At 40.0% G+C, this 72089-nt stretch overlaps 1 long non-coding RNA gene across 2 annotated transcripts; it reads right to left on the bottom strand.

Annotated features, from left to right (window-relative positions):
* Positions 1-22867: 22867 nt before the first annotated feature.
* Positions 22868-51940, bottom strand: LOC140531742 (uncharacterized). 2 transcript variants are annotated; one of them, XR_011976419.1, is made up of 3 exons: positions 51366-51940; positions 49582-49638; positions 22868-23098 (listed from the first exon to the last, which is right to left on the bottom strand). It is a non-coding gene; the product is annotated as an uncharacterized lncRNA (long non-coding RNA). The 2 variants fall into 2 exon arrangements; XR_011976420.1 differs by lacking the exon at positions 49582-49638.
* Positions 51941-72089: the final 20149 nt, after the last annotated feature.

The raw sequence follows: 72089 nt of genomic DNA, 5'->3' as shown, positions 1-72089 counted from the left end.
GAAGGAAACACAGCATTAGTTCAGTGCTGTCATATTGTCTTCTGCATGGTCAAGACCACCCCTTTCCACGGTAGGTCCCCACCAGGGCTTCTCCTGCTAAGACTGGGACCTTCCCATCAAAGTACAATTTCTGATGTCCTATCCACTCTGTTCCCAAATCTTACTGGAAGACCAATGATGAGAAGTTACAGAGAGGTAGCTTTTGCTTTCATCTAAGAAAGAATTTTCTCATGATGAGAGTGTTCCAAGAATGGAACGCACTCTCCAGGAGGTAGTCAGGTCCTGAATGATTCTACCTGGTAGGGAAATTATGGAGTAGATTCACACTGTGGTTAGAGGCTATACCAGATGACTGCTGAGGTTCTTTCCAACTCTAGGATTCTATGAATCTGATTCTTGAATTCCCTCGAAGTTGCTAAGGACTGATAATGGCTTAATATGTTTGCCACTCCAGGGACTTTGAGGAGACTGAATACCTTAACTCGAAGAAATGGTTCTCTAATGGTGGAAATTTCACGCAAGAAGGCAGCAATATTTTGGACTGGGGGTGGATTGTGGTGGGCTTGCCCTTGCCCTTTAAATGACACCACAGGAATGGGGGCTTACTTTACCTCTCCCAAAGGCCAGCCCCATGTGAGGTCAGATGACACTCATGGGCTCTCCTTTGGTTAGGGAACCTGAAGGAATCCAGGAGGTGGAAATGAAACCTATTAGTTTATGGGACGATTATGTGTTCCCTCAATTGAATTAATAGAGTTCACTAGAAAATGAAGCATGAAATTTGTTTCCGGAAAAGAGATGAAAAAGTAAATATTGATTCCCAGGGGGTTACGCATCTACTCCCTTCCCCGTCCCTCTAAAATCCCAACCTACCTTCACAGCATTTGTTTCCAATTCTCCATTTCAACCTCTCCCCCTTCCCTCTCTCTCTTTCAGTTTTTTCTAAGAAGGACCTTGGGAGACTGGCCAAATGCCGTTTCTGTGATTCTTTCCCCATTAATAAATAATTTCCCCTTGTAGAGGAGGTTTCTTAACACAATTGCAGGAGACATTTCCAGTCAGCAAGTGAGGCCCATTTTTCTACCAATTAGAAGTAGCTCAATTCAAACTTCATTGAACATCTATTATGTATAAAGCTCTGTGCCAGGTACAGAGGATAGAGAAAGGAAGCAGTATTTTCCCTCAGGGTACTTCCATTCTATTAGGTTGAGGGAGCAGTAGGATACAACATGTACAAAAGTAAGTAAATATATAATATGTAAAAGTTGATTCTTGATTGGAATTATGTGATTTCAAAAGTCCTAATAATTGGGCTGAATCAGAACAGGTCTCATGTGTGAGGGGTCATCTGAGGTGTGTTTTGAAGTTGAAGAAGTTAGAACTTCTAGTGGCTGGAGTCTTCTGAGGAAAAAGTTATAGACATCCGTCAACATTCCCCTTCTTGTCTGGGGGATGCCAGAGTTGATGGAGGCACCCTCTCTGTCAGACGCCTGGATGAGCCCAGATGACAGCTTGAGCCAGCCCCTCCTCACTCTGCCTGTCACAGAAGGCCTAGACAGGGGCTCTTCTTGGGTGATGCCAGGAAGATGAGGCACAGGACAGGCAAGGACACGTCCTGATCCTGTCAAAACTGCCAACAAGGAATGCTGAGGAAGAAGCCAAGAAGGAAGAGAGATGAAAGTTTAAGGCAACAATGAAGGTTGTGTAGAGAGCAGGTTTCTTTCTTCCCGAGCTTGATCGACATAGCATGACTAAAGAGCCAAATATGAGGCTAATTAAAAACAAACTGTGCATTTCACCAAATGTATTATGGAGCAAAAATGTTATTTTCCCAGGAGCTTGTTCCATGAGCATTATGGACTGGATTGAGAATTATTGGCATGTCAATCACTTGCAGGCTATTTTTCTAACCTTGTGTGTGTGTATGTTTGTTACAATTATATATAGAGAAAGATAGGGAGGGAGATAACAGCACAGATGCTTTACAGAATTCATCCTCTCTGCGGACTGGAGTCTGTTTGCAATGGCTGAGCCTGGCCAAGGTTGGATGAGAGCTGCCCTTATGCAGGGGGCAGTGAGAGGGACAGAGAGAGAGACAGAGACAGAGAAAGGGAGAGACAAAAGCAGAGACACACAGAGGGATAGAGAGAGAAAGAAATGGAAGAAGGGAAGGACAGAGGCAGAGACAGATAGAGATACAGAGAGAATGACAAGAGAGATGGAGAGAGATGAACAGAGAGAGAGGGAGACACAGGTACAAAGGGAGACAGTAAGAGGGGAAATAGAGGAAGGAGAAGACAGAGACACACACAGAGAGAAAGAGAGGATATTATGGAAGGATGGAGACACAGAGGGAGAAGAGACAGAGACAGAGATGAAAGTACAGAGAGAGAGACAGATAGAGTTTCTGTAACTGGTGAGTACTCCCTAGAGACATGTTTTGAGGGTCACAGGGAAAACAAGAATCAGATCTACTTCTGATTTTCCATTATGTTCCCTTTCATTCATATTGTCACTGGATTGTTGATGCAGAGCTGTAAGGGACCTTAGACACCATTTGGCCTAATCTTCTCGTTTTGTGGATAAGCAGATTGAAGCTCCTAGAAGTTAATGACTTGCCCAAGGTCACACAACAGGTGTCAGAGACATTTTTAAACCTAGGTTCTCTTCCTCTAGGGCTAGTGATCTTTTCACTTGCTGTGCCGCACTTCATCCATCCATCCATCCATCCATCTATGGAAAAACCATTTATTAAGTATCTCCTATGTGCTAAATTATGGAGATGGAAAGGAGACTGAGAAGAGAGTAATAAGTACATCAATAAATAATAATAATTAATAATCAATTAATAATAATAATTTACATGACACTTTAAGGTTCACACAAAGCTTTACAAATATTATCTCTTTACGTATATTATCTCAGAACAATCCTGGGGGTAGACACTATTATTATTCCCATTTTAGAGATGAAGACACTAGGATAGACAGAGATTAAGGGACTTCTTCAGTATTACCCAGCCAGGAAATTTTGGAGATTAGATTCAAATCCAGGTGTTCCTGACTCCAAATAGTGCTCTATCCCCTGCGTCACCTAGCTGCCTTACACTTTTATGTAGTTCCAAATATTTATACAAAGGAAATACAAAGTAATATGGGAAGTGGGGAAGGTCGCTTCAATGGGAGATTAAATACAAACCCTCATATTCCCCTTTTCCTGTGTTCACTACTACCACTCTCGTCCAGCTCATCTAATTAGTGCGTAATCTGGCCTGTGTCCCATCTATTACGTTGGAGGTGCAGGGCCATTTTAGACAGAGTCACTCCAAAATAGTCACAACTGAACCTGCTCTTCTTTGAACCCAGAAGGTGATTTTCAGAGGTTTGAGGAGTGGAAGGTATGTTGGAGGTCAGCTAGTCCAGCCTCCTCATTTTACGTTGAGGCAGTTGTTGGCATAGTGCACAAAGCACTGGACCTGGAATCAGGAAGACCCAAGTTCAAATCAAGTCTCAAATACTCGCTAGTGCGGTGACCTGAAAAAGTCATTGAGCCTGACAACTCCGGTTTCCTTATCTGTAAAATTGGGAAGATAACACACCTACCTCTAAGGGTTGTTGTGAGGCTCAGGAGTGATAACATCAAACACTTTGTAAATCTTGAAGTGTGATATAAATGCCAACTATTATTGCTATTAGTGAAAGTATGGATTCAAAGGAGAAAATAAACTTCTGCTTAAAAGGATTGAAGGGAGGTGTTTTAGGGCAGAAGAAACCTAAACCTGGAGAAGCCAATGGAGAAAAACCAATGGGGGAGTTTTGTTTAGTTGGGTGAGTGGCAGTCCTTTGTGGGGTACCATCCCTACCTCCTGAAACCTGCAGCTGATCCTGGCTTTGGGGAGTCCACGAGAGGTACTCTGCTATGGTGAGGACCAGATTCTGGTCCTGGGCCCTACTGAGGCAATGGGAAACAGAGGAACTGGGCTTGAGACCTAGCTTAATCAAATCCAACTGAATAATCATTTATTGAGCATTGACTATGTTCAAGTCTTTGGGATAGGTGACATTGGAGTTTGACACTACGATTGGGTGAATAGAAGACAAACTACATGAAACCCCCAACCTAAATCAGTCCTGACGCTTTGTACACATGTAACATTCCTGTCATACCCAATTAGAAGAAACAAAATCATATTTGCCAAAGTCTCATGTAATTGCCATATATCCCCTCTTGCAATAGTCTCTCCCTAGTCCTGTTGATTACCACGGCTAAATAGTACAGCTTACTCTACCTCAGCCCACCTTTCTTGCCATTTGGCTTGGAACAACTTTAGTGGGTGTGATTCAATGTCAACGACTCCTTGCCCCCAGAGAAACCTCCGGCCTGGAACTGGAAAGAGCTGAATGAAATGAAGGAATCCCATTTGTGTTCAGTATTCAGCTAGTCAGTCCATTCAAGATACCAATAGTCTAGACCTCATTGAAGCAAAGAGTTGTGTAAGGGCAGTGTGGAAAGCCACAAAATCAGTGTTCTCACTAATGGGGCATGAAAGACATTGTGGAATAATTGGAGTCAGGAGGCCTGGGATCTAACTGTGTCTCAGACAGCCCACATCACCGTGGGTAAGTCACTTCATTTCTCACCACCTCAGTTTCCTCATCTATAAATTTGTAATAATAATACATATTCTGTCTCTCAGGGTCATTGAGAGAAAAATGTATCATGAGGCTTAATGTACTAAAGTTATTACTATCCCTTCTAAACTGACCACTATACTGCCAGCTCAAGCTTTGATGGACACTACCTCTCTCTGCTTCCTCTCCCTTCTACTTGGAGGACTGAGCTCCTGCCGTTGTTATCTTTAGAGAAGGCAGAAACTAGCCTCTCAGCTCACTGCACTGGTTTTGACGCCACAGAACAAGATGCTCCTGTGCCAGGTACCCCCTACCCTGCCTCTGTCCTGTCCTCCCCCACCCCCAGCCTTTTCTGCCTCCTTTGGTGTCTTTTCTTCCCCTTTAGAATGTAAGCTCCTTCAGCACAGGCCATCTTTCTTTAATACAAATACATGATACACGATATATGTACAAATACATACATATACATATAATATACAAACACATAATATATAACAAAACTCTATCCACAGCACTTAACTCAGTGCTTGGCATACACTAGACACTTAATAAATGTTTATTGGATTGAATTGTGTTGGATATGATACAGTTACTACACACAGGGAATCAGAAAATTGAGCTATGAGGAAGCAGCACTTCTAGCTAATTATCTGACTGAGGACCTACACCTCTCTCCCCCTCTGGTTTGTTGTTGTTTAGTCATTCCAGCCATGTCTCTGTGACCCCATTTGAGGTTTCTTGGCAGAGATACTAGAGCAGTTTGCCATTTCCTTCTCCAATTCATTTTACAGATGGAGAAACTGAGGCAAACATAGTTAAGTGACTTGCCCAGGGTCACACAGCTAGCAAGTGTCTGAGGCCAGATTTGAACTCAGGAAGATGAGTCTTCCTGACTTCAGACCCAGTGCTCTATCTACTACCCTACTTTCCCACTCTGGTAGGAGACATATAAAGGCAAGGAGAGCCTAGATCTCTGGGTGGCATGTTTAATACATTTTTTCTTTCTTTTCTTCCTTCCTCCTTCTTTCCTTTCTTCCTCTCTCTCTCTCTCTCTCTCTCTCTCTCTCTCTCTCTCTTTCTCTCTCTCTCTTTCTCCCTCTCCCTCTTTCTTTTTTTCTTGTTGTAATCTGCCAAATGTCTCGATCATAGAAGGCTTGGTGATGATGGCTCTGTTCCTCAAGACTGGCAACAGCTATCTCCTTAATAATAACTTCTGAACTTTTCCATATTCTCTTGAGTGCTTAAAGACATACAATGGCTCCCTACCATCAAGCATATAAAGATTGAATTCAAGGATCTGTAAACAATAACTTCTGGGATGAAGTATATAAAGTCCAAACTCCCCAGGCAGACTTTACCTAGTCAGTCATATATCTCTCTTGTAGAACTTTTGAGCTGGAAGGGACCTTTTAAGTCAGGGTAGGAATCACCCATGCTTGTTCAGTATACCTTCAGGTCTTTGTTTTTTCAATCTATACTTTATACCTTTAAAAATTATAATTTCGTCAATACGGAGTCTTCTGACATTGCTACAGTAATCCTTCCATGCTTAGGAAATGATCTACTTCCATAGCAGTTAGAAAGGTATGAGGGACAGGACTGATGAACTTAACATCTGAGGACCTGGGTGCAGATCTTGGATTTCCCAGTTACTCCTCAGGCAAGTCACAAACCTCTTGAGATCTCAGTGGCCTCATCTATAAAATGGGTGAGTTAGAATAGATTAAACTAGACAGATGATCTCTAAAAGACTCTCTGAGGGCTAACCTTATGATCCTCTTTAGTTAAACCAGTCTCCTTACTTTTCCTCCCGGGAGCAAACTTAAATCCTTTTTTTGACAATTAAAGCCCTCTACAGCTTGACTCCTTCCTACTTTTCTAGTTCTTTTACACTTTACTCTCTTCTCCAAACATGCTAAGATCCAGTTACACTGGCCCATGTGCTGGTCCTCACACATGCTACTCCATCCCCTTATTTCACACCTTTTCCACACCCCATTTTTGGAATGCCCTCCCTCCTTACCACCTACTTATAGCTTCCCTGAGTTCTTCCAAGATTCAGGGGAAACTCACCTTATGCAGAAGGTCTTTCCTGATCCTCCCTACTACTTCTCTTGTCCATCTGAGATTACATTCCATTTAGGCTCTATACTGTGCATGTATATAAGTTATTTGCATGTTGTTTTTCTCATCAGAATGGAGGCTCTTTGAGGCAGAAAAATCTTGCTTTTCGTCTTATTCCTAGTACTTAGCACAGTGCCTAGTGCATAGGTAGCATTTAATAAATGTTTGTTGGCTGGCCTTTATATTTTGACTCACATTATTCTTTCCATCTAAAAAGCTCTGCATATTCCTCTTGGCCAATGTAAGTGCCTCTTGCCTGTCAGTTTTCACCGTCTCCATGAAGCTGGGACTGACTTTATTGGTAAGTTGAGTCTATCTGATGGTCTACATAGGTGTTAGAAAGACAGACACAGGAATAGATCCTCCATCTGCCAATCCCTGAAATGCCACATCTGTGGCTTTAACTTGTCTTGACTTCAGTATTTATCTCTTGCTGAAATGGAATGAATCCCTGGGGGTTAGTGGAGGGAACAAGGGTTGGCCCTACTTTGGGTTATTAGTTATTTATACCTCAAAGTAAAAGAAGTTACTAGATATATTTCTGGAAGGTTTGATAGAAGGTAGTGTAGAAAGTTTGAGGAGAAGGGCATTTGTGAATGAGGAGGAGGTGTGGGTATCACTAATGAAGAAAAAGATTCATGATGGGCAGCCTGGGAGCACCAAAGACAAGCTTGACCAACTCAGAACTTTAAGTAGGACTGGGCGCTATGTGAAGATTTCTCCCTTCTGGAAACTCCCCTGACATTTAAAATCTGGACTACATATTGTAGAATTAGTCACAGAATTTAGAACCAGAAGGAGTATCAGTGAGATCTAAAAGTCCAGCCCATTCATTTTGTAAATGAGGGAACCAGAGAAGTTAAGCAAGCTGCCTTAAAGTTACACAGAGAGCAGGATAAAGAAAGACTCAAACTCAAATCCTCTAATACCAAATTCAGCGCTTCAGCACTGTACCAGGATGTCCATCACACTTTTTCAGAGGGAGCACAAAATTGTCCAGAAATCAAAATAGTTTACAACAATAAGAATGACAGCAACAATAAAGGATCATTTGTACGGTTCTTTGGACCAGCTAGGTGCTGCAGTGGATAAACTGCCAGGTCTGGAGTCAGGAAGACTCATCTTCCTGAGTTCAAATCTGGCCTCAGATACTGTTTGACCCTGGGCAAGTCACTTAACCCTATTTGCCTCAATTTCCTCATCTGTAAAATGTACTGGACAAGGAAATGGCAAACCACTCCAGAATCTTTGCCAAGAAAACCCCAAATGGGGTCATGAAGAGTTGGACATGACTGAACCACAATAAAAATAGCTTATAACAATCATAGATATCACTTATATGGTTCTTTAAGGTTTACAAAGCCCTTTATGTCTGTTACCTTTTTTAATCCTCACAACAATCCTATGATTATCACTCTTTTTTACAGACAAGAAAACTGAGGCAGAGAGAGGAAAAGTGATTTGCCCAGGATTACATAGCTAGTAAGTGTCTGAGGTGGAATTCTAACTCAGATCTTCCTGATTTCAAATCCAACACTAGGCACTAAATCATCTAGCCACCTTGTCTTCAAATAAGCTTGTTGTTCTGCCATGTTTTTCCCTTTGGGAACAAAATAGGATGGAATTAGAGAAAAATTCTTTTTCCAGCTACATATTAGCTTTAGCTCTTGAATTAGCTTACAGTGTATGAAATTAACAACAGGTAAATTTGTGACACCTTTGAAAGTTCTCTTGGTTGATGGTAAAGTTTTCCAATTGATAAAAGATTTATTTTCCCCATATTTTCTTTTATTTTACTACAAACCTTATTTGATTAAAAAAAATCAACATTTCTATATCCAAAGAGGAAAAAAGCAGTTAATATATGAAACTATGAAACTTTATTATGTTATTAATTCCTTTTTCAAAAGAATATATTAAATTTATCATGGTAGTACCCTCATTTTCCGTTATCCTCTTCTGAATTTCTTTTGAAACGTTCTCTTCTCTTTTCAAAATGTTTCATTGATGCTCCTTTAAAAACAATAAACGTTCTCTTTCCCTATCACTCACCAGCACTCCTACCTCAACTCTCCTTCCTCTCCTCTCCTCCCAAAAGTTCTTCCTTGTAACATAAATATAGCCAAGAAAAGCAAATTCATATACTGGTGCTTTTTTTTTTCTAAAAAATATCTGTTTCCATCTACACCTTTAGTCCATCACCTGTCTATTCAAAGGTGAGAAGCATGCTTCAGTCTTGGTCTTTTAGAGTTGAGGATGGTCATTGTATTGATCAGAGTTCTTAAGACTTTCAAAATTGTCTTCCATTTGTAGCTTAAAAAGCATCATCCCATTTCCCATTCTGACTGATGAACCAGACTTCAAGAGCTTGGCTACGTTTCCCACTTCAGTATTCTAAGGATACCCCTGAGAGGTTGAGGGTGTCTTGCTGTAATATTAATGGGGTATAAGATCTTTCCCATCCATTAATAGGCCTCACATGGAGCCCCATTAAGGGAAGCTTACTTAGGGGAAGCTTGCTTGTAGGAAGGCTTTCACATCTTTTGTTTATTTCTAATTAGGCACTGAGTCACAAGGGTTGTGATGCCTTCTGGCTCTGAGAAGTGTATATATACTCCAAGGTGAAGTTTTGCTTTGGGCATTCACTTATGAGGATTGTTTGATTCCCTGATCAAAACTCTGAGTGACTGTATGTTCAGAACCGCTGACTGCTCAGATGTAAAGGCTCTCTCAATTCAGGTATGCATGTAAAGTGTATAGTAATATTACTTTGATTCAGGAAGTAAAGCCCTATCTGTTGGTCTTTATTTCCCTGCTTATATTTTCTCTGAAATTCAGGGTGCTGACTTTCCCCCTAAACCAGTAAATGTAATTTAAAAAGGTTGTTGACCCCTTACACAGCTATCTTTCCTAGTAAAGCAGATCTAAGAACCTGAGCTAGCAGTCATTCTGGATATGCCAGTGTGGTTGCCTTTACACTCGTTGATGCTCTAAAGCTCACAAGCCCCCATTCTGGAATGGTGTCCTCAATGATAACCCATTAGTGCCCCAATTTCATTTAAACAGTTAACATTTATTTGCAAAGGTATAGCAGGGACCAAAGCCAGGTTATTTTCCTTGAATAGAATGAGATGTCACCATCTCCCGTCTCTCACCTCATCACATCACACTTAAAATATTTGATAGAAAGCATTTACCTCATCAAGTTCACTTTCAAATGTAGCATAAACTGACGAATAAGTCTTGATCTCTGGTGCCACTGGCCTGGGTCAATTGGGTCACTTTTCAGTGTCCCACTTATTGCTTTTCACATGCTCAGTCTCTTGAAAATCCAGCGTGGGCTTCTGATATTTGTTATTTTGACTCAGTTAAAGGATGTAATTTTTTTGGAAGCCTGCAACATCAGCAAATGCAAAAACTATTAACCTGTCCTCATACCGTGCAGAGCCTGGAACATCTGGCTCACTGATTGATGCCAGGGTGGAAACTGGCAAGCATCTCAATGACATATCACATTCATCTGCATGTAAAACTGTTCAGGGGACAGACTACACTCAGGAAGGAGGTCAAAAACCACATACGAATATGGTCTTTGAAATTACACAAAACTTATCGGCAGATTTATGCTTTGTTTCTTTTCATTATTGTTAATAATGATGATAGTATTTACCGTGTCTTAAGGTTTGCAAAGCACTTTGCAAATGTTATCTTAATCTAGCCTTCCAACAACCATGGGAGGTAGTTATTATTAATTCCCATTTTTCAGATGAGGAAACTAAGGTAGACAGGGGTTAAGTGGCTCATCTAGGGTCACACAACTAGGAAGTGTCTGAATCAGGATTTGCACTCATATCTTCCCGATTCAGATCCAGTATTCTATCCACTATGCCACCAAGCTGTTATACATCTAACCCTCTAGTGCTCTATCTTAGAAGCTCCAAATCCATCTCTTTTCTAATCAGTGAGCAAGCACTTAACAGGCATCCAACAGTATGTCAGGAACTCTGGGGGAATTCTCCGTCCTGAAGAAGCTGTCCATTCACAAAATCCACCTGTACTTAAATAATGCAAATACTTCAAAAATATGTGGAAGAAAGCATTTCACAATCATGCCATAAAATGTTTTTGCCAAATGTAGGGACTCTTCGTATCCAAAGTCAGCCATCCTGGAATGCTAAGTGTTATGGTACACAAACACCCTGCCATCAAAGCCTTCCAGGATGGAGAAAATGTATTCCATCTTTAAAATTCAACAACAGATGTTTAATACGTGCTGCTTAAAGTAATGTTCAAGATGGTGTGCATACAGAAATGGAAAGAAGCAAAATCCCTGTCCTCAATGAGTGTGTACTCTAGTAGAGTTTCATGACAAGTCTTATGGTGGGAGATGCTGCAGTATCACTCAGCTGACTCTTTGGGTGCCTTATGCTCCTAAGAGTCATGAAGCTCTTCCTAAAATCCAACAGGAATTTCTCCTGCTTTCATTTAAATATCTTTCCTCTCTTTCTGTCTTCCTTAGGCAAAGAGAATGAACCACTGCTTAGTATCATCTTCCAGCAGACCCTTTGTGTGTCTGGTGACAATAATCGAATCCCCAAGGCCTCTTCTCTCAGCTAAACATGCTAATTCCTTTCACCTTTCCTCTGAGAACTTATTTTCCATTCCTTTAATCATTTGCATTGTTCTTCTCTGAACCCTCTCCAGGTTCTTCCCAGGCATTTTTTAAAGTGTAGTGACCCAAACTGGACATGGCTCTCTAATCAGAACCCAATTACAGCAGAGGATAAGGGAGTGATTCCTTCCAAACCACTGGAGAGCATGCTCATAGACCCTTGGAATGTGAGAGCTGGAAAGAGATCTCAGAGATTCTCTACTCCAAGCCCATCTCCATCTTTAGTTATTGCACAAAGGAGAAAACTGAAGCCCAGAGGGAGAAGAGACTTATTCAAGGTTAGTGCAAACCTAAGACTAGCATCGTTGGCTCTTTTCTTAGCAGCATTACATTCCTGACTCATATTTAGCTGGTGGAAGGGTAGTGTGATGTAAATCTATAGAATGCTGTACTCAGACTCAAAACATCTTGGTTTAAGATTCATCTTTAACATTTGACATAATATAGGGACATCACCCTTGTGGAGACCTGGCAATGGCATTTGCAGATGCTTCAGCACCCCCCTCCCCACCTCCCTCATCTCCTTAGAAACCACAGCTACCAAAGACCCAGAAAAGAATGTTCTCACTACCAAATTCCTTGGCACTTGATTTAGCATCAGAAATAGATATGGTTTTTATCAGTAGAAATGACAGAGAAGATGCATGTGTCTACTTTGTGGCTGCACTCTAAAGGCCATGAGACCTTTCCATCTGTCCTGAAGCTGAAACCTCTTCAATGTATTGTCTCTGTTTATTAGAATATGAACTCCTTAAGACTAGGCAGTCTTTTTTGTCTATTTTTACTCCCCAGCACTTGGTACAGAGTATGGTACATATACTCTTAATTTTTTTTCAATTATTCATACGTTTCATTTACTAGCTGTGTGACCTTAGGTTAACAGGAATACCTTTATTCTTTTTCTGTTTGGACTTTTTATAGGATACCTCCATGACAAGGCAAGTGTACACGTTTTCCTATTTTAGACCTCACTTGATATTAAGAAAGTATTGTTGAACAAAATTGTATTTGTGGTTGCATTTATCAAGGAATCTTATATGATTCAGCATATATGTGAGAGATACCTTATTGAAGAAAACCCTCAAAGGTTATACTTTGCTCTACTGATTCAAATGCTTCAAATATGCACAGATACATATATATATGTATAAAATTATTCAAATGCTTTAAATATATATGTATATACATACACAAAAGCATTCATATATAAACATTTATGAAAAGTCATGGGTGTTCGTCCTTCATTGCTGAAGAAGACCATGCCATCAGAGAAATAATGACATGACTTGCACTTGACTTTGTTTTGAGTGAGGGAGGGCTGTGCAGGTCACTAGCCTCACTTCTCCTCCAGAGCCATCTGAATCCAGTGACCAGATAGTCATCAAGATGACTGGAGATGACCCAGGATGAGGCAATTGGGGTTCAGTGACTTGCCCAAGGTCACACAGCTAGTGAGTGTCAAGTGTCTGAGGTGAGATTTAAACTCAGGTCCTCCTGACTCCTGCACTGGTGCTCTATCCACTGCACCACCTAGCTGCCCCTATGAAAAGTATTCATACATTTTTCATGTACATATATACATATATGTACAAGCATGCAAAATAAACATCTGAGTATTCTCTGCACTGATTGTATGACTGTGAACATGGAGGTCTTCTATAGAAAAGAGTTTGTGAAAACCTGTGTTTTCTTCTCATATATTCATCAAGGTTACCCCTGATATATGTGTAGACCATTCCTATCTATATTTTATAGAGATGAGGAAGTAGGTATATGGATGAATAGTTATTGATATTCTCTTGATTGCCTTTTTTGGGCAGTAATGCCATTCATTCATTTATCTTGAAAATAAAGCCTTCAAAGTTTTCAAATTTATCACTTTCAGTGTGAATTTCATCTGCATGGACTTATTCTGGTCTAGCTGCTCTTTTTCTTAGCTTCATTTTCTTAAGTGCCATTTGGGGTTTCTATCATAGATCATTTATGTGGCAATAAAAACACTAGCAGATTTTTTCTATTTTTTTGTCTGTTGTCTTCTTGGCTACATCTATGAATGCTCTTGGTCTTGTTTTAGTTGGATTTCACACCAACTCTTTTGTAGATTAGCTTTCCCTTCAACTGATCTATGTTTTATGAGGAAATATTGCTTATTATCTTCCACTACCACCAATAACATTTTGCAAATTAATTTATGTTCTGAACCATTGTTGCTGTTAGTTGTTGTGTCTTTCCACAAAGAAAGGAGATCAAGTCTTTGCTGCTTCAGGCAGTTTGTGGGTTTTTCTGGCCTCCTTGCTGTGGTTATTGCTTTACATTAGTTAAACTTTTGGGAGGAAATGATGCTATGCAGTTTCAATGCCTTTCCTTTAACCACTTCCTGAAGGTAGGAGGGAAAAATAGTTTGTTTGATCATTCAAGAAATGAATGAGTAGGAATGGAAATGAAGCTGTCTTATACCAAGAGTGAAAAATAAGAAATATGCAGCCCAAATATTGCACTGGTTCTTATGGAATGTTAACAGATTCAGGGGAAGTTTCCCAGTGGCTGTTGAGTAAATTCTCTAATGAGAATTTTTGAGATTACGTGGATAAAAATTGTGCGTCTTGAGAAGGTACAGATAGGGAACAATCTGCCCCACGGCAGAGATCATGGCATCATTGAAAGATGAATTTGGAAGTGATATCGGACAAGTTGCCTCACCTTTCTCTGGGCTGCAGTCTTCCTACCTATAAAATGAAGAAGACAGCTATGTCACACTAAGGCTCAGAGACAGTAAGTGGTTTGCCCAAGATCACATACATCAGAGGAAGAATTTGAAACCAGGTCCTCTGAAACCAAAGACAAAGTACCAAATTGCAAGGATAAAATAGGATATTGTCAGTAAAGTACTTTGTAATCATAAAACTCAATATAAACATGAGCTGCAATTATAACTCTTAAGTTTCTTTCTTTGATACCTATCTTAAACTGTGTTTTTGTTGTTGGGCTTCTCCAAGTTTATTTATTTTTGTTCCTCTGAAACCTAATCTTGCTTTCTATGTCCATTTCTTTAAATATTTTAAAGTCATTTTGAATTTTCTTCTTCTTTTTCTTCTTCCTCTTCCTCTTCCTCCTCTCTGTCTCTCTGTCTGTCTCTCTGTCTCTCTCCGTTTCTGTCTCTCTCTCTGTGTCTCTCTCTCTGTCTCTGTCTCTCTCTCTCTGTCTCTCTCTCTCTGTCTCTCTCTCTGTCTCTCTGTCTCTCTCTCTCTCTCTCTGTCTCTCTCTCTGTCTCTCTCTCTCTCTCTCTCTCTCTCTCTCTCTTTCTTCTTTGCAGTTGTCAGTCTCCAGTTAGGGCACTATATCCAGTTTGGGTCACTATACTTGGAAAAAAAGGCTGTAGAGAACCTGAAAAGGATTCCTAGAAGAGCAACATGGATGATTAAAGGGATGGAAAATGGATCCTCTGAGGAAAGGTGAAAGGAATTAACATTGTTTAGCCCCAAAAGACCTCGGTGATTTAATTATTGTCGTGAACTGAGGGAGTAGCCCTTGGGGAAGTTGGTCCAGGCAATACTGCCCTGGAGACTGGGTCCTCACTCACTTATAGACAGACTTCTGGGGGCTGAGCAGTTGTTCATATTCTAGGGCTAATAATGAAGGATGGATAAACACATCTTCATCAGGTATTGGGACTTACGATTGTAGGACTTAGAATTAGAAAGGATCTTTGAAGTCATCTAGGCCAACCCTTTTATTTTACAGAGAAGGAAACTGAAGCCCAGAGGGTTAAGCATTTGCCTAAGATCAATCAAGTGGTGTGCATCTAGAACTTGAATCCAGGTCCCCCAATGACGAATCCAGCACATCTTTTTCTCTAACACACAGCTGCACTGCTCAGTACATCTCTGCCGCTTACTTTGTGAAAAAAAGGCTTTAGAGAATTTGAGGCTTATTATTCTTTGTTCATTTTTTTCCCATATCTCTGCACACTCCCCTGAATCTTGTCCCTCTGCTTCTACCCCTACAGGATAAAATCAGAGCATCCTCAGGCTGGAAATGATACCAATAATAGTTGTTATACAAGCTTTACATTTAACAAAATACTTTACATACATTGTATCTTTTTTGACTTTGCCACCATGCCTTAGTTGCTTTCTTCCATTGGTGAGGTCCTTCTGGAACTGCCATTTTGAAGAAGGACCTAAACCATTCAAACTTCATTCTCTGGATTTGACCATCATACCTTGGCATGAATACCTTCCTCCCCATCCCCTTTTCAGTTCTTTATGTGTTGTGTAAGTGCCTTCTTTTTGCTTGAATTGGTATCCCCATCACTTAGCACAGTGCCCAACAGATAAATGCTTAATAAACGCTTCTTGACTTGTCTTGATTCCCTCCTTTGGTTCCCACAACAACCCTCTAAGGTAGGGAATGAGTGTATTCTTATCCCTATTTTATAGATGAGGAAATTGAGGACGTAGATTGGTGTTTTCCCCTCAGATTTGGGGAATATCTGAGTCTAGGTTTCCTTTTCTGTGTAATGAAGAAGTGGGGACTATATGGTCTTTAAAGTCTATCCCAGCTTTAACATTCCTTGTGTCTATGACAAAAGGTTAAGGAGTGAGGGTGAAGGTTCTAAGCCTAACTCCTTAGAAACCAATGGAGAGGATGGAATCCATGACAGAACCCCAGCTTCCCACCATGTTTAACTTGGCTTCTCTCTCTACTTTTTTTCAGCCTCTCTTTGCTGCTTTCTTTTTTCTTTCTTTCTTTCTTCCTTTCTTTCTTCCTTTCTTTGTTTCCTTTCTTTCTTCCTTTCTTTATCTTCCTTTCCTTCCTTCCTTCCTTCCTTCCTTCCTTCCTTCCTTCCTTCCTTCCTTCCTTCCTTCCTTCTTTCCTTCCTTCCTTCCTTCCTTCCTTCCTTCCTTCCTTCCTTCCTTCTTTTTCCATTCTTTTCTAAAAGAGGAAGTCTTTGTTTCCCTCAGCTCCCTCTAGATCATAGTGTTGGACTGTGGTTGAGTCCTCTGCCTCCAGCTGTTTTAGCTAACACTTTTTTCTGATAGGAAGAAATTGGCTTGACAGTTACAATTTTTACTTTTAACTACTGTTTATGTTGTAGCTGGGCTTGGAGTATGAGCACAGTTGGCAGGAAATGGGTCCCCCAAGAGGAGCTACCTATCAATTCTGGCCATCTACTCTCTCCATCAGGGCTCAATTCAGTCAGGCTAAGATGCCTTTACAACTCCTCCTTTCTCCCTCACCTCCCCCACCTCCCCCACTTCCCCACCATTTTTATTGGGTTCCTAAAGGGCTTCCTACTTCAGATAGGGGTCGAACTTCATATAAATTCCTTTCTATTTCCAAGGTGCCATGATTCCTCTCTTTCTCTTCTCCCTGTTTCTCCCAGATCTCTTTGTTTTCTTTCTCCTCTTCCTGCTTTCCTTCCCCCCTCCCCACCACCTCCATTTCCAATTTGTTCTGTTTCAAACAACAGGGTTTCCTAACTGTGGCTTTATGTGACAAGCAATAGATGTGAAGGTGCTAAATTATGACTGAATGAAGAACTGTAAAATTGCAACCCACTAATTGTATTGGGCCTCTCTGCAATTTAGTTACCAGCAAACCAACAGAAAGCTTTCCCTGTGCAGAAAATCTCTTACTCCTGTTCCCACTTATTTGGGTTTCGAATGACAGACACTCCTAATTTGGTGAGGGAGTGACCCCAAGACCCTGTTTCTTCTCCCCCAGGGACCTCCAATCAGTCAAATTTCTTTGTGCCGCTTTTGCTACCCCCAGCTTCCCCAAATGTCTCTGCTAATTCCTATTTCCTTCAGAACTGCAGGCGAGTGGACGGATGGGTGGATGACTGGCTGACTCAGGCACTTTCCAGGGGAGCTGGAATCATCCGGGGCCTCCACTTTGCTCTTTGCCAGGTGTCAGTGCTTGGACTTCGGCTGACTCCTTTGATTAATGGTTGCAAGAGGAAAAATTGTTTTTTAATTGACTGTCATTTCCCTCCCCTCTTTTTCCCCCTTAAAAAGCTCAAGTACTTCTGAAACCCTCTAATGCACTCAGCACCTCTTGGAAGGAGGATTTGGGGATGGGGGCTAAGGGGGTGTCTGCTTGGCCTCCAAGTAGATTGCAGATGTGGTTGGCTCTAGCAAAGTGGGCCAGATAAATGAGGTGCAACTAGGAAAGAGGAGTGAGTGCCTCTGCCCAGGGAGGAACCTGTGGCCTTTGAATGGTACTCAATTGTCAAACTCTCTGTGCCATCGGATATGACAGTAATAAATCATTCTCGTGTCAAAACGTCACCAAAGAGCCACTTTGTGGTCAGCTCCCAATATGACTGCCAACTTTGGTTTGGTTACTGCCTGTGTATGTTTAATTCCTCAGATTATAATTGTTATTTTCTATATGGGTTGGAATTAAATCATTTCCAATTGTGGAATCCTGGAATTTTAGAGCTGGATGAAACCTCAGAGATAGCTCAATTCAAGAAGCATTGATTATATCGTGTATCAAGCTGTGGTTCTATGCAAGGTATTAGAGAGGAAAAGAAAAAAATTAAAAATAATCTCTCCCCTAAGGAAACTTACATTCTTGGGGGTTGGGAATGGGGGTGTCTAGACAGCCAATTAATTAAGAGTCACTTAACAATTGTCCACAATCATGAACTATTCCCCTGGGCTACATGATTGTGATATTCTCCTGACACTGCCAATTTGTAGAAAAGGCTTATTTGGAAACTGGTTCCCAGTTCGCTGTATCCAAGGATGTAGAAAACTGTGAATTTGTGTGCAAAGAATGGAGTGAACGCAGAGTATCAGTGTTGGGCTTGAAACCAACAGTGTTTAGGGGTCAGAAAAAAGGATGGTTAGTTGGGGACAGGGTTTTGTGGAAGCAGAGAGAGCATTGATGGCATGAGAGGGGTATGTTCAGATGTGTATCTTCTGGCAATTTTAAGGGGAGTTTCAGACCTTCAGATGTGAATCATCAGAGGGCTTACGCGGGGCCCTGCCCCCCATGCACCTCTCCTCCCCTCCACCCAGGTTCCACTTAGGGAAGAGGTTAGAGTAAATGTTAATTCAATATATGACAGCCCTCTCCTGCTCCATAGCTTGTATCTAGTCAATAAAACTGGGTACACACTAGTTCCCGGTCCTAACCCCCTACTGAATAATTGTAGCAACTGGAGACAGTAATTAAAAAGTCTTGGGATATTTGAATGGCCCAACTCTGAACTCCCAGTAGCCTCTGCATGGCCAAAAAGGGCACTCAAAGGGTATAAGAAGATGTGGAACCAGCGAGTCAAATTGTAAATAAGTCAAGCACAATTTTGTGTTTTCATTTCTCTGTTTCATTTTCTTCGTTGGGTCTCATTTTCCTGATATATAGAATGAGTAGGTTGGATGAGATGATCTTTAAGATTCTTAACTTCCCTCAATGCTATCATTCCTATTATCCATTGATTCCCTCATCCCTGGACCCCAGCCAGTATCAGCTTCCTCAGATTGCTCTTACTTTTTGAAAGCCAACATCCTCTGGTGCACCTCCTGCTAAATTCTCATTTCTTGTCTGTAGGTTGCCTTCAGCTTTCAGCTCATTTATAGCCATGTGGACTTGTTTGCTGGTACTGGGCACAGACCAGGCTTATGTAAGTAAACACACCAATTTCCGCTTTCCACTGCTATTGTCTCGATCCCATGTTAAACCTCTTTCCAGTTTTAAAAGCAATCTAAGGTATGGATATGTCAGAGAGAACTCAAATTTTAGAAATACTCTCTTTAATTGGTTTAACCCTGTTTTGGCCTGAGCTAAGGAAAATCTTCCCTCCGTTTTGAGTTAACTTCCCTTTCTCCATCTTGAACACTACTCTTAATGGCTTAGACTGAAATAATGATAAGTAGCCATGCATTTTAACAGCAATTTCAAACAGTGTAGTTTATATTACTTATGTTCATAAACAACCATTAAAATAAAGCATAGTAGACTACGATCGAAATGAAGAATGGAGTTGAATTTCTTTCTTCTCCATCCCTCCTTCTCATTTGCTGAGAGAATGGGAAGTTGAGTGAGTGGATAAAAAAAGAGCTTTCCCATCATGATTAGGGAATACAAATATGGAGGAGCAGAGAAAGACTGGGTTCAAGTTGTATTGCCAACCAAAATATGTTCTCCACTCTGGTCTGCTGCCATCTCCACCACCATGTATGTTCAATAATGCCAAGAGGTCTGAGTTATGGCTAGTTTTCCTGCTTTCTCTTGCTGAGGTAAGACTCAGTCAGAAATTTCCTCCAAATTTAAAAAGAAAAGCAGGGGAGGTTGCAATGTGGCTCATTGTTCTCCTCTTCCATACCTTCTTTGAGTCTAAGACATGTGTGCCTCAGGAAGGAAATACCTCTAAGGCCAAATGACCCCCAAACACTAACCCCTAACCCCCAATTGCAAACCCCCTTATCCACCAGTCTACCAAATCTCCTTGGCAAAACAAAAACTCTTTTCTGGAGATAAGAGTTAAGGTAGATATGACTGATATACCCTGAGTGCAACACATGATTATTAGGTCAAGTTTTCCTGATGCCAATTTATCATGTTCTTTTCAAGGGATGATCTCATTTCACAGGGAAATGGTTGTTCTGAGTTGTATTGCTAGCTTTATGACAGAAAAGCAATTTCTTTATATACGTAGTAAGTCATAACAGACAACTCTCATAAAAAGTAACAGTAGATTTGTTCCTTCATATATCATGTTGGAGTTTGGGTTTCTAGTCCCATGTTGTCACAATTTCACAATATGATCTTGGACAAACTTCTCAGAATCAGGTGTCCTTATCTATCTGAGGGGTGAAAGAATGTCCCTCTACCTATGGCACAAGGTTGTGGTAAGGATCAGATGATATAATGAGTGAAAATCTTTTGAAAAGTTGAGTGTTTTAGAAAGATTATGTATCTTTCTGTAATCCTTGTGTCAGAGATGCTCTGATGACATAAAAGTTTCAGGTACACTTTGGGAGGGGAATTTTCTGATTCTTGGCTCATAGCCCCTACCCAGGAAACTTGGGACAACGTAGACGTGGTACATCTAACTAGTCCCTACCACTACATTCCAAACTGAAACACATTTAACAGTTCTTATTCATCTGTTGAGCCATGTCCAACTCTTCATGACACCATGGACCGTAGCACTCCAGGTCTTCTATCCTCCACTATCTTTTGAAATACGTCCAAGTTCATGTTCATTGTTTCCATGATGCTATTCATCCATCTCATCCTCTGTTGTCCCCCTTTCTTTTTGACTTCAGTTTTTCCCACCTTCACAGTCTTTTCCAATGAGTACCATCTTCTCCTTATGTAGTCAAAGTATTTCAGCTTCAGCTTCAGTATTTGACCTTCTAGTGAAAAGCCTGAATTAAATTCTTTAGGTATTGACTGATCTGATATCCTTGCTGTGCAAGGGACTCTCAAAAGTTCTCCAACACTGTAGTTCAAGCGCTGATTCAGTGACACTCAGCTTACCTTTTAGTCTCACAACCATACATTGCTCCTGGAAAAAACCGTAGTTTTGACTATACAGATCTTTGTTGGGAAGGTGATATCTCTGTTTTTTAGTCAGCTGTGCAGATTTGCCATAGCTTTCCTTCCAGTGAGAAAGCATCTTTTAATGTCATGGCGACAGTTGCTGTCTGCAGTGATTTTTGAGCCCAAGAATATAACATCACAGAATAAAGTTTTACTTAAAGAAAAGAAACAAGGCTGAAATCCTGCACAGAGAAGCCATTAGTTTCATTAATTTGTAGTTTGGCCATAAGGGCTCCTTTGGCAGAGGCCCTGACCCCACAAGTCCTGTCTAGGGCCATTGTTATATGCCACTCAAAAGTAGAAGAGTGATAGTGGTATTGGAAGGAAACAAGCACTTACTAAGCACCTACTATGTGCTAGGAATTGCACTAAGAATTTTATAAATATTATCTCATTTGATCCTTACAAAAACCCTGAGAGGCAGGAACTAGTCATTCTTGTTTTATAATGGAGGAAACAGAGACAAGCAGGGTTAAGTGACTTGCTCAAGGTTACACAGCTAGTATATGAGGTCAGTTTTGAACTCAGGTCTTCCGGACTCAAGGTCCAGTTCTCTATCCACTAGCTGCCTCTAATAGAGACTATTCTCTCTTTTTCCAATTTTCTGCCTTTCTTTATAACTCTGTAATACACAAAATTCTTATTTCTCAGATAAGGATGATGATTGTCTATAAAATTCTCTAATCCTTCATTGCTGTATCCCTGGAGTAAGAGGAGAACCAAAAAATCACCTCGGTCTTCCTATTCTTGCCCCAATGCTTCTGCTTTTATAACTTGCAGTCTTCTTCTCTTTTCCAAGGTTCTGTCTCACCTGTATTACCAGCCCCACCCAAAGTGGAGGGGAAGAATTGGAGAAGATATGCATAGATTTCTTCTGGGCATACCTTTGGATGGTGAGGGTATAAGGAGGGAATGAAGTCTCTCGAATGGCTATATTTAGTGATATTCATCAAAATTTTTAAAAGAACCACTTTGGTAATATCAAAGTAATCCGTTTTAATGATAAGTATTAGCTTAGCATTCTCACTTCCATAAACAATAATGTTAATAATGTCACTTTGGGTGGAACTTTCTGTCTGCCTAGTATTTCAAAGTCATCTCATTCCCATTATATGCTCATTACATGGGGTTATATGTCTAAGAGAATGAAAAAAGGTCAGTTTCTTGGCTGAATTCCTCTGGATACAAGACTTTAGCATCAGGGAAAGGGTAGTTTTAGAAATTGTTAGGATCCCTTTTGACTCAACCCCACCCCTAGTTTTCCTTGAAATCATCTCAGAAGGGTGGGGAGACCTTTGAACACATACCTTGGAAGTCTTTCAGAACTTGGTATAATATTGCCTGACATCTCAAACCCTTCCCAGGGAAGGCAATTGGGGGTGGCAATAGAGACCCAGCCTCTAATGTGTTACAGGAGACATGCACTCACCCGTTTCAGCCTGCCCATCCCCCAGTGAAATAATTCCAGTGGACAGCTGGCCTGTCTTTTCCATTTGACTAGCCATTTCTTCACATACTAAGTAAAATGCTTCTATTGAGCTGGGATGGGCAAGAGAGTTGAAAGGGGTGGTTTTAATTTTTTGGCCTCTTCCCACAAACATATCATCTGTACATACATACACACATATACACACACGTTTTGTACATACATACACACATATACACACACATTTTAATCACTTAAATGGAACACAAATTCACATTAAGAAGTTATACAGAGCAATAAATATTTTATGAGTATCACACCAAATGCTCATAATAGTAATAATTTCCTAAAATTGGAGACAAGCAGTATGATTCCTATCATCAACTTTCTCATTCATTACTTTTTCCTATACTTGCGTGTGACTGAAATTCATGGATCAAGGCCAGGCACTGATCAATTTCTATGCTTTGATTTTATTATTATCAAGATGAAAAATATTGCTTTCCATAAGTTTGCTGTGATCCTTTGATAGTTCCATGATCTCACTGATGCTGGTTCTCTTTCCAAAGGTATAGATCATCACCCATCGACACCTTTTCATTCTACGTTAATCTTGTTCCATGTTCCTGCAAACCATCAGTAGAAGGTCAACCTGATATGTTGGGGACCACTAGATTCCTTGACCTGGCATGGATAACAGTGGAAAATTTTCACTTTTAGGTAGACCAAATGCATTTGAGTAATTAGAACTCTTATTTAGAAAATTCTAAAGCACTATATGGATTGATAAATGAATAAAGCATGTATTAAGCACTTACTGTGTACCAAAAACTATACTAAGCACTAGAGATACAAATAGAAATATAAAACAGCCCCTGCTGTCAAGGAGTTCACATTCTTATGAAAGGTTATAGCTATAAATCAGATGGAACAATCCTAAGGTCCTTAGTGTACACCAGCAAAGCAATTTGTTGTTGTTCAGTTGTTTTAATCTCTTTGTGACCCCATTTGGGTTTTTTTTGACAAAGATACTGGAGTGGTTTTCTAGTTCCTTCTCTAACTCATTTTACAGATGAGGAAACTGAGACAAACAAGGTTAAGAGACTTGCTCAGGGTCATACAGCTGGTAAGTGACTGAGACCAAATTTGAACGCAAGTCTTCCTGACTCCAAGTTCAGTGCTCTATCTACTGTGCCACCCAGCTGGCCCCAAAGAGGCAGATGGAACTGTTTCTTTAATGTCTTATCCATTGATATCAGTTTCAAATTTTAAAACATTTGGCAGTGCCAAAGATTTTCAAGAGCTTTCTTTCCTGGGTCTCCAATAGATGTGTCTGCAGCACTGGCAGGATCAGTGACAGGAAGCATCTCCCCAGAGGATGCTCCCCAGGACAATGACTCAGGACATTTGACTCAGTCAGCATGATGATGTCACCCACAAACAGAAGTGACTGAAGGACTTCACCATCTGTGGGGAATCCTTCTGCCATATGCTCTCTGCATTGGATATCCTCATGATGGTGGTGCCAGGACAAGAAAACTCCCTTTATTACAATTTAGAGTACTAATTAGTAAATATCTTTTTTTCTGTATAAATGTTGCAAGCCAAGGAAGGGAGAAGGCGCAGTCGGCACAAAAGAATGTGGATTTCTATAAGCAAAAAGGCTTCTGGATGATAGCTATTTCCCATAAATACTTGAAATAATTGTAATAATGATAAGAAGATTAATATCTAACATAATATAGTGCTTTAATGTTTGCAAAATACTTTATGAATTTTATCTCATTTGATTCTGTCATCAGCTCTGGGAAGTAGGTGCTGTTGCTCCCATTTTATAGATAAGGAAACTGAGGCAAACAGAGGTTATTTGTCCAGGGTTATACAACTTGTAAGTCTCTGAGGCTAGATTTGAACTTATTTTTTAATGTTTAGGTTTATTCAGTATTTATTTGAACTTATAGCATACACAAAACAGATAGTAATAATAATACTTTGTTGTGTTCATGACCCCATGGACCATAATATCCATGGGGTTTTCTTGGTGAAGATACTAGAGTGGTTTGCCACTTCCTTCTCCAGTGTATTAAGGCAAATAGAAGTTAAGTGACTTGCCCAGGGTCACACAGGTAGTAAATATCTGAGGACAGATGTGAACTCAGGACTTCCTGACTTCAGATCTAGCACTGTACCTAATGAACTACCTAGCTGCCCCAATAATAATAATAGCCTTTATTTAGTGTTTTAAGATTTACATAGTGCTTCACATGTTCTCACATTTGATCCTTGTAACAACCCTGGGGAAAGGTTCTATTTTTATACCCATTTTACAGATGTGGACACTGAGGAGGGTAAGTGATTTGCCCAGGGTTACACAAATTAGAAGTGTCTGAGGCTGGTCTTGAAGTCAGGTCTCCCTGATTCCAAGTCCAGTGCTCTGTGTACTGCTCCACCCAACTCTCTCTTGCTGGGTTCACAATCAGTAAGCCACTAATCTTGGAAGTAGCATGTTGTGTATGAGGGAAGAGAAGAGATTTTTCTAACCTGCCAGTCTGTCATCGTGGAATTTGTCAGTTATTTTGGCTATCTTTTCACTAGAATGGTGGTGAAGGAACGCAAAATATAAGGGTTAGATGTGGTTGCCCATTCAACGATGAAAATGAAGGGTTATTCTTGTGTTCATTTCAATGAAGGAAAAGTATTGTGCCCCTCATTCTCTTCTGCCTCCCTACCCCAATGCTAGAGATCATTCAATTTTACCCATCTGTAATAACTTTGAATATTCAAATGCAGCCTTTGAGATCTTGTGGGCAGGAGCTAGGAGAAGCTGCTGGATGGTATCATCAGCACTGGGATGACAAAGGGGTCAGGTTATATACATGGGGACTTGGTGGGCTAGGGACAACTAAAGGACAGTAAGAACTTAGCATAGTGCCTGCATAGAGTAAGTGCTTAATACATGTTTTTTGACTGACTGACATTGTGATTAGGTTGGAGGGACAAGGGACCCAGCACAGAATGCCTAGGTCAATCTAGGGAACAGAGTTTCAGTTAAATTTTTGGTTACTCCAAGATAGAGGGATAAAGAATCCAGATGGTATGGTAGTAGGCCAGTGGCCATTCTAAAGTTTTTTTTTTAATTTTTTTTACCTTAGTCCTGATAAGACATGATATGGCAGGACAGGAAGCAGAGGGGCCTCAAAGGTGGACATGCAGACAGTATGTGGAATGGAGGAGAAAAATGGTAGCAGGCATCCCAGGGAAGAGGTTTTTTGCAGTGTGCAATCTGCATCCATGTGTGGTGGTCTCATGGTGGGCAGCTATATTGGTGGGTAGAACAACCTAGGATGGATTCCTTCACAGCAGAAAAAAGGTGATTTTCTCACTAATGGTCTCTAGAGGGGCACCAAGTGGCAGTCAGTAAGTTAAATATGTACATCTATGTACCAGGTAAATAGTAAATAATTAAGAGAGGAAAGGCACTAAGCTTTTAAGAGAAGCAGGAAAGAATTCCTGCATAAGATGGAATTTTAGTTGGGATTTTAAAAAGGAAGCCATGAGGAGGAAGAAGATTCCAGGCATAGGAGAAAGTGCCCAAAGCTGAAAGATGGAATGTCTTGTTCATGGAATCACAAAGAGACTAGTGACCCTAAGACTAAAACCTAATCCTTAATGGATAAGTGGTAAAGTAGTATGAGCAAGTGGACCTCAAAAGAATTGCAAACTATTAATGATCATATGAAAGATTCCTCCCAATAATGAGACAAATTAAAATAAAAACAATTCTGAGGCTTCATCTCAAATATAATAAATTGATAGAGATGACAAAATATGGAATAGTCACTGTTGGAGGGGCTTCGGACAGGCATGCTAAGACATTGTTAATGAAGCTATGGATTGGTTTAAAGCCTTTGGGAAAGCAAGATGGAAAAATGGAAGCATTCTAAGAAAGTTCCTAGAAATCTGTACCTTTGATCCAAAGGTCTCACTGCCAGGGATATGCTTCAAAGAAGCCAATGATAAAAAGAAAAGTCCCGTACATATCACATACACATTAGAATCTAAATATAGAGTCTCCACTTTTGTTAATGGAGAAGAGATTTTGTTATATAAATATTTGCTATTATTTTTACATTATTTCCCTTTTTAGTGTTTTTCTTCTAGTTAAATCCTTAAATACCTTTGGGATGGACTTAGGGTTTAGTTGAGTCTTTCACCAAGTTTTCTGAAAACCTGTTCTTCTCACTACTGCTTCTCATTGTTTTATAAGCTGATACTGCTCTTAATTTTCTACAATATCCCTCTGTAATATTTTACAAAATGAGTTTATATTTTAAATTGGTGTTGCCTTTGTATGGTCTATACCTCTCTGCTTGGAAAGAAGAGAAAGATATCATATAATCCACATGACAAATGAAGAAACTGAGGACCAGGAGGCGAAGTGATTTATTCAAAGTTATATCAGTAGTGAGCGATGAGAGGGGAGAGATTAAACATTTCCCAACTGAAGTGATTTCTAGACTCTTTTGGTCTTGTTGTGGTAATAATTGGTTTTACATCAGCTAAACTTCCTTAGGAAACTGTAATAGTCTGTGCTGAAATTTATTGTTTGGTTCATTTCCCATTTTTTGATCAGCAACATGTTTAATTAGGTCAGGTTACAGATGTCTCAGCTGACCACAATGTCTTTTCATTTTAATTTGTTGTTCTAACTCAACATTGAGTTTGAGTTCTGCTTTAACAAGTTGGTGATCTGACTGCATGCAAATGACTGATTTAGAATTGACTGACACCAATAACCACTTGTTTTCTGTCAGTAAAAATATAATCAATTTCTTTTTTTTGCTGATGTTTGCTATGTCTATTGAATATCTGCCCACTTCTTGGGCAAGCAGTCATGCCACATGAACATGAGGCTTCCATATAGCTTATTTGGTTTTATTATAGATCTAGAGTCATTGAATGAAACATTGATTGTAAACCGAAGCCTGAAGATGATTAATGCAAGGTGAGGCGGCTGTTTTGATGAGTCACAGATCCATCCACTGCTGACTACAAGAAGTCTTGTTCTGGTGGATCACTGACTGAGTATTTCAGGGAGTGTTACCAAGAGTTTACAAATAATATTCGTCATGCTTCTCATATTAAACCTAATAAGTTTGAGAATTCAGGGAAAAACAGGAGTATTTCATAATTAACCTCTTATGTGTGCTTTCACCCGATCTTCAACTTTTTCTTAAATGTGTTGATTTTATTATATAAATTTATAAAGTGCCTTGGGGACTGTAATTTAATTCATTTATGAATGAAAAGGGACCTTATAACTAAGTCAGCTTTTCAGCCCACTTTAATCATCAAAATAGTCAGCCAAATGTGAATTGTTTTCATTTGAAAACATTTTCATTTTGTATGGAAATGGATGATAGATTTAGAGCTGAAAGAGATCTAAGAAATCACCTAGTCCAATACCTTTATTTTGAAGGTGAGGAATCTTAAGTAGAGAGACTTATCTAAGGTCCAAAACCACCCAGGTAGAAAATGACAGTCAGGATTTGAACACAGGTTCTCTGATTATAGAGCTTTGGGAATAAAAATCAGTTCAAAAATTTCCCTCTCAACATCCAATGTATTGGAGATTTTAATCGGTGTGCTTGGCCAGCTCTGTCTTTTCATACAGAATTATAAAAATTTATAATGTTCCAAATAAAATTTAAGGTTTGTATGAATCATTTAAAGGCAGTGAGGTAGCTCAGTGGATAGAATGCTGGTCTTAGAATCCAGAAACTTGTCTTCATGAGTTCAAATCTAACCTCAGGCACTTGCAAACTGTATGACACTGGGCAAGTCACTTAACCCTGTTTGCCTCAATTTCCTCATCTGTAAAATGACCTGGAGAAGAAAATGGAAAACTGCTCCAGTGTCTTTGCCAAGAAAACCACAATATGGGTCATGAAGAGTTGGACCCAACTGAAACAACCAAACAGCAACATCTTGGATCATATACAAACTTCATCTAAATATGGTAGTAATTATCTGTGTGTGTGTTTAAATGTTTATGGAAAGTAAAATATTGTGTAAATGTCATTCCAATTGAGGCAACTTCATTCTATTGTTTTTATCGTAGGATGCCTCTGCTACATAATGATTGGGTGATCCCAGGCTAGTTACTTAACTTCTCAGTACCTGAGGGAGCTCTCTAAGACTCTAGGTTTCAGATGAGTTGTTGACCTGCATTGGTTAGTTTCCACACCTGGTTTTCCTCACATCAATTAAATTACAGATCCATGCAAAACAAACTAAGATGACTGGGACATGTCTTTGTTGCCTCAGTGATACATCCTTTTTTTGCACTATTTCCAATCTAGAGATTTATTATCAATATAGGATTCATGGAAAGACACAAGTGAGAATCACACAGGAAAGAAAATATAGAGAGATAAAGGGAGTGTTCACAGTAAGGCAATCACATATTCATCTAAGTTTGTTCATCTTTTAGCTTAAGTATTTCAAAACTGTTTGAGAAGTCAGTTTCGTTTTCTTTAATACTATTTATATGCATTGTGCATTTACTTACTTGAATCTATGTTGTTCCCCATAATGGAATTATTCTGCCCTCCCTGAGGGGAGAAACTGTTTAGTTTTTATGTCTCTATCTACAATCTTTAGCACAGTGCCTAGAACATAGGAAATAAGTAGATACCTAGTAAATGCTTACTTAATTGAATGGAATTATAATAATAACGGCAATAAAATGAAATATAGTATAAAACAATGTCTAATTTTGATATACCCATCAACACATCCATTTAAGTGGCAATTCATTTTTGTTTTATAACTTTACGGATCAATTTATTTTCCATATTTGTTGATAATTCATCAATTTTCTTACTAATGATATCATTGGGAAAAGGTACATTTTTCATTTTGTCCCTAGTTACTGAATCCCATACTTCCAAAGCCCCACCTTTTCCCTGTGACTATAGTTCAGTTAGTCTACAGCCACAGAAAATTGTTGGGGGGTTGGGAATGTTTCTGACAGTAATGAAAAAATCGCTTAAGTAAGAAGCCTTTACATATGATTTTTTGATTGACAAATTCTTTAAAAAACATTATGACCATTTTATGGCAAAAGATTTCTATTTGGAAAACCAGTTGGTGTGCTTTCTAATTCTCCATGTTTTGTCTTCAAATATGGAGAAAGCTTTGCTGGCTTCATGCTTTAATTTGACAAAACACCTCCAAAAACAACACACTGAAGTCTTGGCAAACTCTCCTCTGATTAAAGCCAGACAAGTAACCCAATTTGTAAATCACAGAATTTGAGAATTGGAAGGGACCTCAGAGGCCATCCAGCCCAACCCATGCCCCAAAGTAATTCCCACCATAACATGCCTCCCAAATGGTCAGCCAGTCTCAGCCTGAAGACCTCCAATTAGGGGAAACCCGCTACTTCCTGAAGTCGCCCTTTTCACTTTTGGATAGCTCTCATTGTTACAACGTTTTTCCTTACAACAAATCTACTATGCCTCTTTGCAGTTTCCACTCATTCCTCCTTGTTCAGCCCTTGGGAGCCAAATAGAATATACTGAATCCCCATTCTATATGATAGTCCTTCAAATATTTGAAGATAGTTACTCTATCTCCCTCATCTTTTATTACGGATACATCTCCAAAGTACCTCCAGTTAATCCTCATTGATACGGACTCAAGGCTCCTGCCAACCTGGTCACCCTCCTCTGGATGCTCCCCAGTTTATTCTTGTCTTCCCTCAGTGATAGCACCCAGCACTGAAGATAGTACTCCAGGTGTGTTCTGACCAGCTATCCTCAAAGATCCTTAAGAAAGCCCAAGATTCCCCTAGCTGTTTTGGTTTCTATTTCACTTACTGAATTTGAAGTTCACTCCTTAGCTCTTTTCAGATGGACAAAAGTCTCCAATCCTGCTAAAGCTGACATTTGAAAGTCAAATATATGAATTTATACATATCTCCTGTTGAGTCATGTCTGATTCTTCATGACCCTGTTTGGGGTTTTCTTGGCAAAGATACTGGAGAGGTTTCTCATTTCCTTCTCTAGGTCATTTTACATATGAGGAAACTGAGGCAAACAGGGTTAAGTGATGTACCAAGAGTCACACAGCTAATAAGTATTTGAGGTCAGATTTGAGGTCAAGTTTTTCTGACTCCAGGCCCACTGCTTTATCCACTGTACCATTTTCAGTTGCTCTATACTTATCCCTACTGAATTTAATCTTAGTTTCAGGCAGTTAGGTGGCAAAATATAGAGAACACTGGGTCTAGAATCTGGAAGACTCAATTCAAATCCTACCTTAGCTACTTACAAGCTGTGTGACCCTTGGTAAATCACTTAACCCCATTTACTTTAGTTTCTTCATCTGTGAAATGCACAGATGAAGATCATAACAGCACTGCCTCCCAGGATTGTTATAAAGATTAAATGTGATATCTATAAAGTACTAACTGTGATATAATGCCTGGCACATAGCATCTGTCAATGTTGTAGACTGACAAGATCTCTTTTTGACCCACCTCTGTCATCCAATGGGTTGGCCATGCTTAGACACAAAACCTAAATGTGTAGGCAAGTTTTCATTTTCATTTTAATCACAAGCAAATTTGAGGTGCTCGATTCATTGTTGCTTTTATGAGGAAAGCCTGCCAAAATCCCTCATGTTTTTTCCAATCGTCAAAAAATCCTTTATTTCATTAATATTTACTTGGATCAAAAAGACACACTGAATGGATTTTTAAACATGAGTACAGTAGCTAAATGAGCTATATGATGCTATACAAAAGAAAAAAAATTCAAACTCAAACAAGAAAATCAACATCTTCTGCCTGCTTGTGGTTGAAAGATTGGAAACCACCTCTGAAGTCATGAATCACACCCACGCACTTCTCCCATCCAGAGACATAGCCACTACCCCATTGCTCCTGAGAAATTCATGGAATCCTAGGCTCTGCTCATATTGACTATATCAAGTCATCAAGTTAACATAATTCATCTTGTCCTCCAGAGTCTGTCATTATAGCTTATAGGTTTTTAGAAATAAGGATCTTTTGGATGAAGTGATTTATGTACCAGCAGTAATTTCCTTTGGACTGTCCATGGACTAAGTAAGAAATGTTGATCTAGTCCAACCCCATCATTTCAGAGATAGGGAAACTGAGGCCAGGAAGGTATAGTAGCTTGTCCTAATTTATACATGTCTTAAGTGAAATAACCAAAATTCACATTCTTCCAATTCTGCTCCTCAAGATTGGGGTGGGAGCTAGGAGATGGATTCAGGAGAATAAAGGAAGTGCTTCTCCCCAGAATAGCCAGGAATTGGGCTTAGTTTCATAATGAAGATTCACTGGGGGAAAGTTGTCACTTTATATGCCTCAACTTTTAATCTTGACAGTTTAGAAAGACTGGGATTTATTAGCTATGTTATGGAGTCCAAGCACATTTAAAATCTTTTAGGTGTAAGATGTGCCTTCCTCAAATGTACACTACCACAAAATGGCCCTTATGTGAATTACCTCAAATTTGGGGTTTCTTGATATTTGATTAAGGCAAAAATGAATGTTCTGAGAGATTTCTAACTTTCATGCCCATAAATGAACCCAGCAAGAACATCAAGATATTGGCTAAGCTTTAGAAGCTAGACACTTTCATTTTCTTTCCTAGGCCAGGCTGACCTCAAAAGGCTGGCATCCATAGATGTGCCCTCAAGCCTTGCATTCCAGGTTTCCTGCCAGCAGTTGGCACCACCCGGAAGACTTAGTGAGGAAGGAGAAAGGTTCACACTGGGACTTGCCCATAACAAACTTGTAGTCAGCCAAAACTTTAGAGCTCATCCTCTCCCCATTGGAGAATTTCCTCCCATCCCCCAAGGACTGGCACCATTTTATAAAGGAAAAATTAGTGGATTTGGCATCAGAAAACATCCAACCACCTTGAATTTGGGGTTCATTATCTGTAAAGCAAAGGGGTTGGACTAGATGATTTGAGTTCCTCATTCACTTTAAATTCTATAACCTTATTATTGTGGGATGGGGGTAGCTATCAATTCTTCCTTATCCTATCTGGGATTGAAACCACACAACCCTCCTGGCTATCGCTGCCAACTGCACTGGTGGATTTGAATGTGTTCCACCTCTCAGAATCCTTAGCTTCCTTCAAGGCTGAGCTCAGGCACCAGTTCTTCTGTGAAACCCTCTGGGATACACCCTACTGTTAGCACATTCTCCCTTCTTAAATTTTCCAAAATCACTTTGTCAGTTTTTCCTTGGTTCCTTTCTCTCCCAGGTCTATACTTGAAGGTGGTATGTGGTGGGACCCTCCAGGGGAATGTCTGTTCCTTGTGGGTAGAAGGAAGCCTTCCCCGTTTTGGCATCAGGAGATGCTAGAAGGGATAGTAGACATCACCTGGCCCAATCTGCTCATCTTACAAATGAAGAAACTGAGGCCCAGAGAAATCAAATGACTTGTCAAAATGGTGGCAGTGCCTACATTCAAACCCAGTTCCTATGACAACATCACCAGACCCTAACACAATGCTTTGAGCACAAGGAGCTCTTCAAAGTTTTGGAATGAATGTCTATGCTTTGAGATTCATTTCTATGGAACAAAGTATTCCACTATAGATCACATTTAAGCAGAGTTCTGATCTGCAGAGTGCTTTGCTCACATAATCTCATTTGATCCTCACGACAACCCTGGGAGTGTTATTGATGTTGGTATTTTATTTATTATTTTATTATATTCATTATGGGAATATAGTGAATTATGTATTCATTATTGTGTTTAATTATGACTATATTTGTAATGTTAATTATATATTATTACATATTGTTATATTATAGTTATAAATTATTCACTCTATTTTACGGATGAAGAAAACTAGTGTGGAGAGAGATTAAATGACTACTTGCCCAGGGGTTGTGTAAGTAGTAGGTCTCTTGGGCAGGAGTTGAATTCAGGTCTTCTTGATTCTAGGTCTAACTGGCCAGGCACTGCATCACATAATTGCTTCCTAGACAAAACTGTGTCTTCAGTGGACCTCCTCTCTGGGTCTTCTTTTCTTTGATTCAGGATCTTATAAGATTTGGAAAGACATCTGCCTTCTACCCTTTTCCTGGCTCCCATGCAGACAAAGCAAGCCATTGTGTTTTTGTCCTAGCAACAGTGACTGAGACAGGGGCAAAGTGGATGTGAAGAAAAGAGATGCCCATAGAAAGAGAAATCATAGGAAGGAAGGAGCCTCAGTTGGCACTGACCAGGTCATACTCAGTAGACAGGAAATGAAAGTTAGCTAAGAGCAAACCTGATGCAAATGTGCCAGTGAAGCTTGTGTACCAGTCTCTCACTGGACTGAAATAAGTTAGGATTGGTGATGGTTGTTCTTTAACATTCCCCCTCTGTATAGGATTAAAACTGTTGGTTCCATACCAGATACATGTACTTTGAGGACCCTATTTACTTTCTCCCTTTTCCCTCTCCCTCCTGGTTTCCTTAGTTCAAAGCCAAAATTTAAGTTGTTCCTCAGGAGTTGGAGGTGGGGTTGGCATTGTAGTACTGGGGAGCCTAGTTCACCTACTGAAGAGACGGGCAAGCCCCAGAGTGGTGATCTCAGGACAAGCTTCAGGGCTTGGTGAAGGTCACTGACCACTATGACCTCAGTCTAGTGGTGGGTAGAAAGGCCAGTGCTAGTCATGGTCTAAGTAGAGAGGCTAATGCTAACCATGTGAAATACCCCCTAGAACATGATGCACTTTAAGCATTCTCAGCAGAGTGTGATAGGGCCAGTGTGATACACTGGGCCAGGAGTCAAATGATCTTGGTTTGGATATAGGTTTTACTGTGAATTAGCTGTGGATAAACTTTCCTGAATCTTTTCCCACATCTATAAAAATATACATAATACAATATCTATTATACCTGTTTACTGGATTCTAGTTGGGACAATACTAGCAGTGGTGATAATGATAACAAGACCAATACTATTATGACTATTAATATATACACACTTTTAATTTGAAAATTGACAAAAGTACTTTTCTTACAACAATCATACAGGTAATAAAGGTATTTTTTGAGGCAATTGAGGTTGACATGCCCAGGGTCACACAGCTAGTAAGTATCTGTAATAAAGGTAGTCTTAGCCTCATTTTAGAGATGAGGAAACTGAGGCTCAAAGAGTTGAAAGCCCATGCCTTCCTTATTATGAGTACAACCCTATTTCTGCTCTACTACGACCTCCAAACCATAGGAGAGAACAGATGTAACTGTCAGTCAGTGACATGACTTACTTTCTCTCTTTAAAATATTTATTTATTTTTAGTTTTCAACATTCATTTCCACAAGATTTTGAGTTCTAAATTTTCTCCCCATCTCTCCCCTCCCCCACCTCATAACACCTTGCATTCTGAATACCCCTTCCCCCAATCTACCCTCCCTTCTATCCCACCCCTCCCTTTCCTTATTCCCTTCTTCTCTCTTTTCTTGTAGGGCAAGATAGATTTCTATACCCCATTACCTGTATTTCTTATTTCACAGTTCTATGCAAAAACAATTCTCAACATTCTTTCCTAAAACTTTGAGTTCAAACTTCTCTTCTTTCCTCCCTCCCCACCCATCTTCATTGAGAAGGCAAGCAATTTAGTATAGGCTATATATGTGTAGTCTTGCAAAATACTTTCATAATAGTCATGTTGTGTAAGACTAACTATATTTCCCTCCATCCTATCTTGCCCCCCATTTATTCTATTCTCTCTTTTGACCTTGTCCCTCCCCAAAAGTGTTTACTTCTAATTACTCCTTCCTCTCATTTGCCCTCCTTACTATCATCCCCCCTACCCCACTTATCCCTTTCTCCCCTATTTTCCTATAGTGTAAGACAGATTTTCCTACCAAATCGAGTGTGCATGTATTCCCTCCTTAAGCCAAATGTGATGAGAGTAAGCTTCAATTTTTCCCTCTCACCTCCCCACTTTCCCCCTCCATTGAAAAAGCTTTTTCTTGCCTCTTTTATGAGAGATAATTTGCCCCATTTCATTTCTCCCTTTCTTCTCCTAATATATTCCTCTCTCATCCCTTAATTTAATTTTATGTTTTTAGATCTCATCCCTTCCTATTCAACTCACCCTGTGCCCTCTGTCTATGTGTGTGTGTGTGTGTGTGTGTGTGTGTGTGTGTGTGTGTGTGTGTGTGTAATCCCTCCAACTACCCAAATACTCAGAAAAGTTTCAAGTTACAAATATTATCTTTCCATGTAGGAATGTAAACAGTTCAACTTTAGTAAGTTTCTTATGATTTCTCTTTCCTGTTTACCTTTTCACGCTTCTCTTGATTCTTGTGTTTGAAAGTCAAATTTTCTTTTCAGCTCTGGTCTTTTTATCAAGAATGCTTGAACGTTCTCTATTTCATTGAAAGACCATTTTTTTCCCCTGAAGTATTATACCCACCTTTACTGGATAGGTGATTCTTGGTTTTAATCCTAGTTCCTTTGACTTCTGGAATATCATATTCTAAGTCCTTTGATCCCTTAATGGAGAAACTGCTAGATCTTGTGTTATCCTGATTGTATTTCCACAATACTAGAATTGTTTCTTTCTGGCTGCTTGCAATATTTTCTTCTTGACCTGGGAACTCTGGAATTTGGCTACAATATTCCTAGGAGTTTCTCTTTTTGGATCTCTTTTAGGAGGTGCTCTTTGGATTCTTTCAATATTTATTTTGTCCTCTAGTTCTAGAATATCAGGGCAGTTTTCCTTGATAATTTCATGAAAGATGATATCTAGGCTTTTTTTTTGATCATGGCTTTCAGGTAGTCCCATAATTTTTAAATTGTCTCTCCTGGATCTATTTTCCAGGTCAGTTGTTTTTCCAATGAGATATTCACATTGTCTTCCACTTTTTCATTCTTGTGGTTTTGTTTTGTGATTTCTTGGTTTCTCATAAAGTCATTAGTGTCCATCTGCTCCATTCTAATTTTTAAAGAACTATTTTCTTCAGTGAGCTTTTGAACCTTCTTTTCCATTTGGCTAATTCTGCTTTTTAAAGCATTCTTCTCCTCATTGTCTTTTTGGACCTCTTTTGCCATTTGAGCTAGTCTATTTTTAAAGGTGTTATTTTCTTCAGCATTTTTGGGTCTTGTTTAGTAGGCTGTTGACTTGCTTTTTGTGATTCTCTTGCATTGCTTTCATTTCTCTTCTCAATTTTTCCTCCATTTCTCTTACTTGATTTTCAAAATCTTTATTGAGCTCTTCCATGGCCTAAGACCATTGCATATTTATTTTGGAGGTTTTGGAGACAGAAGCTTTGACTTTGATGTCTTCCTCTGATGATATTCCTTGTTCTTTCTCCTGTGAAAGGTTGGAAGAAAATGCCTGTTCATCAAGAAAGTAACCTTCTATAGTCTTATTTTTTCCCCTTTTCTGGGCATTTTCCCAACCAGTTACTTGACTTTTGAGTCCTAAAATAACACTATAGGAATCTGTAAGTTCTCAGTTACTCCAGGGTGGCATAATCAAGGGAGAGAAGTTTACTTATCTCCTGGCCTGTGCTCTGGTCTGGGAGCAACCACAAGATTCTCTGCCCAGGATCTGTGAGTAGAATTCCCTCTCCTCAACTGCTTCCAGCTCCTCCTCACCCCTAGAAAGCCACTCAGGGTTGAGATTCAGATCAGGTGCTTGATTCCCCCATGGTCTTTAGGCCAAAGGCTCCAAAAATAGATGCTGTTGCCACCTGGGTCTGGGGCTAGGGTGGGACCCTGCTCCCTTCTCACCCAGGTGAAAGAACTTTATCGCTGACCTTTGAAGCTGCCTTTGGTGTTTGTGGGTTGAGTAATCTAGGAACTGCAACTGCTGCCTGCGATCCCATGTCCTGAAGCCTGCTCCAGTCCTGTCCATGCTGAGGGACCAAGGCTGGGCTCTCCTCCATGGGCTGCACTATTCTCTGAGCCTGGTGCAATAGACCTTTCTTGTCAGCCTTCCAGGCTGTCTTGAGCTGGAGATCTCTTTCACTCTATCATTTTGTGGTGTTCTAGAATTTGTTTAGAGTCATTTTTACAGGTATTTTATGGGTTGTGGGGGGAGAGCTTCCACAGGTCTGTCTTTCTACTCTACCATCTTGGCTCTGCCCCCCAACATGACTTACTTTCTCAGATAAACCTCAGTATAAAGCAAGATCATCAGGGGATAGAACACAAAAGAGGTAAAACTGGAAGGGGAAGGAGAATGAAGATGGGGTGAGGAAATAGAAAACAAGTCTCTCTTCCATCATAATTTTGCTGAAGGCCCACTGTTCTTTGAAAGACAACAGGGTTGGTTGTATGCTCAAAGCAGAATTAAGGCAGATAATGTGATAGAATGGTTCTTCTACGAATGGGCGACATGCCATTGGTTGGGGCAAAATGCATCCACAACATGCTCTGAAGTTGGAATCAGGAGATCTAGGTCCCATTCCTGCTCCTTACCTTGTAATTGGGTGATCATGGGACAATCAATTATTTTTCAAAGTCTCAGTTTCCTCACTTGTAAACTGAGGGTAATAATTCTGGTGCTATCATCCTCACAGGCTAGCTGTGAAGATCAGATAGGAAAGTCCAATCCAAACAAAAAAAAAATCATTTTAATTTTTTTACTTTTAAAAAATTCATTCATTTATTTGTTTATTTTTAACATTCTTTTTTTGAAAAAAAAATTGAGTTCCCAAGTCAAACCTTCCCTCCAGCCCCTTCCTCTACCCACTGAGGAGGCAAGTAACATGATACCCATCATACATGTGAAGTCATGCGAAACATATTTCCATTTTAGCCATGTTCCCAAAAAAAGGGAGGAAAAATAAGAGAAAGTGAAAAAAACGTTTTAAGCAATCATTACAGAACAGGGATCTCCTTAATAAGAGGATTTGTTCTGTAAAGTTTGGAATGAGTCAAAAGGCCTGCACTTGCGGACTTAGAGGGCCACATGTGGCCTTGATGCCCTGAAGGGTTCCCCACTTCTGTCCTACACCCGAACCTTGATAATTAGAGTCTGGAGTTCTCAACTGAATCAATAAACAAAGGTGAACTAAGTGTGAATAAGGCCTAAGCAATCTATTGTGAATCAAAGACTTCAGACTAAATTTTTAAAAATCCTTCAATAATTTGGATGTCTTTTAAGATGATGAAGATATACTGGAAGGGTATTTCCCAGGAAGTATACTTGCATTGGTTGAAGAAACCTGGTCATGCTCTGTGGGTTATCTAAAGAAAAACAGCAAGTCCGTTTGGAATCCAGGGATGTGAGGCAGTAGAGAGGAAAGAAAGCAGAAACTGAGTAGGAAAGGAATTTTTTAGATTAGGGGAAGAGAGGCCTTAGGAAGAAAGGAGAAGAAATCTCACCTCAGCCTGGCCCTCAGACTTCTTCTTTTCTCCACTTGTTACCAGAGAAAGACCTTGAACTTCAGGGACCTGGAAGGATTTGGCCTTTTTATTTACTTATTTTATCCTAGCGTTGTCCCTGGGATAAGAGCATTTAGAAATGTTGCTTGCATCAAGAGTTTGGAATAAACTGGATGTCTTCTGAAAAGGCAACTTCATGGTCCTACAGAGCCTGACAGAAAAGTTGTACCACATCAACGGGGAGTTTCATTAATACTCCACAAGGGAGTTAAAAGGAATTTCTGCAGTCAGGAATGGTGAGTTACCCATTAGCCAAATGTTCTCTCTAAGCTTGAGTTCATTTTACCTAGACTTTATGTTCTGCTGGAAGAATCTGTCACAGATATTTGGGAGGATGTTTTTGTATCAACTGCTCTTACACCACCTTAGGAAACATCCTTCCTTGTGGTTATGTCCAACTCTTTGTGACCCCATTTGGGATTGGTTTGCCATTTCATTCTCCAGTTCATTTTACAGATGAGAAAACTGAGGCAATCAGGGTTAAGCAACTTGCTCAACTTACACAACAGTAAGTGTCTGAGGTCAAATTTGAACTCAGAACCTCCTGACTCCAGGTCTGTCACTCTCTCTACCACACCAGCTAATTAAGTCTGGTTGAAAACTTGATATAAATTGATAATCATGGTGGAAGTACTGATAGGGGCTCATAAGATATGTCTTTAGAAACTAACTCCCCAGTCCCTCAAGAGTACCCTTGAACCCTCCAGGGAGATGTGGTCTCTGTGCTCTGGGAGCCCTCATGTGTCAGTGTGAGTGTGAGAGGAGAATAGACCCAGAGTGTATGTAATATAAAGAAATATGATACAGCATAGTATGATATGACATGATATACTATACTACAATACCATGTAATGTAATACAGCATGATATAACATAACAAATAGCATAGTATGGCATAACAGAGTATTGTATAATATAGTATAATAAACTTTGTCACAATTTCTCCTTTGTCACAATTTCATCCTGTATCATGGGGGCTATGTGGTTCAGCAGATAGAGCACTGGGCCTGGAGTCAGGAAAATCTGAGTTCAAATCCAAGCTCAGACACTTACTAGCTGTGCGATCCTAGACAAGTCACTTAACCCCGTTTGTCTCAGTTTCCTCATCTGTAAAATGCGGATAATAATAAAGCCTACCTCATAGACTTATTTGTTGTGAGGATCATATGAGACAACAATTGTAATGGTGTCTGGCACATAGTAAGCACCATAAAAATATTAGCTATTTTTAGTATTATTAATTATCAGCATCATCCTATTTGTATTCTTGTCCTATCCTCACTGGCAGATTATGAGCTCGGGGGCAAAAAGCCTTTTTTCTGTTAATCTTAGGCTCCTATGAGAGTGCCTGTCATGTACAATAAATATGACATTAGAAAATTGTTTATTAAATTCAATAATACAGGAAAATAACAAATATGAAGTACCATATGCTTATAACTATAACAGCCGTAGTTCTTAATAGAATAGGTATTAAAATGCAAGTCTTCTGACTCTCAAATATAACTTGTGTCTTGCTCTAGGGAAGGACAGGAACAGGACATGAGCAAATGATATTTCTCAGCCACATCAATCTGTTTCCTTTTGGGGGTAGTGGTGGTGAGAGGCATGGCATTCTCCTGATCTGAGCCCTGGGCAGGACATGAGATAACTCCTACAATATTGTGTATTTGCTTTTTTGCCTAACCTTTGTCTGTTTCTATTCCCTTCCTTTCCCCCTAAACCCTAATTCTGTTAATCAACACATTTTTATATCATAAAAGATTGGGAAGTTGTTAATGCGAAAATTGGTAATGAAGGTAAAGTTATGGCAAGAAAACATGTTAGGTAATTAACGAAAGCAAGGAATGGTTTTCTTGGCCAAACCCATGTGGTTTCCAATTGCTGTGGTTTGCACTAAAGGAAAACTTTGTAATGGTAGGGCGAGTCCATGGGTAGTGTCAATAACTTCACTAGTGTCCCTTTCTCCCTCCTCAGCCTTCTCTATTCACAGAGCCAATGCAGTAATTCAACCAGGTTATTGGAATTTTCCTCGAGGTGCATAAAAGTGGCGCACAGAAACAGAACTGAAAAGGGTCCTTTCAGTTTCTTCAGCACCAGCAAGACTTTCCCAGGCAGAGTCCGATAAAATAACAACTGTGGTGTCATGTGGCTGTGAATCACGGAATAGTATACTTTCAAACAAATCACAATTGCAAATGATTAGAAATAGACAAATATGTGGCAGATAGAGCACAAGCTAACACAAGCCTTTGACAGATGGACCTCGCTGAAAGTCCAGGCAATCCTGGGCCAAATCAGGGAAGACAGGAAGAGAAAATGTCAAATCGCTACAGCTGAGGTGCTACAAATTTCTTGGAGCCTTACTTCCCATCCAATTGTTTGACATATTACATAATACATTATCATAAGTGTAGGACTGAGATCCTCTACCCCCCTAGGCTAATACCTCTGCTGTACAGTTTCCACCACATTTCTCTCTCCTTGTACTTATTGTTACCATACAGTATGTATTCAGGGACTGTAGCTTGAGGCCCGAGATGGCCAATGTGTTGATCCAAATGGGATCCATATCTCAGCCTGATGGAGAGATGGGATGAAATCATTTCCATCTTGTTGCTTTTCCCTTAGGTCCTATTTCTCTTCCCTAATTCCAGGAAAGATAGCATAAGTACCACCCCTTGTACCCCTTAGATTTGCAGAGCATTTTGGAGTTTGCAAAACTCTTTCGTATTCACTCATTTTCTTCCTCCTGTGAAGATGGTAGAGTGAGGATTATTAACTTCACTTTACAGATGAGAAAACCAGAGAAATTAAGGTCTAGAAAGTAAAAGGTTCAGAGAAAATAAGTGATTTACCCAATGTCACACAATGAGGGACCAGAAAATAAAAATTTTTGCTCTGCCTGGGGAAATCTTGGCAGTGCTGAACTAAAAGACTGAAAAGTGCCTTTTCAGTTCTGTTTCTTTGGGTCATTTAGGTTTTTTCATCACTAGTAAGTCTTAAGAGAAATCTTACTTTTGATTGCTCAAGGAAATAATTCAAGAGTGTTTAGGTCCAGAAGAGACCTTAGAGATCATTGTTCAAACCCTCTCAGTTTATGATAAAAAAAACCTGAGTACTAAAGTTCTGAAGGTCACACAGCTAGCAATAGACTGGTCTTAGAACTCAACTTTCCTGATTCCAAAGCCATTCTTTCTATTACCCTTGGACATAAGGCTAGGAGAATAGTGTATGTGGAGATATTGGAGAAGAAGGGAATCTATATATTTTAAGTTGATCATTCATCTCTTTTTCAAATCTAGACACATGCTGTGTTGTGGTTTCTATGACCAGATGAAAGTCTCAGCCCATGCCCAGTTAGTTCTAATTTGGGGTACGTTGGTTGTTACAAATGGTAGAGCCAGGCCTCTGCCTCATGAGGATATGAGGTTCTGTCCAATGCTCTGACTGCATCATCATTTTTTGGGTCTACTTTATGGCTTCCATGGAAATGAGACTTATAATGGTCCACAGATCATTGGAGCCAATAGGCAGCTAAGAAGGGAGATGGTCATATTCAGAGAACAAGACCTTAATTATTATCAAAAATGTATTCAAAGATGCCTGTACAAAAAGCCATCAAGAAGGACTAGTATTTTTGAAACTTAGGAGAGAGGAGGTAAATGTGGAAAAAATAAACTTTAAAAAGAGCCCTTCCTTGGGAGGAATCAGACCCCAGTTCCTGAAGCTCAGGTATCAGGCCTGAGGAGAAGAGAAATGAGTCTTTGCAGAAAGCCTTGGTAAGCAGGCAGCTGCAGGCACAAATTGCTTTTCAGTTCTCATCAGCCTTGCCTAAAGATTTGCGGTTCCTGAAAGCTTCTTGAATTAAATTTGCGTGCCAAATGTTCTTATGGCCTTTGCAAATGTGCACAAATGATTGTGCTCAGTAATTATGCCTTTGAACATAGATGAAATTACCTCCTGAAAAGATTCCACTTGCAGAACCGTAGTCATCCTGGTGACGAAAGCGCTGGGTGTCTCTGGGAGATTCCCCTTTACTGGCCTATTTTCTTTTCCCACTGCTTCTGACTTTGGTGTTTTGCACATGGCCTCAAATGTTGGCTGTAAACCAAAGAGGATACTTCTCCCATAGAAAAACCCAAAGGGCATAGGTTTGAATTTTTTCTCAACGAGTTAGATGCACACATTAAATATCTTATCTTGTGTGGCCAAGAAGTAATTTCATAATAGTTTTGAAGAGACACAGACTAATGATTGGGTGGATGACAGGGTTTGAAAGGAATTTTCTATCCTCAAATCAGAAAGAAGACAGCACTCAGGGAGACAGTCCAGCAAGAGGAAAAAATTGTTCAGAAGACAATTTTAGCTAGAGAGCTTTGGCTGACTTTTTTGGCTGCCTGGATAGGTGTGGCAGTGTACCCCAGGACTATTACTAAAAAGAACTTACACCTCCCTATGGGAAGTAGCTCCCTAGCAGATACTTACTAGCAGAAGGTAGCAGGGAACAAAAAAAGATTCAAAGAGGATGCATCATTGTTGATCTGCAGATGGTAATAGAAAGTAACTCGAGAGAGATGACCAATAGTAGAGTCATCCAGCAGCAGAACTGTTCAAGAATAGGATGGTAGAGACCAGAGGGCAATAGAAGACCCAGATAACCATAGAAAGCAGATCTCCTGATGTTAACATCAGAGGACATCAACAATTCTGAAACACTGGAGGCATGAGTTACTTCTGGACATGTTTGCCCTCATCACACATGTTCCCTTAATGTATGTGACTCTAAGTGTGCTCCCTGGTCATTCAAGTTCTCCATGTATTGTCCTTCCTCACTCCCCCCTCCATGTAAATATGTATGGGGGAAATCCTTTATAGTACAAATCTCACTATGCTATTTAATTAAATGTCTTCTGCTTTGAACTAACATATATTCTAGCTGGCTGGCAAAAGAGACATTGGTAGGGGCTCATAAGTTATGATATGTTTTAGTGGATGGTGATCCATGTGCACCACATGCCTCAAACCTAGAGTAACATTCAGGGGTACCCTCATGTGCTACACTGGCGCTTAAAGCCCTTCGTGCTGATTTCAGGCTACCTTTACTGATGTTTACCTAACTCTCTTTCACCCACTCTATGTATCTGCCAAACTAGTCTATACTGCTCCCTGAACCTGGCATTCGGTCTCCAGGTAACATAACATTGTATTGGTTGTTCTGCATGACTTGAATGTACTATTGCATCACTTCTTTCTCTTAGAATCTTTGACTTTTTCAAGGCTTAAATTATACATCACTTCATACAAAGAAGAATAATACACTCTTCCTGCCCTCAAGGGGTATATAGTCTAGATAGTGGGATAAGGATTGTATCAAGAAAAGTAAAAATTTGGGCAATATGTGGTGAATAATGTCAGTTAAGTGCCATATTTATACCCCCAAATAGTTCAGAGAAAGAGGATAAAGACTCATATGTAAAAAAACGTGTAGCTTCTCTTTTCATGGCAGCAAAGAATTGGAAACTGAGGGGGTACCATCAGTTGGGGAATAGCTGAACAAGTTAAAGCATATGAATTTAGTGGAATATTATGGTACTCTAAGAAATGATACAGGAAATTGTTTCACAGAAATCTGAAAAAGGATCAATTTAAATGAGCAAACAATTTATGTGATAATGATGTTGTAAAGACAAACAACTTTGAGGGACTTGGAAATTCTGATCAACAACAGAACCAGTTTTAATTCCAGAGGTCTCATGATGAAGGTGATGGAGTCAAAGTGCAGGAATTTATTTTGGGTGACTATATGTTTGTACCAGGTTTTGTTTTCCTTGCTTTCTCAATGAATCAGGAGAGGGAAGTGGGAGAGAAAAAATGTGGATCTGAAAATAAAACTGAATTTTAAAAATCATTAAGTACCACAGACTATACTTTCAGCAATGAAGTAGGCAATTATGATCAGTATGATGAAAAACAACTTATTGGAAGAGATAGAACTGGAGCTGGGATTTGAAGATTGGGCAAGATTTTGACAGACAGAAATGAGAGGGAAGGTATTTCAGCTGAATGATCTAAGATCTGGAGTGGGGCAGTGTAAGGAGACAGAGAATACACCAAATTGGGTGGAGTGGAAGGGATGGTTTACTTAGGGGTACAGTGGGAAATAAGATTGGAAAAGTTATATATAGAGCATGGTTACTTAGATCAGGAAGAGAGCTAAGAGATAGTCTAGGCAAACATGCTTAGTGTTTAGAGGGAAAATTAGACCTAGACAGGTTGGGCCTCAAATTACATGGGTTATAAATATTAGAATAACCCAGGGCTCTTTCTGACATACTACATATTTAAACTAGGTTATGGAGGGCTTTGGATGCCAGAGAAAAGAATTTGGCATTTAGGTAATAAGCAACAGGTAGCTACTGGAGTTGTCTGAGCAGGAATGACATGACCAGCATTTGGAATGATGAGGGCAAAGATGTGGAAGATGACTGCTGCGTACCTTTCCTAAACTCCCTGAGTCCTCATAGGATCTGTTGATCCTATAGCTCCAAATGTCTACTATACATTAAATTAGCATGTCCTTCTATTACTTCAGGCTCAATATATCTAGCAATGAATTCATCATCTTTCCCCACAAACCAGCTTCTTTCCAAGGCTTTCCTGGCCCCACCACATCATCATGTCACACACCAGTCAAAGAGACTGAAAATCTCAGTGATGTTAGACTACTTCTCCTTCATTCCCTTCACCCAGTCACCAAGTTCTGTTGATTTTTTCCTTTGTGATGTCTCTTACTCCATTACTAAAAGCTGACATTTATATAGCATTTATGGCTTACAGATATATGCATGTCTGTATATGTATGTGTTTGCATGTGTGTGTATTTCGTTGGATCCTCACAAGAGTTTTATGAGGGGTAACATGGAGTTCTGATCTCAGAGTCAAGAATACTTAGGTAGAAGAAGTCCTTCCTCTGACCTATACTATCTCTGCGTATCTGGGTAAATCACTTAAATCCTCCATGTTCCAGGAAGCTAAGACCATATATAAATTGAAGAGTACATGCAGATATGCATCGGCAGAAGGAGTTTCCTCATTGGGACTTCTTTATATCAAGGGAATTACAGGTGAAGTCTAACAGATTCATAAGCATATATATATACATATATATATAATATATATGTATGTATGCAATATGAAGTTGGTTAAAAAAAGGTGTTATTATCATTATTTCATTGGAACCAGACTGAGAAACTTAAGTAATTTATCCACAGATATTTGTTGTTCAGCCATTTTAGCTGTGTCTGACTCCTCATGGAAATCTCTTGGCAGAGATACTGCCAACTCACACCCATCAGTGGTATTCCACACCTCACTGTCATATGGCAATATTGGTACATTGTTAATATTGAAAAGATGGGCTTTGGCTCTCCTGGGAAACTTGGGGGCAGTGAAAGAGCTATGAGAATTCAGCATACTCTCTTCCTCTTGTTCAACTCATGGCCCAACTTGTTGTCAGTCTGCAAAATCTATCCTCTCTCTCTCTCTCTCTCGGACAAGTTCTATAGTGTGTCCATCCAAATTCATGTTGAAATGTAGACAATAAACATTTTTCATCTGCTTGATCTTTTTTGTGTCCATTAGTCAATGAGTATTTATTAGACACCTACTATGTACCAGGCATTGTGCTAAGTGCTGAGAATACAAATGAGAAAAAAAAAAGAAAAACAATTCCTACCCTTCAGGAATTTATAATCTAACAGGCAAAGACAACACACAACAAAATAAGCTATAAAGGAGGAGGGGAGAAGGTAGCTGGTATAGGGACACGATGGAGTCCAGTCCAAGGAGTGCAACTGGTGGGACATGAAGAGTTGGTTGTCCTCTTTAAATCTGGAGGATTTATTTGCTCTGCCTTCCAACCCTTCAATCAGAGGGGCAGAGGGTACAGAGAGTACCAATGGGGAAAGAGTCACAGGATTATGAGTTTCCTGGTGGTGGGGTTTCTTGGAAACATGAACATGATAGAGCCTCATCTAAGGAATGCAGTGGTGGAGGATCAGGTCAAACTCATTTGAGTGTTTCAGGTGACAAGCACCGAATAACACTATAAAGAATGAAATTACTTATATTTTAATGGAAAGGAAAAGACTTGTTCTTAATATGAGTTATCCCCCAATCATCTGGCTATGTACAATTAGACAACTGACTCATCAGAGCTAAGATCAGAACGAGGAAAAGAAGAGTAACAGAAAAAGATATGGTATGTAATTGAAATGACTTATCCCTGAACTATTTAAACATGCATTTAAAAATTTTAAATGAGAAATGGACAATAGAAATGCTATCCACTTTGACTATGATAATTTTATCCGAAAGCTTAAGCAATGTAAATTAGTTACCACAACAAGGAGACCAAAAGATCCCAGAAAGTGCCTTAGCCAACACACATCTGACTGACTTGCCAAACAGAGAGAGATGGCTGCCAAAGGCAACACAGGATCAGGATACAAATGTGTTTGTAAAATCTTACAGAGAGGGATGATGAACAATTATGAGCACTATCATCTCATAAAGCAGAGAGAAACAGTGGAGGATGAAACCAATTTAATGCAAACTTGGCAAGATATACAATTATGCAAAGTCATCCCAAGGAGGAATGTGGAAAAAGGATGACAGAAAGAAGGAAAATGGAAAAGTTTTGCAAAAACAAACTAATTTCTCCATTGAGAAAGATGGAACCACCATATTTGGACTCAGATCATAGTACTGAAAATATTTATAGAAAAGTAGGAATGGCACAAAAGAGAGCAAAAGTTTGGAAAGAAACTAGATTGGACCAAGAATATATAGAGGAGATTCGTTTGATGATATAATCATGAAGCCATCAAGGGACCAATATACAAGGTATCTGAAGGAGGAGAAATTACCAAAGGTGTGAAAAAAATCTTGGACCTTAATTCCACCAAAAGGTGACTGTGAAATAACATCAATGACTACCAGTGTGCCTATTCTCCCGTTTATACAAAACTTTTTATATGTATCAATATGTATACATATACATTGCGTGTGAATCCTCTTTCAATACTTCAAGAAGTGGTGATTTTGTTGATAGAGGCAGCATGATGGCACAGTGAATAGAGAACTGGAGTTAAGAAGACAAGAATTCAAATCCTGACTCAAGGTACTTATTTGTTAGCTATGTAACTAACCCTCAACAAGTCACTTAACCACTACCTGCCTCTATTTCCTCATGTGTGTTAATGGTGATAATGATATTATCTAACTCCCAAGATTATGGGTATCATATGAGATAATCATAAAGTGCTTCGCAAACTTTGAAGCACATTATAAATGCTAGCCCTGATGATGATCACGTTTGATAATGAGAATGTCCATTGAACTGCAACTATTGTCATTTCTTTCTCATTGCTTGGTGTGTGGGTTTTATAACTCTTCTTATAATGTGTGTAAGGATATGCTGAATTTTGTAATTGCAAGTGCCATATTTCCTCTGGGAAAGTAATTGAATCAATACTGCTCGCTAGAGTGCCACGTTTATACATAGCTACATTCATAATGACTGAGACCTTCCCCCATTCCTACTATGTTGGAATCTACATATCAGAAGTTTATTTTTATCAGAAAATACCAGAAGTTTATTTATTTGTTTCCTTCTCTCCTACAGAATCTGAGTTAGAAATCCAAGGGGAGAAACTCTGAGTGCCTCCATCTGAGGGTTGTTAATTCCCACTTGGCAATAGCCAAGAGTTTAGAGATCAAACTCCCTTGCAAGTTCATGCCCATGTTAATGCTACTGTATACCTATGTAGTTTTTATTACATCTTTCTCTTTTTTACTCTTGTTCCCAAAATCAATCAAGAAGGTCTCCCATCTTCTCACCACTCTATAACACATATCTAAGTTTCTACCTGTATCCAAATGGCCCTGTAAGATCTGGAATTTTAGACAAGATATTTTATTCTCTCATTCTTAACTGACTCTGAGTATATTTTAATCCTATACTTCTCATCTACTTCAACCAATTACACTGCTATTATTTTAATCATAGTAATTATGTTAATAATTATTATTGTTATTATAATTATTACATAATTATTTGTGGTTGTTCAGTTGCTTCATCCATGTCTGACTCTTTGTGACCCCATTTGGAGTTTTCTTGGTAAGGATACTGGAGTGGTTTGCCATTTCCTTCTTCAGTTCATTTTATAGATGAGGAAACTGAGGAAAACAAGGTTAAGTGACTTGCCCAGAGTCACAAAACTAGTAAGTTTTTGAGGCTAGATTTGAACTCGTCTTACTGACTCCAGACCAGCACTCTATCTACCGCACCACTTAGCTAGTGAATAAAGAACTCGTCTGGAAGCCAAGAAGATCTGAGTTCAACTCCTACCTCCGACATACATTGGCTGTGTGACCATGAGCAAATCACTTAGTCCCTCAGTGCTCTAGGAATTCATACTCTAAGTTGCAGAGGAGGTGCCAGACTATACTTGTAAAGGGAATTTCCTCATCTGGGAGATCCCATACCAATAGCAGCTAGGTGATGCTAAGCCTGGAGTTGGGAAGACAAGTTTAAATCTGGCCTCAGACACTTACTAGTTGTGTGACCCTGTGCAAGTCTCTTTGCTTCTATTTGTGTCAGTTTCCTCAACTTCAAAATGGTAAAAAAAAAAAAAAAAAAAAAAAGTACCTACCCTGCCTGAAGATCAACATTAAAAAACTAACATCATGGTAACTGGTTCTATCACTTCCTGGGAAAAATAAAGAAAATAGAAGTATGTCAGTTCAAGCAGCGACTGCAGCTATGAAATTAAGAAACTTGCTCCATGGAAAGAAAGCTATGGCAAATATGGACAGCACACTTAAAACAGAGATGTCACCTTCCCAACAAAGGTTCATGTAGTCAAAGCTATGGCTTTTCTAGTAATAGTCATTTATGGCTGTGAGACTTGGACTATAAGGACAGCTGAGTGCCACAGAATCAATGCATTCAAATTGTAGTGCTGGAGAAGACTTTTGAGAGTCCCATGGACAACAAGGAGGTCAAATCAGTCAATACTTTAAAAAATTAATTCAAGCTATTAACTAGAAGGTCAGAAACTGAAGCAAAAGCTTAAGTACTTTGGTCACATAATGAGAAGACAGGACTCATTGAAAATGGTCCTGGTATTGGAAAAGATTGAAGGGAAAAGGAGAAGGAGATGGCAGAGGATGAGATGGATGGATATTGTCATGGAAGCAACAAACATGAGCTTGGACAGACTTTGGGAGATAATGGAGCACAGAAGGGCCTGGTGTGCTATAGTCCAGGGGGTCATGGAGAGTCAGAAATGACTGAACAACACCTTCCAGGGTTGTTGTGAAGATCAAATGAGAAAATAATTATAAAGCACTTAGCATAGTGCCTAGCACATAGTAGGCTCTATTGTATATGTTTATTTCCTTCTCCTCTTTTTCCTTTCCTTACCATGAGATTGAAAGAGTCAAGTCCCTTTTCTATTACAACTATAGAAGGCTGGATAAGGAAAGAACATTATAATTTTATCTAATTAACCCTTCTTTTTATAGTGGGTGAGGTTCAAATAAGGAAAGAGACTTCACAGAGTAAAATGGTGACAGAGTAAAGACTAGAACCAAGTGTCTGGTACTCATTCTACTTCTCTCCAACTAGGCTGTAAAGTCTCTGAGTTGAGGGACCTGTAATTTACTCTTCATTTTATATCACATAACACCATAGCACGGTGTTTGACACATGGGAGCTACTCAATGGAGGAGAAGGAGAAGGAGAAGGAGGAGGAGAAGAAGGAGGAGGAGGAGGAGGAGGCAGTGGCAATGAGTAACTACTTATATAATCCTTCCCTTCAACCTCCTGTAACTCTGTATTCCATCTCCTTACTCTGCATATCTACGAGCCTGCTCTGCGTGCCTAGATGCATTCCCTCCTCTTGGAGTCCACCTTAGAGTCACCTCTTAGGGTCCCTAGCTTTCTTCAAAGCTGAGCTCATGTGCCACCTCCTACAAGAAGTCTTTCTTTCCTCATCCTCTTTCCCTCCTCAAATAACAATGCATATCCTTCCATGTTCATGTTGTCTCTCCCCTCCAGACCTCCCCCAGGGATTGAGGGATAGCAATGTTTTGCATGTTGTGGTTGTCTCCCCAGTGCTTATCACATATGCTTGTTGGATTGGAATGGATTGAGTAGGGATAAAGAAAGGATACAGTGAAAGGTGGCAAAAATAAAAGGGGAGAGGGAGAGGGAGAAAGAGGGAAGGAGGGAGAGAGAGAAAAAGAGAGGGAGGGAGGAACACAGGGGAAAGAAGTCAGAGAAGGAGAAAGAAGAAGAGATGAGAGAAGAGACAATGTACAGGAGAAAGAAAGAACAAAGATGGTGAAACAGTGACATGGTGGGAATAAGCTTTGGTTTCCCCATCCCTCCCTCTCAACAGAGCTCTGGTTCCCAGACTGCCAGCCCACTTACCTCTCCAGTGCAGCTCAGGTTTCACCAGCATTGTGTGCTTGAAGATATGGTAACAAATGCATGTGTAACATATTATGAATAAAGCTCTAAAAAGCTCTCATTTATAGCTGTTTATGTTATGTGATTGAGGCAGAGAATTTGCCAAGACCAAAGGTTACTGCTGGCTCCTCTGTGACTAATAATACCTCAAACCAAAGCAGAAAGCTCTGAGCCAATAAGAGTTGTCCTTGGAGGGGCTTTCAGAAGTTAGGTTCATAATTCGACTTGATGGATCATGAGGCTACTAAGAACATTAATCTGAGCCTTAATACTAGGCATATTCCTATGAATACCAGCCATGCTCACTAATGAGTTAGAATCTTTGCCAATGGCGCTGGGGGTGCTGAGAGGGCAGGTAGGAGATCTCCAGTTGGGACCCAAGGATTCGGCTGGATGATTCCTCCTAGCTGTTAGGGCCTGCCTACCTATAGTCCACTTATGCAGGAGGTAGAGGCTGGCATTAGTGCCACTCCAGGAACTGGGCTATACAATTCATGGTTGCCCTAAAGCTCACCATTTACCTTTTCTTTATTCAAAGTTACTGGTTTTGACCCCCTCCCTCCCTACCCTGATTTCTAGGGCCTATACTGATGCTCCCTTATTCATTATTATTAGCAGAATCATACAAAATCAGAGGTGAAATGGACCTTAGCACCTGGAATGTTAGAACTGGCAGAGATCTTAGAACAATGTTAGATGCGGAAGGGACCTGAGAACATAGAATGTTGGATTTGGAAGGGATTTTCAAGGTCACCTAGCTCAGTCCTCTCATTTCAGAAAAGAAGAAACAGTTCCAAGAGGGAAAGTAATTTATGAACAAGGGAGGAAAAAAAGATCTGGAATACAGTCTCTCCTCACCTTTGCCTCCTAAAATCCCTCATTTCCTTCAAAGCACAGCTCAAGTGTTATCTCCTACATGAAAGCTTCCCCAGTTCCCAGAGTTGTTTATCAGCACCCTCCTTTTTGATACTTTTCATTTATTTCCTTGTGCCCATCATAGTGGGGGCAGGGAAGGTTGCTGAGACCGGCCAATGAGAGCCTGGTCCTATGAGCATCCAAAATGTGTTCTAGCTCATTCCTGGGGTAGACTTGATCAGTCCTGCACCCACCCCAGTAAAATGTCGACCTCTCAATGGCAGAGAGTTTTATTTCTGACTTGGTACGTTCAGCACCAATCACTTCTGCCACTGCCATTCCAGTCTGCATTCAGGGACAACTCTTCCATACTTATTGGCTGTGGGATTCCAGATAAATTACTTCACATTAGGAGCATCAGTTTCGTCATCAGTACAATTGGGATGACAATACTCATGTTTCCTTGCAATGCAATGGAGAGACCACTGGACATGGACTCCAGAGTGCTGTGGCTTCCCATCCTGTCTATGACAGTTACCAGATGTGTGACCATAATCAAAGTACTTCCCTTACCCAAGAAGGTTTATTATAGGCCATTAATGATGAACAAGGGGATTTGGTAATGGGAGGGTGAGGGACGAGAGAGTGTATTAGGACATAAGAAAGGTCTGTAGAATAGGACTTTATATGTAGGAGGCTGTTTAATGAGAAAATGAATTAATAGATAGACAAAGCCTTGGCAGTAAAAAGTATAGAGTAAGAGGAAACCATATGAAAATAGATATACTAATGAATGGTATGGAGAGAGGGAACAAAGACTTTAGTTCTGGCCTGAGCAGTCAGCTAGAGAATCCCCAAGCATCCACACCACTTGTCAGGGGCACCTAACAAATACTTTGATCTCCTGGTCACTACCAGGGACTGGTTGGTAGGTCTCTAGGTTATCTGGCCACCACCAAAGGCTAGCTAATGGATCTCCAGTGTTCCTGATGTCTGCCACTGGCCAGCTGGAGGATCAACTACCAAAACCCAGTTGGTTTATCTCCTGCCTTTCCTGTCCTTTCTAGTGACCTACCAATAAGAGCCCAGAATTCTAAGTCCCTGCCAATGGCTGTGTGGGATATATTTCTGGCCTTACTGGTCACCAGCAATAAAGGACTAGTGAGCCACTTGCTAGGAGACAGAGAGACAGAGAAACACACATAGACAGACATAGACACAGAGAGAAACAGAGGCAGAGGAACAGAGACTGAGAAGAAAAAGAGAAAATGAGAGGCAGAGAAAAGAGGGGGAGAGAGACAGAGGAGAACGAACAAGGGAGAGAGAATTAGAGAAAGAGAAGGAACACAGAAAGAAACACACACAGAGACAGAGAAAGAGAAGGAGAGAGACAGAGAGAGATGAGGACAAAGAACTCTAAGAAGCTGGAGAAGAAGGTGGTCTTCACCAAGGAAACAGACTTGCCTTTAGACCTCTACCTCACAATAGCACTCTGGGTGCCAAGAGAAAGGAACCTGAACTGCCCTCTGGTTGTGGTGGATAGACCTTTGCCTCCAGAGAGTTTGGGCAAGAAAAGGCTCCCCCAGGAAGGGAGAGCGGGGGCTCTTCCCTGAGCTGACCCTCCACACTCGCTTCAAAAATACAAAGGCATTCAGCAGAGGCTAGCTGCCACTGAGCCAAAAGGCATACAAACTCTGTAACCTGAAGAAACCTGAAGGAAAGTGAAAACGCTAATATTATTTATCCCTGGACTCCAGGGTATGAGGAGGCTAATTTAAAATTTTTCATCCTGCTTCACACCCCACATAATGTGCCCTTTCTTCTCCAAACCCAAGGTGTCCCTTTGCCGAGCACTGCTTGGGCCTGTGGTGGGAACATATTTTCCAAAGGTCAGTTTTCCAATTATAATCCAAAATTTGAAGTTAATATTTTTTCTCAAGCCCATGTTGTAACCACATTCTGTTAATTTCATAAAGATACCATTTAGCTGACGTAGGTGGTATTCTGGGCATCAGAACACTTGTCTAATGTCAACAGAAAGCAGTAACGGTAACTACCAACTTCCCATCACTTGGGAAAAAAATATTTTCCCAAAAATTATAGCCTGTAGGAACCAGACAGCATCCATGTTTCTTAGTGGGAAATTGCAGAGATTTTTCTTATGTACTTAAAATTAAGTCGGGGTTTATAAAGTCTCACTCCATTTTAATGACTTGCTCATGGACTGCGCTTCTCTCGGCCTGTCTTGGGGTGAGGTGATTTTCAAGGCCCTTCATTTAACAGTTAGGCAGCCTGGCCCTGGAGATTACTTACACAGTGATGGAATGTGGTGTGGAAAGAGCGCAGGCCTGGGAATGAGAAGACCCCTAATTCAATCGCGGCTCTGCCTGCTAATCGCCATATGAATTTGGCTAAGTCACTTCTCTCAGAGGTTCAGATCTTTTCTTCTCTATGATCCTAAGCAAGTAACAAGACTGGATTTGGCAGAAGAGCTGACTTCACATTGTAGTGGTGACTAACTGTTTGACTGAAGGCTTAACTCCCTCCTCTTGGCCCCCAGAACTCTGTTTCCTCATCTGTAAAAGTGTGCGTAATACTTACACGATTTGTTTTTCAGAACTGATTAAAAAAAAGTGATTTGTCACTGCTTAAAGCTAACTGTGAGCTAGTATTATTCCTGGCTAAATTTGCTTCCTCCCAGTAACCCAAGCTCCTGCTCTGTCAGAAAAGAACTGCCCTATGACCAATGCTCTCTAGGTCTCACCAGGTGGAAGGCTTATCTTCATATTAACATAGTTGTGGATGATAAGGATTTAATATATTCCCCCTTCCAGATTAATTAAACATTTTTTACTTAAGGGCCCATTCAGGACACATCCATTTGCTAGGACTCACAGAACTCTGGAGTTTACAGTTCAGTTGTTTCAATTGTGTCTGACTCTTCATGACTCCATTTAGGGTTTTCTTGGCAAAGATACTGGAAGTGGTTTGCCATTTCCTTCTCCAGCTCGTTTTACAGATAACGGAGGCAAACAGGGTTGAGTGGCTTGTCCAGGGTCACACAGCTAGTAAGTGTCTGAGGCTAGATTTGAACTAATGAAGATGAATCTTCTTGACTCCAAAGCCCAGTGGCATTCTATGCATTGCACTACCTAGCTGCCCACAGTCTGCTTAAATAAGTGAAAACACAAAGACTAAGGAGCTAATTGTGCAGTCCTGACAGTTGCATAAGAATCCAAAATAGGGAGAAATCTTACTGGGAAATAAAATATATGGGCATTGTAGTAAATGTTTGGCAACAAGCTCTCAAAAAAAAAAAAAAGATGTACAGCATGCTTTTTTAAGTTTAATCTTTCAGACAGACTCCTCCATTGCTTTGGACCAAATGGTCCACCATGGTAGGATAGGTAGGAGAGATACAGGTGTTTGTGCATATATGCATATACCAATATATTCATACACATATCTACAGATTTATTGTATATATACATATTAAAATATATGTATGTGTATGTGTGTATATATCTAATATGTATACATGTGTGCATGTATGTGATATGTCTGAGGTAGGTCTTGACTTCAGATCTTCTTCACTCCAAATCTGGATCTCTCTCCATTCCACTCTGCCATCTCTTTACTAACCCCATTTTACTCTTAAATGAACTGAGAATCAGACTAGTTATATGATTTCCTCATGGCCCAGCAGCCCGTAAGCATGAAAGCCAGGATTTGATTTCCAATTTCTTGAGTCTCAGTTCAAGGTTCTTTCCACTGGGTCCCATTGCCTCCCTTATCTCCCATGGTTGGTGTGAGGATCAAATGCATGTGACAGTGCCTGGAGACCTGAAAAGTGCTCTGCCAAAGCGGGGAGGGGGTTTATTAATTCGTGGAGGTCACCTCTCTGAATAGTAAGACAGACAGACCGACAGACAGACAGACAGACAGACAGCTGTGAGGCAGCCAGCGGGGCTCTTTGGTATATACATGGCCTGCCTACGCACCACATGGTCTGCTCACCGATCCCCTTTGCTTCCTCTCTCTCTCCCTGTCTCTCTCTGTCTCTCTGTCTCTCTCTGTCTGTCTCTGTCTCTGTCTCTCTGTCTCTCTGTCTCTCTGTCTCTCTGTCTCTCTCTCTCTCTCTCTCTCTCTTTCTCTCTCTCTTTCCCTCTCCCTCTCTTCTTCTCCCTCTCCCTCCCTCCCTCCCTCCCTCTCTCTCTTTTGGAGTTTTCATTTATTCTATGCTCTTTGCTCATTGTTAACACATAAGTCCTGTGATTTGCTCAGTCCAAGTAACAGGGAAACAATTCAGTTTCAGCATGAGGAAAATACTTTGAAAGAGGCAGTTTCAGGGGCCCCTCCCCCCAACCCTTCCCTTTATAGAAGCACTAGAGAGCTTATCAGCCCTGAGAGGGAGAAATTCAGAACGTTTTCCTAGATTCACACTCTGGGGCTTCATAAGCCAATTGGAGGCCAGCCTGGAGGGCACACTGACTGCACGTTGGGCTTTTTTGTCTCTCGGATAGGCATTTGCTGGGAGCGGAAAAGCAGCTAAATGTAAAATAGTGGAATCTGCAGTGATTTCATGATTAGGACCTGCTACAGGCTGAGGGGAAAGCACTGTATGTGCCTCTGCCCCATGACTCTGGGATTTGGAATTGTTGATTCCAGCGATTCCAAACAATTCTAGCAGCTGCCCCTGCACAGTTCCTAGTCCTTGGTGTGAGCTGGACTCCGACTTCATCAGAACAAAGAAAACTGTGGAGACATGAAGTACACACACACACACATACACACACACACACACACACACGTGGAGAAGAGGGTGAGGGAGGAGGGGGAGGGAGAGGGAGAGAGAATGTTATCACTTGTAACCTTGATTAGCCATAGTCATGGAGCAGAGAAATTCTTCCTAAGAATCTACCAGTCACTAACATTATTGAACTGGGTCTTCTGGGATGTTTTGCAGAGATTTCTGAGAGAAACCTGCTAGAAGAGGAAAAGAAGTAGTCAAAAGTTGGAGGTCAGAGTTCATCTTCCATCTTGGGAACATATGAACTTCAAAGAGCTGAGCACCTGACCAGTTTCTCTGGGTTTGTGCTCTTCAACTTTTCCCTACAAAGACCACAAAGTTCAACTATTCCCAACTGAATTCCAAACTCCAGCTATTGGCACAACAAACGACTCCTTTTCTAGTGTCTTTCTCCCAGAAATCTCTTCAGAAAGACCCAGAAGCCTTAGCTCCCCATCAGAGGCTTGTGAATTCCATGAAAGCATCTCTCATCTCTGTGGTGATGACAAAGCATATTACATATCTAACTTTTGTTAGAAGTCACTGAGTCCTTTCCATTGAGGAAATGGAAGTTCCCTCACAAGCAAATGACTTGTCCAAGGTCACGCTACTAATAAGAACCAGAGCCAGGACAAAGACCTTTAACTCCTGCTTGCCAATCAGAACTATATTATGCTATTTCTCATGTTCTTTTGCTGTTGAACAGTTACCTCAATCCAGTCAGTCCCATGTAGAACCTTTCATAGGATTTTAGATTTAGAGCTGAAAGGAACATTTAGGGCCCCTGAATTCAATCCATTTATTTTACAAAGGAGGAAATTGAGGTGCAGAAAAGCAGAGGAATTTGCCCATGATCGCCTAGGCAGTAAGTAGCAGTCAGGATTTGAACCCACCTCCTCTGACTATAGTTCCAGTGTGTTCCAGAAGCATCATATCTTGGAAGCTGTGCCTCATAGGTCCTTTAGGTCCTAAGAAGTCACAGGAAAGTTTTCCCCTTTCTTTTCTTTTCCCCCCAGACTCCTACACTCTCCCCACTCCATACCAGGCAAGGACTTCACTAACTAGTGTTTGACTAGTAAGGAACACATAAAAGAGTTCTTATTCCATGAACGTCACCAGCAGCCACATCCAGATACTCTGTCCACCAGACTGGAGATGAATTGTCTCCATGATCCTTCTGAGAGACATCTTGCAAACCAAGAAGCGGAGTCACTGGTAGGTTATGCACTGAATTCTCAATGGGAGCTTCAGAATCCAGCTGGTCTCTTAGGGAAAATCTAAATGGGTCCCTCACTTTGCTGTCAGTGGTTTGAGGGTAGCGACTATATCTGCTACTTTCTCATATCTTCCTATAGTACATAGCATGGAACTCAATATACAATAGGTACATTTGTCCATTGACCGTTCTTTTGTTTGTTAAAAATGTTTCAGGTTGGCAATCCAATGCTGCTCTAGGCTCAACCCCTTTTGTTGGCATGTGTGGTTCAGAGTGGGGAAATAGTGTGGGGGAAAGCTGGACTGACTGTTGAGTCAGTATAGAAAGACTTCTGTGTTTCCAAAGGTCTAAAAGCTTTGGGAATAGAGTTGCTACAAAAAAAGACCCACAGTGTTGGGAGAGTCAATAATGAAGGCATATCCCAACATATCCTTAAAATACTTTATTTTCAAAATACAAATAAAAATCTTCTTCATTTTCTATTATAGGAACTGAATTACTCTTTCTATTCTTAAAGAATAATTATTTTTCTATACATCATAGAGAAAGGGCATCCACGAAAAATGAAGATTTATCTAAAAGTCTTGGACCAAGAGTCAAAAGGAGCTCGGTTCTAATCCTGATTCTCCTATAAACTCTGAGCAACTCACTTTTTTCCAGAGCCTCAGTGTCTTCCTCAATAGTTGGGGGTTAGACCAGATGATCTCAAAGGTCCCTTCCAGTTCTGATAGCATATTTTACTTTAGTTATTGACTGTTCTCATAGAACCTCAGGGAAACGTTTTTCATTGCAGTATTCTATAAAATGATGACCATTCCAGGCTTGTTTTATTCATTTTTTAAAAGGGTATAATGTAGAGACTTGCAAAAGGATTGCAGCATTATGTATTTTTGAATTATATCTATACTTGCTCAGGTTTCGGTTTCTGAAAAGTGGATTTCCCTCCATTCTCCATTTGTAGTGATAATTATCATTTCTGTACTAGTTCCTGGTGACAAAGTCCTGTCACAACATATTTTAGGATCATAGACTCTTGAGGTGGAGATCGTTTAGTTTATTCCTTTCATCTTGCATGGGGAAATTGAGGTCTGAGATGGGAAATACCTGGCTTTCTCAGTGTCACATTAGTAGTCATTGCTGATTTGGATTTGAACTCAAGCAAACTCCAAATTCCTGTGCTTACCTTTTGGTCCTCCCAATGACCCTGGGGGGTAGTTGTCAAAATCATGATGATACCCATTTGTCAGGTCAGTATATTGAGGTTCAATGAGGTAAATCACTTGCTCATGGTCCAGACCTAGTTAATTACTGTCTGGAGCAACAATCCAACTCAGTGAAGAGCTGTATTGAGCTCTCAATGGGAGCCTCTTTCTCAATACAAGCTGACAAGGGCCAGGTTGACTTTGTGAGTCTTTTGCTAGACTCAAAGAACTCATCATCCTAGTGTGCCATCCTAGCCTCTGGCCAGTCTCCAGGAGGGCAGCCTCTCCCTTGAGGCCCTTTTCCAAGATGCAGTGATCAGTGGGACTCTCATTGTCCTGCTGGATCTGATTTGCACACTGGGATATCTGAGAGGGTTTCTAATTGGCAGCCCTCTTGTGTTGTTTCAACAGGCTGTGATAAAACAATTGGACCAAATTGGTCCTGGCTGAGAATGCTTCTGCAGAGCTGTTTCCAATTTGATTGTTGAGACAAAGGGAAAAGCGTAGCTTACAGTAAGGACCCCGGAATCACTCTCCTTTGGGTTATTGGCTTTCTGCAGCTTCCCATACCTCTTCTCCAGGGCTCTGTAAGTGTCGCAGAAAGAAGTCAGGAGAGAATATAATAAGAATGAGCTTATCACATGGTCATTTTCCTGCCTCTCATTAGTAAGTGAGTGTATAAATATGGCTCCCATTTCATAGGTTTGAAAACTGAGGTTTAGGGTACTTTGGCTCATGGTTATACAACTAAGAAAAAGAACTGACAGAGGCTGGTTTCAAATCCAGTTCTTCTTGGGAGCATCATTATATGGTACCCCCCAAAAAAGTACAAACCTCAATATTTATTCTTAAAAGAAAATTTTTTTAAAAAGAACCATTTCCCAAGTGGATGCCATTAGATTTTAAAATAAAAGAGAGCTAGAAGAGACCTTAGAAGCTATTGAGCCTTGCTCTTTTATTTAAAGTTAAGTGACTTGCCTAAGGTCACTCATGTAGTAGTGAGTTACAAAGCTTAGATTCCAGCCCAGGTCTCCTGTTTTGACTGGTCTGTGATTCTGCTGTTTTTCTTCTATTCCTGATGCCACCTACCATAATAATCCTCTCCATAGAAAATCTCCTGTGGACACAGTGGCAGCCTGCAGGGTTGTAGTAAAGTTAGAAGAGAAACCCATTATTTGTGTCCTGACGTCCAATTCTTTGATACTGATGCACTAGGTGGTTTGGGGTTTTTTAATATTATTTCAATTAAAGTTTTTCATTTTTGGAAGTACTAGGAGAGAGAAGAGACCTGGCCATATCTTAATTTTCTGAGGCTGGGTCAGACCATTTGGATGAAAAGTGAAAGGTTGGGTCCAACATCTGGATATATGCGTCTACACGGCGCCAAGCATCCGCTTCTTTGGAAACATCTAGAGGAGCCACACCATTGGTACTTATTTATTTATTTTTGTCTTTCATCTGGAGGTCTGGCACCATGCGGACAGAGCCATAAACTCCAATGTGGCTAGAAGGGAGAGAGGTAATAGTGGGGGCTCACAAAAGGAGACCATTGACGAACGCTCTGAAAATAAAAATGAAAGAGGTTTTGCAAACATTTGGTGTTTTAGCTGCTGAAATTATTCCAGGTTTGTTCGCGAAGCCCAGATTGCCCCAATGCGCTTATTTTCTTTCTGGCTGTGGAAGAAACTGGACCTGAGATTCAGAAGCCTAGCACAGCTTCTCGGGTATATTTCCATACCCTTTGAACAGCCTCCAGGGGTATAGTCAGCTTGTGGCATTACCAAACCTCCAGATGCACAGCTCTTACAGATGAACTGGAGCCTCTTCACATTAACTCAGGGTTTATTGAGTATATCTCATTCTATTTCTCCTCTGGTCCCACTGTCCTTTTAACTCATGTCTCCTTTAAACCTAATCTTTCCCTTTTTTAATCTCCTAAAGCACTAATGTAGCTAAGTCCACAAAAATTTCCTTCTTTATTGTAGCAGATTTTTCCCTCAGTATACCCCCTTTGCTAGAAGCAGCTGCTATCTCTGCCTTTTGACCTTTATTTTGAAAATCTTTTGTAAAGGAGCACGGACTGTAATAATTTGAATAACCCAGCCTGTCTACCTCTGGGGAAGGTACATGAAAAGACAAGTGAGAAGGGGTAGGACACTCCTCAAAACCCCAGGTCTCAGAGAAGTGCAGATACAAGTAAGAAGTCTACTACTCTGGGCATGGTGGTAAAAGGAAAGAAAGTAAGTGTGGAGTTGGAAGCAAAGACTTGTTTGAAATGGCACAAGAAGGGAATATTTCCAATATCATCCTAAGAGCCCCTTGGAGTGGAATAACAAGGACTGTGAAATCCAGGAATACAAAAAACAAATTCCAAAAGAATGAAGGCGTTCTGGGGTCAAGGTGTATTTATGAAGTATAGATGCATTTGATAAGGCAGAAGTTCCAGGATCATATCTCCATACAGAACAGATGCTAGAGAGCAAGTGTCCTAGAAAAAGTGAGAAGTGTCATTTGGTGGAGAATGGTAGAATAACAGAAGTCAGTCATAGGGTTGGGTTGAGCAAAGTCCAACTCGTAAGGAGTGAGCACATTTTGCTGAGAGCTGAGGGACACTATAGAAGGTGGGGAGTAGAGAGTGATGGAGAACACTAATTGTTGATTTCTAGAGAGAGCTGTCAGGAAAAGAATACCATGCCACAGAGAAAGGGGTGGAGAGGACTTGAGAATGAGAATGACATAAAGTGCCTCATTGGCTGGATCATCTAGGGAAGAAATCCTGGAAGTCATGGAGACTATATAAGTTTTTAAAGGGAGAGAGGTTGACCAGAAAGACCTCTTGATTGCCTCTTTATGAGCTCAAATGTGATTCCTTTGAATATGGTTTAATGTATAAATAAAATTGTTCTGTTTCGAGCCTTGTGAACCTGAGAACTTGGAAGCAGAGCTAGTGGCTGTCCTTGTGGGAGGATTAGGTAGGATGTTTCCAGGCTCTACTTGGGTGGGAGGCAAGGGACCAGAGAAGTGAGGTCCTCTGAAGGTAGGTGCAAACCCATGACAGGGTTTTACTTAGTAAAGAAAATAATAGTATCTAGGCATCTTTACTTGTTAACTACTATGTAACAGTCTTACATTGTATGCTTTCTGTGACTTAATTCCTAGAGCCAAAGGCATTTTTAGGTTTTATTTTTTATAATAACCATACAACAATAACAACAATTTATCTTACTTTGGAACTTCAAAAATTTACACTGTTTTCTTCCCAAAACCTCTCTTTTACAGATGAGAAAAAAATAAAGAAAAAATAAAGCTCTAAGATATAGGTGTCTGTATCCATATGATACCCTTCCTTAGATTTGTTCCTCATCCCAAATACTTATTACATAGCAGTGACCTTTTGAGACCAATGACTCAGTTTCCAATGGAAACTTCTGGGGGCTCAAGGGACATGGTGACAGCTCTTGGGTCTTTTGTGGATGATAAATTTCCTGGCTATTTCAGGCCATGTGATTACCCTATGTTAAAAGGACCCTGAGTGACTACTCTGTTGGTACTGTCATGGGATACCGTGACAGTGGCTGGGACACAGCTTGCTATGTCATTTAGAAGGGTGGGCAGCTTTCATTTGACTCTTTCTTTGACCATTTAAAATGGCATTTATATAACTCTAAGACTTTTGGTGAAGGGTGGGATGGATGGCCTGACCTTTCTCCAGTCTAACAAGATCATGGAGACTATTTTCCTATAGCAACTACACTAGAGAAAATCTACTCAATGAGTTTGTATGTGGGCTTCTGGCTGCTTTTTATGCTTTCTGTTTTCTATCCTGAGTAGGTAATTCGTTTTCAGCCTGGAGAAGGATTTGCCTGCTCTTGAAGGCAATCTTGTAAATCTGAGAGGTCCAGAGGTCCAGGATTCAGTCTAGTTGGAAGTGACTAGTGGCAAGAGGAATTTCTTCATTAGAGAAAAGGACTATTAATAACAGGAAGAGACTTCAACAGGCTTGCCAGAAGACTGACATTGAGGGAGACAATGCAGAGCCAAGGTGAAATATAAAATATCTAACCTGCAGACCTGCAAAAGCCTTCATGTTCTGATGAGTTTTTATTTTTCAGCCTCTCAAAATTTCTGCATATTTTAAATGAATCTGTCAATGCATTCTATGATTCTTTTATATTTAACACTTGTGTGTAGGAATAAAATTTCTAACCCATACTTGGGGGGAAAAGAGGCTAAGTGACTTGTCCAAGGAACATAAATCAGTAACCACTGAAGCAGTGATTTGAATGCAGGTTCCCTGACTTCAAACCCTGCACTTTTTCTAAATAAATATTGCCTAAAGGCACTTCCAAAAATTAAAAATTTGACTGAAAACAAATGAACCAACAGTTTTTCAAAGTGAAAAAACAAAGAAACAAACAAAAAAATACCTGGTGCATAAATATGAAAGAACTGGACCCTAGGATTAAACTGGTATTTTTTGCTTTTTTTTAAAATTAAATCTTTCTTCTTTTATTACAAAACTACAAAGCACAACTGCTCCACGTCTAGGAGGTTGGTTGATGGAAAATAATGGTCAATATTCTTGAAGTCTGGCACTTGATTCTTTAGAGACATGTGTTGTATCTATTTGTTTCATGCGTATTTTCTTGCTTTGATGAAGGCCACATAAGTGGTGAGCATGAGATCTGAGATACAAACTGAATCCAAGTTGAGAGTTCTAAGCACCATCCTTAGAGGATTAGTGAGCAAGTTCTTGCCAAGTATAGCTAAGACAAACAATGATTCTTAATGGGGAAAGAGAGTCATGGAAATAATGGAGCCTATTTTTTTTCCTCTAGAGAAGTCTTGAACAAAGAGGTTGCATCCTGTGATTGGAAAAGATTGGGTGCTACGTGATTTGTTGTGTTGTGATGGGGATTCTTTTTTTGTTTTTGAGTGGGAGCAGATGGTCACTGAAGTCTCCTTCAAACCTGGAATTCTGTGATTCATATTATCCGGGGAGTGATTGACCTAGAAAGGTTCCTTCCTTAAGTAGTTGTGGGAGTGTAGATAGTTACTAGTTTAAGAGTAGTCTCCCTGTCTTCTGGGCAGGATCTCCACCTTGATGTCATTTCAAGAGCAGCCTAGTGGCATAAGGTGGAATTTGGCATGTATTTGCTAAATACATTAAAATGTTGAAAAATAGTGCCCGGGTAGAGTTGAATACAATGAATTACAGAATGTCAGAGTTGGAAGGTGTCTCATTCAGTATAATGGAAGTGCAAGATTTTGGCTACATTATGGGCTAAATAGGTGTTGTGGGCTGACCTGGGAACCTCACCATTTGGATGTCTATGAGAAAATGCACTTTGAATTCTTCACAGCTGTTTTATAGTAACTTTTTGGAAGAGTACCTTGTTTGTAAACTGGGAACTGATCATATGGAAGAGCAAGGTATGAGCCAGTGTCTACAGCAGGAGCTTTGCTATTCTGTCTACAAAAGGAAACTGAGAGCTGTTGTGTCCCTGGCCAGGAAAAGCTATGCTCTAGGACTCAGGCACAGAACTAAAGGAGTAAAACTTATGTCATGCTTTGATAAACACAAGCAGCATTGATGGAAACAATAAGCTGCAAAATCATTGGCATTTCTATTTTCTGACCATAAGATTTTTTTTTCATTTTTAGATAAGCACGTACATTCCATCCCCAAAAACATAGTAAAAAAAAAAAAAAAGAAACCCTATTACAATAACACAAGACCATCAAATACTTGAGAATGAGCCTGCTTAGCAAAATACAGGATCTGTAAAAGGAGAGCTATAAAATTAAAATAAGCAAAATAAAGGACCTAAATAATTTGAGGGATACTCAATGTTCATGAATAGGAAATGATTCACCAAATTAATGTATATGTTTAGTATAATACCAGTCAAAATACCACAGTGCTTCTTTACAGAATTAGACAAAATCATAATGAAATATATATAAATATATACATATATTTATATACATGGAAAAACAAATGGGCAATACTATGAAGGGCACGCTAAAAAGAAAAGCTGAGTTTAAAACCAATTACAAAGCAGTTTTCATCAAAAATATCTGGTCCTGGGCCAAAACTATAAAAGCAGATCACTGGAATAGAAAGGATACACCAACATCCAACCACAAGTATACATAAAATTAATGTTTAAGAAAGCTATAGAAAATAAGAAATGGGGAAAGGATTCATTATTTTATAAATGTACTTGGGGAAAATTGGTTGACCATTTGGCAGGAAAGGGATTTGGATCCACATCTTATACCATATACCATACTGTTGGATGAGAAACATTTTTTAAAATGAACTCTAGAAAATTTAGGAGAAAATAGAATCAAGTATTGATCCCAGTTGTGGAGAAGAGACAAATTTTTTATCCAACAAATGGAAGGAATAACTGGGGATGAGAAAGTTGTACTTGCATACATTAAAAGAAAAGCATTCTATAAAAGAAAAACACAATAGAAAAAGAAAAATAAAGGAATGGGAAAATATAGCAAGAATGACAGATAAATATATAACATAGAAATATATAAGGAACTGTCAAAAAGTCAGAGGTAGCTCCCAATCCACATAGTCACTTGAAAATGATCTTGTGAAAAAATGCTCAGCATCACTAATCATGAAAGAAAAACAAGCTAAAACCATTTTGAGTTGCCCCTTCATATCCATTAAATTGGCTAAAATAATAAAATCAATTAAACCAAATGCTGATGAGGTTGCAAAGCAATGCTGATACTCACTAACTGCTAAGAAAATTTGCATTTTCAGATCTCACCTCTATGTCTTTTTTTTTAATTAAAAAAAACTTCCTCTTTGCCTTTAGGTTCAGTCCCCCTAACATTTTCTCTTTGACTCTTGGAGGGCTTGTTTTTCTTCAAGTCCAGCTCAGGTCTCCCTAATGGAAACTTTTTCTGATTTTCCAAATTGTTAGTGCTTTCCCTGCCTCCTCAAATTGTCTTCTATTTCTTAATCTTTGCATACGATATATCCCCCAGTAGAATGCAAACTGTTTGAGGATGTTTAATTTTATCTTCTTCTCCCCTTCTTAAATTTGACAATTCAGTCAAAATGGCCTTTGTTCTGTTTCTCTCACACGGTACACTCTCTCCTGTCTCCATGACTTTGCATTGGCCTTCCCCAATGTTTCCTCACCTTTGTCCTATATAATCCTTCTCATCTTTCAATACTTAACCATCACTTTCCATATCAGGTCTTTTCTGTTCCTTCCGACTGCGATTGCCCACCTTTCCCAACTACCTTGCTTGTGGATGCTAATCTTTCCCATTAGAACATAAATCCTTTTCAAGGAGAGATTGTCACATTCATTCATTATAGATGGACTCAGATGTCTTGCAGCTTTAAACTTATGATCCTATATTGTTTCTTTGAGTTGAGTCTAGGCCTGGAAACCTGTGGGTTCATCTTCAAAGACAGGCATGATTCTAGTCAAAGAAACATGAATCTACCCAGTCACAATGAGTTTCTAATTCTTTTGCTGAGTTTTAGTCAAGAAATTCACTTTCATTTGTCACAGCCCTTCCTGCTTATTCCAATACTCTCTGCATTTATTACAATACCTCTGCAGCTACAGAAATTTCTCTAGGAAGTTTAGTTAATTTCTGTCAAACCTAAAAAGCTAAATTTCTATCGAATAGAAATTGTAAAGGTTTTATAGGTTAAATTAATATCCTCACCAATGACCTGTAGGCTTCTATGGAATAGCAGGGCACCCCAAGGAGATGGGAGGCAAGTCAAATCAACACCTTCTCCCCTAGGATGCTGCAATATTCCAGAACCCTGAACCCAAGAGTCTTGGGAATAGCACTGCTTCCAAACCAGTGTCCTCTGCCGTCATCCTGGGAAACAACTCCTGCAGATTTATAGCCTGACAACTATTCCCACAGGGATTACAAGTACAGACGTTGAAGAGTCCCAAAAGAAAGTTCTTGCCCCCAAAGTTCTTGGCAAATGTCAAATGGTTTAACATCAGAAACTGATATCACTTTGGCAATGGTGATTGCATTAAAGGAAAAGCATCGTTATCTTCTATGCTGCTACTCCCTAAGGACCATGGGAACTTCTCATCTGACTTGCAGCTGAAACTTGACATGTGTGTTGTCTTCCCCATTGGAATGGAAGATCTTTGAGAACACAGGTGTCCTTACTTTTCTGTTTGTGTCTCTAGTGCTTAGTAGTCTATAGTGAGTGATCAATAAAAAAATTAATTCTTAATTAAAGAAAGCTAAGAAAATGAACCTAGGAGTTGATGGATGAGATGATGTCATCATTAAATTACATGAATTTGGCCAATTTATGAGACTAGACTTATGGTGTACAACAGTAATATTAAATTGAAATAGAAACAGAGGCCATCAGACCATAAGTTATGATTCCTGTTGGCCACATATTGAATTAGAAAAGCAAAAAATAAACTAACATTATCTATGTTTTATTGCATTTTTATTTATTTTGTTAAATATTTCCCAATTATATTTTAATCTGATTTTGGCTGAACTGGGAGTATTGATACTGCACTGAAGACTGTGGACGATATATTTGAGACATCTGATGTCAAGAAAAGCACAGCGGCTTTGTAGAGTGACCATGAGGAATTCTTGGTGTTTCCCTGAGCTCTCCTGTCTCTGCACACTTTTCCTTGGATATCTCACAATCTCTCAAAGTTTTGACTCACCTGCTTATTCCAGATGACTCTCAAATCATTATCTTCAGTCTTTACCTCCAGTCTGACATCTCCACCTACCCATAGGCAGGAGGCCAATCAGTATCTCCCTCTCAACGTATCCCAAACTGAGCTGTTGATCTTTCCCTATAAGTCTGCTCCTCCTGATTTCTCTATTTCTGTAATTGTCACTACCCTTCAACTAATCTCTAATATTCACAATCTTGGGAACATCTTCCCTTCACCCTCTTACCTTTGCCAATCACTTCTAAGCAGTTAGAAAATCCTATTAGTTTTACCAGTACCTTATCTCTTGTATCTGCCCCTTCTCTAGTCCCATTGTCATCACCCTTTCGGACCATTGCAACAGCCTCCAAGAAAATCTTTTCATCTTTGTGTGAACTGATGCAGAGTAAAGTGAGCAAAATGAAAAGAACAATTTATTCTATAATAATATTTTTAAATGAAAGAGTTAAGACACTAGATCAGAACAATGATGAACCATGATTCCAGAGAACCAATGATGAAGAATTCTACCCACCTCCTGACACAGAGGAGATGGACTAATTAGCAAAGACACATTTTTAGATGTAGTCAAAATAGGAATTTATTTGTCTATGTTTATTTGTTATAAGGATTTTCTTTCTTTTTTTCCAGCACAGGTGGAATGAAAAAAATTCTTGATGGTCAACGAAAACAATACATTGTTGAATTTGTATACATCTTTCATATCATTGCTTATATCACCACATAATACCAGGTAATTATCCAGATTGATATAAAGACAAAGTCAAATGTAAGAAAAGAAAAGGTCTTTCCACCCCATTCCATCCTCCCTCTAAACCACCTATTGTATCATGCCCAATTTATCTTCCATTATATATATGTGGTCCTGGTCATGTCACTACTCAAACCCATCTCCATTGCCTATAGAGAATATATCAGATTTCTTTGTTTGGTATTTAAATGCCATGATCTGATACCATTCTATTTTCCTAACCTTATCTCATACTATCCTCCTCCACACACTCTACACTCACACCTGAGTGGACTATTTGCTAGGTGCTTTTTACAAATGTTATCTCATTCTATCCTCACAACAATCCTACAAGGTAGGTGCTATTTTATCACTACTTTACAGTTGAGGAAATAGGCAAACAGAGATCAAGTGACTTAGCCAGGATCATGCAGCTAGTAAGTGTCTGAGGATAGACTTAAACTCATGTCTTCCTGACAACAGTCTACTAAGGCACCTACTAGCCTCTAGTAACTGCATACACTAAGTGCCTAATAAATGTTTTTTCATTCATTCATTCCTCTCTTGTCTGGAATTTAGGGTGCTGTCATTGGACCTATCTGAACTTCACTGGTTCCTTGTTATCATCCCTGATGCCTCATTTTTGTTTTCGTTCTGGATTTTGTTCTCTGCCTTCCCATTGTCCCAGAATACTTAAGATCGGTATTGAGCTTTGCCCATCAAATAAATAGCTCACATTATCAGAGCACTTGTAGGTTTGCAAGAAAGTCAGTGTGATATAGTGTCTAGAGAACCAGCCTTGCGTTTAGGAAGAGCTGTGTTCAAGTCTAACTGATACACGCTGACTGTGTAATTCTGGGCATTTACCTGCCATCTCAGTGCCCTAAGCAAAGTTTCTAAGCCTATAAGTATCTAACCAGTTCCTGATCTCCATTGGTAGAAGGAATTCTCCATATCAGGTTTTGTACCCCAGGGATTCTTAACCCCAAATCCACATAGATTTTAAAATTACATCTCCATTAACCTCTAACTATAATTTAGCATTTTCTTCCATTATGAATGTAGGTGACAAAACAATGTCTGTTAATGATATCATAGGTATGGACAAAAAATAAATAAATGCAGATTTGCAAAGTGCCATCCTCATAACAATCCTGGAAGGAGGGAAGTGCAAGTGCTTATTACCCCAGTAATATGGATCAGGGGCAGCTAGGTGGCACAGTGAATAACGAGTCAACTTCCTGAGTTCAAATCTGGCTTCAGACACTTCCTACCTGTGTGACCCTGGACAAATTACTTCGCCCTGGTTACTCCAATTTCCTCATCTGCAAAATGAGCTAGAGGAGAAGGGCACACCACTCCAGTATCTTTGCCAAGAAAACCCCAAATGGGGTCACAGAGAGTCGGACATGAATAACAATAATTATGGATGAAGGGAAAGACTCAGAAAGATTAAATAATACCCAGAGCCCTATTGCTTGCAATTATCTAAACAGCGACACAAATGTGGTTGTACTGACTCCAAGTGCTCTTTCCTTTTTTTTCCACCAACACTTGTTTCTCTGATGACAGTCATTCATCCATCTTGCCCACACTTGCTGACCTAGCCTTGAACCATACCTACTAGACATATGTTATTTACGGGGCCCCCTCTGACTAGCTGGCTAGGCTGCCATCTCCAGACACCTTTGCTCTGTCTCACCTGGCAGCAGTCTAATGACCTGGGAGACAGGTGGGACCTGCTTTCTGTCTCTGGGAAAGGAGATTCTCACGCACTAGGCAGATCTGTAAGTCATTTGCCAAAGGACTCACATCAACCTCCCCCACTCCCCAACCCCCCCCCCCCCATCTCCCAAAGTCCAAGCTGCCTTTAATGGGAAAGGTATGCAGTAAGCTAGAGAGCGGAAGGCATCACACAATGAGGCGCTGAGAGATGCTTGCAACCATTGCTTTTCCCCTGTAGTGGGGTGCATTGGAGCGGAACTGAGGACAATGGGGTAGGTGCAGCTGAAACTTCACTCCATATTGGGCAGACAGGCTGGGAACTGTACCAGGCTGGGCTTTCCTTGCTACCAGGGGCCTCCTCCCTTCCTTGGTGTTAATTGGTTTTCTTTGACACTAACATCTATGTAAGAATGAATAACGGTGTGTCACCCTTCTGTCAACACATGCACATTCCTGAGCCAAAGCTGGCCTTCAAATGCCTAAATGGTTTTTGTAATTCCTATAGTGATGTAAACACCGTAATGATCCCTAAGAAAACTTGGGCATATAATAGTTTGGCAGCATCCCCTTTCCTCTTCCCTCCACCCCCACCAAGTACCTGTATGACCTTAAAACAGTCTCCTGGCATCCTGGAGCCTGTGCCAGTATCCAGGCATTGAATGTTGACCTGTGCCCCATGACTCCCTCTCTTCCCAAATTTCCTCCATTGTGATGACCGCTGACCGCTTTGTCTCTGAATCAACTCATTCTTTGACATTTGTCTCCTTCCATGAAGACACAGTGAAACATCATGGAAAGTGCGTTAGATTTGGAGTCATGAAACCTGGGATCAAATTCTGAGACTGACCCATGAATGGTAGGATCCAGGAAAGGTTCAGTCTTCTAAACCTCATTTTCTTTCTCTTTAAAACTGAGACACCAAAAATAAAATAAAATAAAATGGAGACAACAATAATTCTCTCGTTTTGAGAGCTGGAAAAATGAGAGCTACCAATACTTTCTGCCTTATCTACCACATAATATGTGCTTAATAGACAATCATTGTATTGAATGCCATTCATCTATAAATAGCTTTATATAAGTTATTTATATAACAAATCTATAAATAGCTTTATATAAATCTATATAATAGCTTTATATAAGTTATTTAGATAATAAATCTATAAATAGCTTTATATAAATCTATAAATAGCTTTATATAAGCTTCTTGAGGACAGGAATTGTTTTATTTTTATCTTTGTAAAATAAGTTGTGGGATTTGAGAAGGAATACCACAGCCTCAGAAGAATTAAAGTTGAAGGTTACCCTAGCATAGTGCTTGGCACATAGTAGGACTTTATCGATTGTAGGACTTGTTGATTGAGTTCAGGGGCATGGGGGTGGAAGGAAGCTTCCTTCCTTTATCAGATCCTAGACATTCCTTCATTGGAAACTATTCC

This window comes from Notamacropus eugenii, chromosome 3 (genome assembly GCF_028372415.1).
Source record: "Notamacropus eugenii isolate mMacEug1 chromosome 3, mMacEug1.pri_v2, whole genome shotgun sequence".
NCBI classification, from domain to species: Eukaryota; Metazoa; Chordata; class Mammalia; order Diprotodontia; family Macropodidae; genus Notamacropus; species Notamacropus eugenii.
The sequence above is the reverse complement of the archived record's forward strand: the minus strand, read 5'-3'. Positions and strand labels throughout refer to the sequence as shown.